Source organism: Cavia porcellus, unplaced genomic scaffold (genome assembly GCF_034190915.1).
Source record: "Cavia porcellus strain 051 isolate PalLab524CR breed Dunkin Hartley unplaced genomic scaffold, mCavPor4.1 scaffold_7, whole genome shotgun sequence".
Lineage (NCBI taxonomy): Eukaryota > Metazoa > Chordata > Mammalia > Rodentia > Caviidae > Cavia > Cavia porcellus.
In genome coordinates, this window is record NW_026947490.1 from 26,887,873 (window position 1) to 26,959,961 (window position 72,089).

Genomic DNA, 72,089 nt, shown 5'->3' on the forward strand with positions numbered 1-72,089 from the left:
TAGTACTGGAAGTACTAGCCAGAGCAATTAGGCACGAAAGAGAAATAAAAGGGGTAAAGATAGGAAAAGAAGAAGTTAAGTTATCATTGTTTGCAGATAACATGATACTCTACATAGAAGACCCCCTAAACTCCATTGAAAGACTCTTAGATACAATAAATAAATTCAGTAATGTGGCTGGATACAAAATCAATACTCAGAAATCAATAGCATTCCTATACACAAACAACAAAATCATAGAGAGGGAAATAAGAGAATCTGGACTATTCACATTAGCAAGCAAAAAAAATGAAATATTTAGGAATTACTCTTACGAAAGAAGTGAAAGACTTATACAGTGAAAACTAGAATACACTGAAAAAGGAAATTGAAGATGATCTCAGAAAATGGAAAGACATCCCTTGCTCATGGATAGGAAGAACAAACACTGTGAAGATGGCCATTCTCCCAAAACTCTTATACAGATTCAATGCAATCCCAATAGAAATACCATCACCATACCTTATAGATCTAGAGAAATCACTCCTAAATTTCATCTGGAACCAGAAGAGACCTAGAATCGCAGAGGCAATTCTAAGTAGCAAAGACAAAGCAGGAGGCATCACAATCCCTGACTTGAAATTATACTACAAAGCAACAGTAGTAAAATCAACATGGTATTGGAATCAAATCAGAGCTGAAGATCAATGGAATAGATTAGAAGATACAACCACAACTACAAACACACTCAACCACCTTATCTTTGAGAAAGGAGCCAAGCAGGTTCACTAGAAGAACGACAGTCTCTTTAATAAATTGTGCTGAAAAACTGGCTCTCCATTTGCCGAAAACTAAAGCTAGACCCATGTCTATCACCATGTACTAAATTAAAATCTAAATGGGTCAAGATCTGAATATTAAAACAGAAACACTAAATCTATTGGAAGACAAATTGGGTAGAAACCTTGGAGACATAGGAGTAGGTAGAGAATTCATGAACAGGACTCAAACCACACAGGAAATACTTTCCAAAATCAATAACTGGGACCACTTCTTATTAATAAGTTTCTGCATGTCAAAAGAAATCTCCAGCATAGTGAAAAGAAAACCCACAAGCTGGGAAAAGATTTTAGTGAACTCTCTCTCAGACAAGGGACTCTTGTCTAAAACTTATAAAGAATTAAAAAAAAAACTCAGACCCCCAAAATTCAAAGATCCAATCCAAAAATGGGCATCTGAGATGAATACGCAATTCTCAGATGAAGAAATGCAAATGGCAAATAAATACATGAAAAAATGCTCATCATCATTGGTCATTAGAGAAATGCAAATTAAAACCACACTGAGATACCATCTCACTCCTGAAAGAATGGCCAGGATCAAGAAAACCAACAACAAATGCTGGAGAGGCTGTGGGGAAAAAGGAACTCTCCTGCACTGTTGGTGGGAGTGTAGACTGGTACAGCATTTGTGGAGGTCTGTCTGGAGATTTCTCAAAAAGTTGGGATTGGAAATCCCATTTATTCCAGCTATTCCACTTCTAGGCATATTCCCAGAAGAACTGAAAGCATCATACCACAGTGATATATGTGCAGCTAGGTTTATAGCAGCACAATTTGTAATTGCCAGATCTTGGAAACAACACAAGTGTCCATTAACTGAGGAATGAATAAAAAAGTTGTGGTATTTCTATACAATGGAGTATTATTCAACTATAAAGAAGGATCACATTGAGATATTTATCAATAAATGGGCGCAGCTTGAGACCATACTCATAAGTGAAATAAATCAATCTCGCATCAAGAGCTCTAACGGATATAACAGCAAGTGTGTATAGGGATGTTGAATAGCTGACTATATTAATGTTTTTGGATCATTGAACACAGCTGTTTGCAGTCTCTCTGTTTGAATGTCTACTTTGTATTCTTTGATACTGTGACTTGAGCAACTATTTCCAAGATGATAATATGTAATCTATTAACAGGTGATTTCTTACTGTTATGCTTTTTTTTTGTAGTTCTGTATTATATGTAACCTTACACTGCTTTGTTTTGTTTTGTGTTTTTCTCTTTTTCCTCTTAAATAAAAAAAAAAAATTACAAAATCAATCTCGCATGTATGAATACCGAATCGTTTCCCTAATGTAAGTAATGATTCAAATATATAAAAATATGTGGTAATCATGATTCCCCATTATGTGGCCTTGAAGCCTTATAAAATTTTCACTTATTAATTAGAAAGGCTTTATTCTGGGCTTCTTGATATGGAAATATTTGAAGCTATAGTATATGAAGTTTTATCCAAATATTTCAAGGAAAAAGACAGACACTATGGTAACTACTATTAAATCGGGTTATTTGGTGATGAAGCACGAGGTTGCTGAAACAGTCATGCTTTGACCTCTATTGTTATATTGTTATGTCCTGTTTTAACTCAATGTCTCCCTTATTCTTTAAAAAAATTATTTAGTTATTTCTTATGTTTATTTTAATTAAGGGGAAAAATTTTTAAAAAATAGGATATATAATAGTAACTATTTTTGATTTCCTATTAACTTGTTTTGAAGTCCTGTAATACTCCCACGATCTTGTTTTGACTGACTAGACTCTGTTCCATTCTGTGCGATAGTATCAAGTTTGAGGGTATGGGCAACTACTTTGAAGGCAATAAGATTCACTAAGATGCCCATTCTGGTTTGACTATTGTCTCCTTTGGAAGTCCTGTAATGTTTACAATGCCTAAGTTTTATTGGTCTTGTTCTCTACTGTTTTGTCCAACTTTATAATATCTAATGAGATAGACAATTCTTTTTAAGGAAACAAGAGACAACGTTGATAACCATTGTTGATAACCTTGTACTCTGTTCTACATCATGTGCTATGTCTATCCTTGGTTTTGACTGACAGCTTTGTTTTGCCATATTTGACTTTATTCTCTCCTCCCCCCAAAAAAGTAATAAGAACTATGGAGTAATAAAATCCAAAATGTGTAAATTTTGTTGTAAAAAAGAGAGGGAGAAAAAAAAAGAGCTCTAACAGATATAACAGCAAGTGTGTTTAGGGGTGTTAAATAGCTGACTATATTAATGTTTTTGGATCATTGAACACAGCTGTTTGCAGTCTCTCTGTTTGAATGTCCACTTTGTATTCTTTGATACTGTGATTTGAGCAACTATGATAATATGTAATCTATTAACATGTGATTTCTTACTGTTATGTTTTTTTTGTAGTTCTGTATTATGTGTAACCTTACACCGCTTTGTTTTGTTTTGTGTTTTTCTCTTTTTCCTCTTAAATAAAATTTAAAAAAAAGATGACAGTGATTAGTCTATCAGTGGGATTTTGTGATGCTATTATTTAATAAATTCTGCATTGTTCTACATTCTCGTTTTTCTATTTTTAGTTTTTCCTTTCTTTCATTCTTTGAAAACAAAGATTACAATATGTAATATAGCAATCATTGTTATATTATTTACATTCAATTTTGAAATCATAAGTTGTTATTGTTTTGGGTTAGTTGCTGTTGTTTATCTCTTTCCTTTTTGTTTTTCTTTTCTGACTACTTTTTTCTCTTTAAAATAGAATTTTAAGAACATGGCAATTCGATGATGCTCTCCTGAGTAATAAATGGGTCACAGAAGAAATCAAGCAAGAAATGAAACTTTCTATATTCAAATGATATTTTCAAACAATAAATAAAAATTAAAACAAATCTTTTGCTTTTAGATTTTATTTTAAAGAGAAAAAGAAAATAACACAAAATTTCAAAACAAGGTAATAGGAGAGTGACAATGACTAATACATTGCTTATTGTTATTTTCAAAGTAGTTGCTCAGAGTACAAGGTATAGGCATGAAAAATTACCCAGACAAAAATTAACACAAGGCTTCTTTTTACAGAACTGAGAGAAACTAGTAGTACAATTCTCTTAACTTGTATATACATTTTTCCTTTTTCTGTCTTATTTCTCTTTTGCCCTCCCAGTTACTCTTTTCTTCTCAAACATCCCTTCCCATTTCACATTATGAATTATACATTGTGGATCATATTTACTCTTTTAGCCTCTCAATCTAGGAAGACAATGTGATGTTTACACATGTGAGTGTAATTCATTTGAGTATGGTCTCAAGTTGCATTCATTTACCTATAAAAGTAGCAAGCTGATGCTTCTTTATGGCTCTGTAGTACTTCATTGTATAAAAATACCACATCTTTTTTATCCATTCCTCAGTTGATGGGCATCTGAGTTGTTTTCAAGATTTTGCTATTGAAAACTGTGCTGCTACAAAGATGAGTGCATATATACTTCTGTGATACGATGTTTTTAATTTTTCTAGGAATTCTTCACAGAAGGGGAATAACTAGGTCAAATGAAATCTCTAAACTTAACATTTGAGGAATCTCCACACCACTTTACACAATAGTTCCAGTCTGCACTTCCACTGCAAGTGGAGAAGGATTTCTTTTCATCGCAGCCCAATCAGCATTTCTATTGGATGATTTCATAAAAATATCCATTATTATGTGACATGGAATGACAGTGCTATTTTAATTTGTGTCTCTCAAATGACAAATGATATTGAACTTTTATTTATTTATTTATTTACTTGCCATACGTATTTCATCAGGGAACTGTGTGTATTCATTTCAGATGGTGATTTTTGGACTGGGTCTTTTAATTAGAGGGCCTCGTTTTTTTTCAATTCTTTATATGTTTGAGATATAAGACTCTGGGGACAATTTGTCAAAAACAATTTTCCTACTCTATGAGTTTTCTTTTCACTTTGTTGGTCATGTTTGTTTTTGTTTTATTTTGGGTTTTTTTGTTTTTGTCTTTTTTTAAAAAATAAGAACAAAAGAAAACAATGAAACAAAGCAAATCAGAACAGGAAAATGCAAGCAACACAACACTTCACAACAAAACAACTGGACATCAACAGTAGCTAACATAGTATTTCTTTTCTTGGAAATAGTTGAGCATACCTTCACACACAATAATATAAAACACAACAATATAGTAATAAAACACTCAAAAGAATGAAAGCATTACAGGACTTTAAAACCAAATAACAGCAAACGAACAATGGCTGCTATAATACCTCATTTTCCTCAAATAATTTGTCTATAACATCACACATAATAAAATCAAATAAAACACAACAGGATAGAACCAATCAAAACAAAAGAACAAAAGCATGGTAGGACTTCAAAACAAGATGATAGAAAATCAGCAATAGCAACCATAATGTCTTGCTTTCTTCAAAATAGCATTCACACCATCTCACATAATAAAATCAAACAAAACAAAATAAAATCAGACCAATGAATGAAAGCATTATAAACCTTAAACAATATAGTAGGAAACCATGATTACCATAATATTTCCCATTATGTTCAAAATAGCTGCCCTTACCATCTGAAAGCATGAAATCTAACAAAAGACAGAACCAAGCCAAACATTAAGAAAACTATGTGAATAATGCAAGAATTCAAGATAATTCAATAAGAAATTGACAGCAGTTCCCACCTTTCCATCCCTTTGCACTTTTTTAAAATTTTTATTTAAAGAAAGACTAAAATAAACAGAAAATGGGTAGAAATAATGCATACTTTCAAAGAAAGAATGAACACTAAGAAATCACAAGTTGGTATTTACATATTGTCCTCTTACAAACAGTTATTCAAAGACAAAAGTGGAGCATATAAAGTAGGGTTTCAAACAGTGAGACTGCACCCAGTTCTGTTCAACAAAAAGTCACTCTGAGCAAAGAATAATAGTATTGCCAGGTTTCATATTATGATACTCCTGGATCAGCACTGGGTACTGTAGTGTCTCTTTTTCTTCAAAGTATTTGTTCATTTCATCATGTGTCATAAGATCAGTTCTCATAAACTGTTTATTGGTTCTATGCATGCATGAGTCTTAACATGTATTTCTATCCTTTCTATAATTAGAGGGAAGAACAAAACAAAGCAAGACAAAACAATACATATTCCTATAAACACATGAAATGAAAAAGTATATAAGACCATTGCATAAGGACGAATTCCTAGAAAAACATGAAATGAAAAAGACATAAGACCACAATACTAGTTGATCTATAGTAGTTACTATGCTTTCTCTTGTTATTTTCAATAAAATTGTCCACATCATCAGACATAATATACTTGAACCTAGCATTACATAGCTATTTTAATAAAAACACAATTTTGGAGACATTGTAGGACTTCAAAGGCAGTTAATAATCAAACTAGAATGGGTATCTTTTACATCTTGTCATCTTCAGAGTTGTTGCCTCTACTCTTAGACTTGATGCTATCAAGCATACCAAATTGAATAAAAAAGTCAAGGCAAAACAGCAGTCTAACAAACCAGCTTCAAATAAGATCAGTCATACTGAGACAATGTAAGTAATACAGGGTTTCAGTTTAAGTTAATAGGAAATTAAGGATAGTTCCCATGGTATAACCTACTAGTTTTGGGATAGCTGTCTGTGCTCTCAAATCTAATATGATTAGACAGATCAGAACAAAATAAAATCAAACTAAACAGAGTGAGTGATAAGACTACTGTGACTTTGAAACCCTGATATATTGTTAACAATGTCCTCTGCCTTCCTTTTTTAGGCAATTTCTCACCTTTCCCCTTCTCAGGATGCTTTGTATATTTTGGGTCCCACTAGCTCATTTAGTTTTTAGATTAGGGGTTCAACCCGTTATCTATCTGAGAGTTGCTGAGCCTTTTTACCCCGAGCTTGATCTTGAGCTGTATTCTTTTACTTACAAAAGCCACAAGGTTTTCCTTCCTTCCAGCTGTGTAGTTCTATACTGCCCAAAGTGTCATAACTTTCCAATCTATCTGTGGCTGCAAAATGAGTTGTCCCTATTTCTCTCTGGTTTCCTGTCACATATAGCATTGTTTTCTCATCTTTGACTTTCAGTTTATTAACCCTATTTCAGGTTGAGTATATTTTCCATTTAGAGCATCTCGATGGATCCTGCCTCCTAATCTACTCTGCCTGTGTTTCTTTTTGTTAGTGTAACAAGGCTATCTATTTTAAAGATTATAGCCTACCTTCTCTACCTCATCTCTGATATTCTATTTTTCTGCTACTGTTTATCCAATTTACTCCTTCATTCCACTCTCTGCCCCGTTCATTGATCTCTGCCACTGTTGCTGGAATCCTGATATTTTTCTCTCTCTTTCTCTCTGGAATGTCTTTCAACATTTTTTGTAGGGTTGGATTGTTGGTCATGAACTCCCACAGTTCCTCCTTGTCTTGGAAATATCTTATTTCTCCTTTAATTTTGAGAGAGAGTTTTTTCTGGGTACATCAATTTGGGTTGGAGGTTATTTTCTTTCAGGGCTTGGACTATTTCCCCCCAGGCTCTTCTCAAATTTGAGAGTTTGTGTTGATAAGTCTGTCATTATTTTGATGATTTTTCCTTTGATGATCTGCTTCTTTTCTCCTGCCACTTTTAATATTCTGTTCTTGTGGTGGATTTCTAGGATCTTGATTATTATATGTCTGGGTGTAGATCTGTTTTGGTTGTAGGTGGCTGAAGTTCAGTATGCCTCATTTATCTGTATATCATTTCTTTTTCCTATGCTTGGGAAGTTTTCCTTAATTATTTCTGTGAATAGCCTTTGTAATTCATCTCTGGTTATTCCTGCTTCTTTGCTCACACTTTTAATTCTTAAGTTATAGATCTTCTTGTCATCTTCTAGTTTTTGAATTGTTTCTTCCTGGTTCCGTGTTATTTTTAAGAGATCTTTTCTTTCACAATCACACATTATAAATCTCTCTTCAAGTTTCAAAAGGCTATCCTTAGTTTCTATCAAGGCATTTTGCCAGCTTTCAATGGAGATTTTAGTTTCCTGATAATCTCTTTGGATCTGTTTCATGTGTTCTAGGTTTTGTTTATTATTTTCATCAAAGGTTCCTCTTCCTTTTCTAGGTTCCTCCATTCTTCCATCTGTTTTTTCTTGGGAGGGGCTTAGCATTTCTTTAACTAATCTTTTTATATCTTGCCTCACTTGGATTAGAATTTCAGTTTTAAATTCATCTATGAAGTAATGAAGGTATTTCTTTATGTCCACTGATGTTGTGGCTAATATTGCATGATTGCTGCACTGGTTCTCTTCTGTATTTACCTCTCCTGGGCTTATTTTCCCAGGGTCAGTGCCTGGAGGATTTTTTAATTTATATCTCTTGTCATGTTTCTGTTTTCTTTCAGACAGGTGTGTTGTGGAGGTCCCTGGCCCCTCTCCATATTGCTTACAGTTTTTCTGATGCATGCTGACTGGAGTTTTGCGGCCCTCTCCAATTTTCTGTTTTCTGAGGTACATGCAGGGATGTTGCAGGCTGGCCTCTAGCCTATGAAACAGTCAACCTGCAAGTGCCTTCAGCAACTTAGCCTGTGCTTTGTAGATGTCACAGAGTTGGGACAGTTTTGTCCCTGGCTATTGGGTCCCAACCAGGGATGTGCCTAAGCCCAATAAGATCCCACTAGTCTTCTCTGGGCCAGGGGTGACTGACTGATGCCACTGCAGTGCTGGGCTCTGCCCCACTCCAAGATGTCTTCCAGCCAGTGACACCCACCATGAGACCCAATCTCCAGCACTCACCAGGAATCAATATAATTCTCAAGCGTGGATCCACTCCATGCTGCACTGCATCCTCTCACCAAGGGCCTAGGACTCACTAATTCCTATTATCAGTGGCTGTGGCTTCAGTATGACCTTGAATTACTTGACTCCATGGCACTCCCAGCATAGCACAGACTAGTCTCAGTGAATGAGTTGTGCTCTAGCCCTTCACTTGTGTGTTTCCTTTCTCTTCCAATTTTCCTTTTCACTTCAGTTTCCTTCTGAGTTTGTGAGAGTCCCTCTCCACTTGTCTGGCCCTCTCCGTGTTGTCAAATTCTAGTATCTGAGCTGTTTTTCCAGAGAGGCTCTCCATCCAGAAACCTAGCAATCTTCCATCTTCTCTAATCCCAGATTTGACTCCTGTATTTGTATTTTTTAGTTTTTCTTTTCCTCGTTCTTTGAAAACAAAAATTACAATATGCAATATAAAAATCTTTGTTATATTTCTTACATTCAATTTTGAAAACGTAAATTGTTCTTGTTTTGGGTTAGTTGCTGTTGCTTATCTCTTTTCCTTTTTGTTTTTCTTTTCTTACTACTTTTTTCTCTTTAAAATAGAATTTTTAAAACATGGCAATTCAGTAATGCTACCCTGAATAATAAATGGGTCACAGAAGAAATCAAGCAAGAAATGAAACTTTCTATATTCAAATGATATTTCCAAACAATAAATAAAAATTAAAACAAATCTTTTGTTTTTAGATTTTATTTTAAAGAGAAAAAAGAAAATAACACAAAATTTCAAGGTAATAGGAGAGTGACAATGGTTAATACATTGCCTATTGTTATTTTCAAAGTAGTTGCTCAGAGCACAAGATACAGGCATGAAAAATTACCCAGGCAAAATTATCACAAGGCTGTTTTTCAATGAACTGAGAGAAACTAGTAGTATAATTCTCTTAACTAACTTGAATATACATTTTTTCTTTTTCTTTCCTTATTTCTACTTTGCCCTCCCAGTTACTCTTTTCTTCTCAGCCATAGCTTCCCATTTCACATTATGAATTATACATTTTGGATCATATTTACTCTTTTAGCCTCTCAAGCTAGGAATACAATGTGATGTTTACACATGTGAGTATGATTCATTTCAATTATGAGTATGGTCTCAAGTTGCATTCATTTACCTATAAAAGTAGCAAGCTGATCCTTCTTTATGACTCTGTAGCACTCCATTTTATAAAAATACCACATCCTTCTGGAGAGTGGACGACCTGGGTGAGTGTCCCCACACCATCCCAAGCCCCAGGAGGGAGTTTCAGATCATAGCTTCCACCAGCAAGGGAAATTTATGGCTCTCTGACTCACTGAACCAGCTCAGCAGGGCTTAGGCCTGCCTGCACCAATGTTGTGGCAGCTGTGCTCAGTAAGGTCCAGGGATTTGGGACTGCCTACCTGTGCCCTCAACTCTGGAGACTGGGCGGCCTGGGGTGAGTGTCCCCAAATGCTCCCAAGACCAGGGAGAGAGTTTAAGATCATAGGTCCCACCATTAAGGGAACTTTATGGCTCCCTGCCACAGCTCAGCAGGGCTGAGGCCTGCCTGCACCAATGTTGTGGCAGCTATGCTAGGCCAGCCCTGGGTGTTTGTGCCAGCCTGCCTGTGCCCTCAACTCTGGAGACTGGAGATGCTAAGGCCCAGGGGTAGCCTTGGAATAACACTTGAAACACGAAAACATATGAAAATGACAAAATGAAAGATCAAAATACAATCTCAAAACTCCAGCCCATCCCAAGAAACTTTAGGAGTTATGTACATAGAAGAAAATATATGCAATACACCTGAAATAACTGAAATACAGAGGCATCTCTGGGAAGCTTTAAAGGAATTCAGACTAGAAATAATCTCACAGGTAAAAGAAGAAATGATGAAAGAAATTAAAAACATGCTGAACATACCTAAAGAAGACACAGTTTAAAAAGTACAGGAACAAAGCAAAAAAGATAGAATCCCTGGATGAACAATATAAGAAACAAAGAGAATACATGAAGCAGATTCAAAGAGATATACAGGAAATAAAAAATTCCATGGAAAGTTGTCAAAATAGCCTCAACGAGGGTAAAGATACAATTTCAAACCTTAAAGACAAGATTGCAGTTAGTGAACAGAAAAGGAAAGATATTTCAAAAATAACAATGAATCAGAAAATAACAATTCAACAGCTACAAGATAATGCAAAGAAAAACAACATAAGATACATAGGGGTAAATGAAAAAGAAGGGGACAACATAAAGGATGTCATGAGGATAGTTAGAGAAGCAAAAGCTGTTAACTTCCCAAACATGAAAATAGATACTGACATCAGGATCAGTGAAGCATACAGAACTCCAAACAGCCATAACCAAAATAAAACTTCACCTAGACATATAATAATCACCATCCTAGAAATAGAACATAAGAATAGAATATTAAATGCTGTCAGAGAGAAAAGGCAGATCACCTATAAAGGAAAATCTATCAGAATCACAGCAGACTTTCAGCACAAACAATAAAGTCAGAAAAGCATGGAGTTCTCCTAAAGGAAAATCATTTCCAACCTACACTGATGTACCCTGCAAGATTATCCTTCAAAACTGATGTAAAAAAACATATTTCCATGACAAACAGCAGCTGAAGAACTTCATGATAACCAAGCCAAGCCTGTAAAGAATACTGAAAGACAGATTAGATACACATAGTAAAAAAAACCACTAAGCAAAGGAGACAATTAAACAGAATAGAAATATTAAGATGCAACAGCAGAAAGATAACATATCAACAATAAACCAATATATAACAGTTATAACCATTAAAATAAATGATATCAATGCATCAATTCAAAGAAACAGACTGCCAGGCTGAGTCAAGAAACTACAGCCAACCATATGCTGTCTACAAGAAACTCATCAAGCTCAAAAGGATATTCACATACTTAAAGTCAAAGGATGGAAAACAATACTTCATGCAACAGGAAGCCAAAAAAAGCAGGGGTAGCTATTCTGTTTGCAGACAATGTGAACTTCAAACCAATATGATCAGAAGAGATGAAGAACATTATTACATACTGGTTATGGGGAAAATTTAAGAGGAAGAGATAACAATCATAAATATATATGTACCAAATCCAGGGCACACAGGTATATAAAGCAAATATTAATACAAATGAGAAACCAAATTAGCAATAACACAATTACAGCAAGAGACCATAACACACCACTGACTCCAACTGATAGATCAATGAGACAGAAAATCAGCAAAGAAATAACAGAACTGAATCAGAACTGTGAACAAATGGACTTGATAGACATATACAGAGTGTTCCATCCAAAAACATCAGAATACACATACTTCTCAGAAGTACATGGCACATTTTCTAAAATAGATCATATACTAGCCCACAGAAACTATTTAAATAAATGCAAAAGAGTTGAAATTATCTCATGCATGTTGTTGGATTATAACGTCATGAAACTAGAAATTAATCATAAAAGAAACTGCAAAAATCTGACAAACACATGGAAACCGAATAAAACATTCTTAAGCAATCAGGGGGTTACAGGAGAAATTAAATAAGAAATTAAACAATACCTACAGGCAAATGAAAATACAAATACAACATACCAGAATCTGTGGAATGCAATGAAAGCTGTCCTCAGAGGAAAATTTATTGCACTGAGTTCCCACATCAGGAAAACAGAACGAATACAAATAACCTAATGCTACATCTCAAACATCTAGAAAAAGAAGTGAAGTCAAGCCAAATGCCAAAAGAAGGGAGAAATTATAAAAATCAGAGCAGAAATTAATGCAATAGAGACTAAGAAAACAATCCAAAGAATCAACGAATCAAAGAGTTGGTTTTTGAAAGAATAAATAAAATTGATAAGCTCCTTACCAACCTTATCTTAAAAAGGGACGAAAAAGCTCCAATTCATACAATAAATCAGGAAAAACGTGAAAACTCTACAGACTCTGTAGAAATAAAGAACATCATCAACACCTATTTCAAAAACCTTAACTCTCATAGGTTTGATAACACAAAAGAAATGGACAGATTCCTAGAAACATATGAAGTACCAAAGCTGGGTCAAGAAGATGTAAAACTGCTGAGTGACCCAATTTCTATTAATGAAATTGAAAATGTAATTAAGTCCTCACTTAATAAGAGGAAACCAGGCCCAGAGGGATTCACCACAGAATTCTACAAGAAATACAAAGAAGACTTAATGCTAACACTCCACAAACTCTTCAATGAAATCAAAAGGGAAGCAATTCTTCCTAAGTCATTACTGGACACAAATATAACTCTAGAAGCAAAACCTGATAAAGACCCAAATAAAAAAGAGAAGTACAAGCCAATCTCCCTAATGAACATATTGCAAAAATCCTCAATAAAATATTGGCAAATAGGATGCAGCAAATCAAGAAGATTATACACCATGACCAGTGGGAATTTATCCCAGGCGTGCAAGGATGTATCAACAAACATAAATCAATAAATGTAATCCACCATATCATTAAAGCCAAAAGAAAGGATCACATGATCATTTCTATAGATGCAGAAAAAGCTTTTGATAAGGTCTAATATTCATTCATGATAAGAACCTAACAGAAAATAGGAATAGGTGGTCTTTAACTCAATATGATAAAGACCATCTATGAAAAACCAACAGCCAGTATCATACTAAACAGCCAAAAACTGAATGCCTTCACTTTGAAATCAGGCACAAGACAAGGATGTCCTTTATCACCACTCCTACTTAATATAGTACTATAAATACAGCCTGAACAATTAAACAAGATAGAGAAATAAAAGGGGTAAAAATAGGAAAAGATGAAGTTAAACTATCATTTTTCGCATATGAGATGATACTTTACATAGAAGACCCACAAAACTCCATTGAAAGACTTCTAGATATAATAAATAAATTCAGTAATATAGCTGGATACAAAATCAATACTCAGAAATCAATAGCATTCCTATACACTAACAACAAAATCACAGAGAGGGAAATAAGAGAAACCACACTCTTCACATTAGCAAGCAAAAAAATGAAATATTTAGGAATTACTCTTACGAAAGAAGTGAAAGACCTATACAGGGAAAATTATAATACACTGAAAAATGAAATTGAAGATGATCTCAGAAAATGGAAAGACATCCCTTGCTCATGGATAGGAAGAACAAACATTGTGAAAATGGCCATTTTCCCAAAACTGTTATACAGATTCAATGCAATCCCAATAAAAAATACCATCAACATACCTCATAGATCTAGAGAAATCACTCCTAAAATTCATCTGGATCCAGAAGAGACCTAAAATAGCAAAGACAATTCTAAGCAGCAAAGGCAAGGAAGGAGGCATCACGATCCCTGACTTGAAGTTATACTACAAAGCAACTGTAGAAAAATCAACATGGTCCTGGAATCAAAACAGAGCCAAAGATCAATGGAATAGATTAGAAGACACAACCACAACTACAAACATACTCAACCACCTTATCTTTGATAAAGGGGCCAAACATGTTCACTGGAAGCATGACAGTTTCTTTAACAAATTGTGTTGGAAAAATTGGCTCTCCATATGCCAAGACTTAAAACTAGACCCATGCCCATCACCATGTTCTAAATTAAAATCTAAGTGGATCAAAGATCTGCATATTAAAACAGAAACACTAAATCTATTGGAAGACAAATTGGGTAAAAACCTTGAAGACATAGGAGTAGGTAGAGAATTCATGAACAAGACTCAAACTGCATGAGAAATACATCCGAGAATCAATAACTAGAATCATGTCTTATTAAAAAGTTTCTGCACATCAAAAGAAATCCCCAGCATAGTGAAAAGAAAACTCACAAACTGGGAAAACATCTTAGTAAACTGTCCCTCAGACAAAGGACTTCTGTCTAAAACCTATAAAGAATTAAAAAATGAGATCCCCAAAATTCAAAGATCCAATACAAAAATTGGCATTTGAGATGAATTCACACTTCTCAGATGAAGAAATACATATGGAAAATTAATACAGAAAAAAATGTTAATCATCATTGGTCATTAGAGAAATGCAAATTAAAACCACACTGAGATTCTATCTCACTCCTGAAAGAATAGCCAAGATGAAGAAAATTACCACCAACAAAATCTGGAGAGGCTCTGAGGAAAAAGGAACTCTTCCTGCACTGTTGGTGGGAGTGTAGACTTGTGCAACCATTGCAGACAAAAAGCTAGGATGGGAAGTCCCATTTGTTTCAGCTATTCCTCTTCTAGGCATATTCCCAGAAGAACTGAAAGCATCATACCACAGTGATACCTGAAAATATCATACCACCCATAATTATAGCAGCACAATTTTTAATGCCCAGACCTTGAAAACAACCTAAGTATCCATCAACTGAGGAATGGATAAAAAAAGATGTGGTATTTTTACAGAATGGAGTACTACTCAGATATAAAAAATGATCACATTGAGATATTTATAAATAAGTGGACGCAGCTTGAGACCATGCTCATAAGCAAAATAAATCAACCCCACATGTATAAATATCGAACAGTGTCCCTCATGTATGAAATGGTAAGAATACATAAAAGTATATGGTAATCATGATTCCCTATTATACTGCTTTGAAGCCTTATGATGTTTTCACTCATTAGTTGGAATGGTTTTATTTTGGGTTGTTTGATTTTATTATCTGTGATGGTATGAACAGTTATTTTGAAGAAAAAAATATTATAATAGCTAGTGCTGATTTAATATCATCTTGTTTTGAAATCCCACCAAGCTTTTGTTCTTCTGTCCCAATCAGTTTTATCATGTTTTATCTTATTAGATTTTATTATATGTGATGGTATAAACAAAAGTTTTTAGAACAAGGAGATAATATAGTAACCATTGTTCATTTTCTGTTAGTTGGTTCCAAATACCGTGTAACACTTTCATTCTCTTGAATGGTTTTACACTGTCTTGTTGTGTTTGATACTATAGTGTATGAAGATATACTCAAATATTTCAAGGAAAGAGACACTATGGCATGTACTGTTATGTCAGGTTGTCTTGTGGTGAAACACTATGTTTTTAAATTGTTCTGTTCTGACTTATTTTTTATGTCCTCTTTAACCTTAATCTGTTTTTTAAATAAAAATTAAAAATAAAATATAAATGGATTGAAGATCTGCATATTAAAACAGAAACAGTAAATCTATTGGAAACAAATCAGGTAAAAACCTTGAAGACACAGGGGTACGTAGAGAATTCATGAATAGATATCAAACCGCATGGGAAACACTTCCCAGAATCTGTAACACAGGTCATGTCTTATTAAAAAGTTTCTACATATCAAAAGAAATCTCCAAGATAGTGAAAAGAAAACCCACAAATTGGGACAACAACTTAGTAAACTGTCCCTCAGACAGAGGACTTCTATCTAATACATATGAAGAGTTAAAACAATCAGACCCCTGAAATTCAAAGATCCAATCTGAAATGGGCATCTAAAATGAATACACAGTTCTCACATGAAGAAATACTAATGGCAAATAAATACATGAAAAATGTTTATCATCATTACTCATTAAAGAAATACAAATTAAAACCACACTGAAATTCCATCTTACTCCAGAAAGAATGGACAGGATCAAGAAAACTACTGCCAACAAATTCTGGAGAGGCTATTGGGAAAAAAGGAACTCTCCTGCGCTGTTGGTGGAATGTAGACTACTGTGGAGGTCATTCTGGAGATTTGTCAAAATCTAGGTTTGGAAGTCACTCTTGTTCCAGCTATTCCACTTCTAAGCGTTTTTCCAGGAGGACTGAAAACATCACAGCACAGTGATATATGTGCACCCATTGTTATAGCAGCAGAATTTGTAATAGCTACATAATGGAAACAACCTATGTGTTCATCAACAGAGGAATGGATAAAAAAAGTTGTGGTATTTTTATACAATTTTTACAATTTTTATACTCAACTATAAAGAATGATCACATTGAGATATTTATAAATAAATGGACACAGCTTGAGATCATACTCAGAAGCGAAATTAATCAAACTCACATGTATCAATACCAAATAGTTTCCCTAGTGTAGGAAATGATAAGAATACATACAAGTATGTGATAATCGTGATTCCCCATTATATTGCTTTGAAATCTTACAATGTTTTTATTCATTAGTTAAAATATTTTTATTCTGGGTTATTTGATTTTATTGTCTGTGATAAAATGAACAGCTATTTTGAAGAAAAGTAGACATCATAATGGCTAGTGATAATTAATATCATCTTGTTTTGATGTCCCACCAAGCTTTTGTTATTCTGTCTCCATCATTTTTATCATGCTGTATCTTCTTAGATTTTATTATTTGTGATAGTATAAACAAAAATTTTTATGGACATGGAGATAAGATACTAAGCATTGTGCATTTTCTGTTAGTTGGTTCACAATACACTGTAATACTTTCCTTCTCTTCAATGGTTTTTACACTGATTTGTTATGTTTGATACTATAGTGTATGAAGATATACTCCGATATTTCAAGGAAAGAGACACTATGGTAGCTACTTTTATGTGAGGTTGTCTTGTGGTGAAACACTATGTTGTTTAAGTTTTTCTGTTCTGACCTGTTTGTTATGTCTTCTTTTATCTTAATCTTTTTATTAAAAAAAAGAAATCCACATGGAAAATAAATACATGAAAAAACAGAATTGGTCTTCAGAGATACAAATTAATACAACACTGAGCTTCTATCTCACTACTTAAAAAATGAGTATCATCAGGAAATCAACCCTAAAAAATGCTGGCTGAGCTTTGGAGAAAAAGGAACTGTTCTCCACTGTTGATGGGAGTATAGACTGGTACAGCCACGAAGGAAATCAGTGTGGAGATTCCTAAAATACATAAGGATTAGAGTTCTCCTTTGATCCAGCATTGCACTTCCATTTGGGTATTTTCCAAGAAGTATTAAAAAACATCATCCTATAGCAATATATGTGTGTGTGTGTGTGTGTGTGTGTGTGTGTGTGTGTCCCCGTGTTTGTAGCAGCACAGTTCATTATAGGTAAATCTTGGAGTCAACTCAAATGCTCATCAACAAAAGAATGGATAAAAAAGAGGTTATATTTTTATATGATGCAATGCTACTCAGCTGTAAAGCTATAAAGTAGAAAATATATTGAGGTTTCTATAAGTTAATGGATGCAACTTCAGAACATTTTCTTAATTGAAGTAAATCAACCTCATATATGTAAACACCATATTGTCTCACTAGTATAAGAAACTGAAAGAGTAAAAATGATACAAAATCTTCAACAAATATTGTTAAAGGGTGAGGAATTGCATGTGAGGAAAACATAACTCAGGGAAAAAAGAAAAGGAAGAGAAATGAAATAAGATATAAATTTGTATATATACATATAAGAATACTAAGATGATTATACTACTAATTCTGTTAGTTCTTGGAACAAAACAGATAACATCCATAGGTTTAGATCACTTTTTTAGGACTATATCTGGTAATTCAAATATGACTTATGAAGATAATTATGCAAAACACAAAAACTGATATGTTGGAATGGTATCTTGTTTGCAAAAGCTTACATTGTTATTGTTCTGGGTTCTTAGATATAGTTACTTATTCATTGGTTTGTTTTTTCCTCTAATGCAAAAGGGATAGCTGTACATGTCTATGCTTATACATGCCTAGAAATTCACCTAAAGATTTTACAGAATTGATTTCAGTATGTGTCATAGTATGAACAACTACACTGAAGAAAATAGAACACCATGGTAGCCACTGGTGATTTTCTATCCTTTTGATTCAAAAGTCAATAATGCTTTTGCTCTTGGCTTCAACTGGTTTTAGTGTGTTTTCAATAATTTGATTGCAATATGTATGAATATATGGACTGCTATTTTGAAGAAAACAAGAGAGCCATTATTGATTTCCTAGTGTCTGGCTCTGAAAGTCCTTAAGACTCTCATTCTCATGTTTTGATTGCTCTTATACTATTTTGATGTGTATTAACTTATTGTGTGTGAAAGTATGGAGAGCTATTTTGAAATAAGCAAGGGACACTATGGTAGCCACGTTGATTTCCTCTATGTTCTTCTGAAATCCTGTGTTATTTGCATTGTTTTACTCTGCTCTACTTTGTTCTGTTTTGCTTTCTTTTGTTTCATGCTCTTTAAAATGAAAAAAAGCAGAAAGAGTAGGGTATTTGAAAGGGGGTAAGAGAGTAGGGAAAAAGAAATCAAAATATGTCATGTACAGGTACAAATTCCATATGATAAATGTCATTATGTATATCTAAGTTGTACTTAAACTTTATAAAAATGAAAAAGAAGACAATTTGAATGATCACAAAAGTTATTTGATTCTTTGAAGTATTTCCCAACACCAGAGATGTCATTAATCAGAGCCTGCACACATATGAAGCCATACTTAACAAGACTGAGCAATTAATGTGTTGTGTGTAAATGTAATTTGCATCTAATGATTTTGCCATAGTGATGCTTGTATATCAGTCATTTACTGAGTGCATATCTGGATACCTCTATGCAACATGTTTCCACAATGCTCAGTATGTGAATTGAAGCCTTTTTCAGTTTAACAAAGATAACACTGAAGATTTTTTAAAGGCACCCAAGTTGAAACACCTGTGGGTCCTTGGTTCACATCACTAGTTCCCTTGGTCTGGATGACAAATGCCATTTTGGCTTGTGCGGGTACATAGATGTTGCCGAGTTTTCTTGTTATCTCAGCCTTTTGAATCTCAGTTCTGTATATTTGTCTATACTCCTTTTGACAGTGCATGTTTCTTTCACAGATGAGTTTCCTTCTTGCCATTTGAAGCATCTTTTGGGCAGACAATGCTCAGTATGTGAATATAAACCTTGCTGAGATTGAAGCCTTCTTTCCCTGGAGCTTTATCTTCAGCCTGGTGAAATATTTTCACTGTTTCTTAAAGGTTTCTGACACAGCAGAAACCTTCTTTCTCATCTCTTTGCCACCTTCCATCGTTCCAGCTGGAAGAGAGGATGCATGTTTATTTTGTGAAAAATGTTCTGGTTCAACATTTAATAATTCAAGTGCTGCCTATATTTATTTAAAGTATAATTTGTATTTCTGAGTGTTCCTTTTATTTTTTCTAGTCAGAACTCAAAACACAACCATATCCATGTGGCACATAATTTTCCTCTTATTGAATCATGAAGAATATTCTCTTATCAGAAATAAAGTATGTAATTGTAGTCACTGGATACTGCAGGAGAATAGATCATTCTCATTGTAAATGAGTAAAGCTGGGAAAATAGTTTATTATTTTTTACTAGCAAAAAAGGACCCTATGAGTGCTAAGTGTTCTTTTCCAAGAACTAATAAAATTAGTAGCGCAGTCTCCTTAGGTGCCTTAAGTATATGTACAAGTATATGTCTTTTTTCTTTTCTCTTCATTCTTTTCTACTTTTCCCTGTCTGAGAAATTTTCCCCTTTTGAATAGTTATTTCACCTTCAATAGTATTTATTGAAGATTTTGGATTTTATTTACTGTTTCAGCTTCTTAAACTAGGAAATTAATATGGAATTTATGCATGTGAGTCTGATTTATTGCACTTATGAGTAACATCTTAAGGTGCATCCACTTACCTATAGAAACCTTGACTCAATTTTTCTGTGTAGCTGAGGAGTACTGCCTTGTAGAAATCACTGCATATTTTTTATCCATTCCTCAGTTGAAGGAAATTGGGGTTGTTTCCAAGATTGGGCTGTTGCAAACTGTGCTACTATAACCATGTGTGCACAGATATCACTGTGATATGACATGTGAATTCTTTCGTGGATGTGCCCAGAAGCAAGATAACTGGGTCAAAAGAAATCTCTTAATACTGACTTCTTCAGGAATAGCCACACTGATTTCCATAGTGGTTACACCAGTTAATATTCCCATCAAAATTTAGAAATGTTCTTTCTTCACCACATCCCCTACAGCATTTGTTATTGGTTGATTTCTTGACCCTGGGCAGTCTTTTTGGAGTGGGAAGGAACCTCAGTTAGTTGCAATTTTTATTTCTCTAAGAAGAGATGATGCTCACATTTTTTCATATACTTATTTGCCATTTCTGTTTCTTCACTTCAGATGCCCCTTTTTACATTGCATCTTTGAAATTTCAGAATTCACATTTAAAAATTCTATATTCTGGATAGAGGTCCTTTGTCTGAGAAATAGTTGACTAATATTCTTTTTCTGATTCCTGGGTTTTTTCCACTCTGCTGGAGATTTCTATTAACATGCAAAAAATATTAAGAAGATGAGATCCCAGGTGTTGATTCTGGGAAATATTTCTTGTGCACTTTGATTTTTTTCATGACTTCTCTGCCTGCTCCTCTTTAAAATTTTTTATCTTAAAGAGAGTAAGACAAAAGAGGACACAAGAAAGCAGATCAGATCATCTATATATTGCTTTGGGGTTAAATGTGTTTCTTGTATACAGCATATGGTAGGATGTTGTTTCTTGATTCATTCTGCCAGTCTGTTTCTTTTAATTGGTGAACTGAGACGATTTACAATAATGTTTGTAATGGTTATACATTGGTTTATTGTTGACATGTTATCTTTCTGCAGTTGTATCTTTATCTTTCTATTCTGTTTAATGTCTGCCTTGCTTAGTGGTTTTTTCCTATGTGTATCTAAACTGTCTTTCAGTATTCTTTGCAGAGTTGGCTTGGTAATCATGAAGTTCTTCAGCTGTTCTTTTCATGGAAGTATCTTATTTCTCCATCCATTTTGAAGGACCATTTTGCAGAGTACATCAATCTAGATTGGAAATCATTTTCCTTTAGGATCTTAAATACTTCATTCCATGCTCTTCTTGACTTCACTGTTTGTGTTGAGAAGTCTGTTGTGATTCTGATATGTTTTCTTTGTAGGTGTTCGGTCTCTTCCCTCTAATAGCTTTTAATATTATATTCTTATATTGCATTTCTGGGATGGTGATTATTATATGTGTGGCTATAGTTTTATTTTGGTTATCACTATTTGGAGTTTTATATGCTTCACTAATCCTAATGTCGGTTTCCATTCTCATGTTTGGGAAATTTTCAGTTAGTACTTCTATAAATAGCCTCTTGATATCATTTGTGTTTTCTCTTCTTTTCCTTTTATCCCTGTCAATATTATACTTTGTACATCATCTTGCAGCTGTTGAATTGTTATTTCCTGACTCCTTGTTATTTTTAAAAGGTCTTTCTTTTCCTGTTCACTAGCTTCAATATTGTCTTCAAGGTCTGAAATTCTATCTGAACTTTCATTGAGGTGGTTTTGACCACTTTCAATGGAATTTTTCATTTCCTGTATATCTCTTTGAATCTGTTTCATGTATTCTGTTTGTTTCTTATATTGTTCATCCAGGTATTCTATCTTTTTGTTTTGTTCCTCTAATTTTTTAACTGTGTCTTCTTTAGATGTGTTCAGCATTTCTTTCATTACTCTTAGCATTTCTTGTTTTGCCTGGAAGGTTATTTCTAGTTTGAATTCCTTTAAAGTTTCCTGTAGTTGTTTCTGGATTTCAGTTGCTATTATTTGAGATATTTCAGCTGTATGGCATATATTTTCTTCTACATATATGACTCCTAGGCTTCCTTGGGATGGGCTGGAGGTTTGAGATTGCATTTTGGTCTTTCATCTTGTCTTTTTTGTATATTTACTTGTCTCAAGTGTTGTTGCAAGGTTTCCCCTGGATGTGTTAGAAATCATCTGGTATCCCCTCGGCTCCTTGAATTCAATAGAGGCTTCTGAGCATGGTTCAGTCAGGCCCTCTGGACCTCCTGTGCTCCAGGAAGCTGGTTGGGCACCTAACCCCTGTGGATGATGTTCCAAAACCCTCCCTGTTCAAGGACCAATGGGCTGGAACTCACTTCATGTGCTCTCAAATCCCCTGATTGAAGAAGGTCACTGGGTGTAATCCAGTCAGACCACAAAACCTCCCAAGGCTAGTTTAGTGTGGCTGGAAGCTGGGCAGTTCCTTGACCAGTGCGAATGATGATCTTAATCTCTCCCCGGGCTTGGGATAGTGAAAAGAAACTCACCCCCTCTGGCAACAGTTCCCTGGATTGAAAGGTCACTGGGAATGGCCCAGGCAGGCCTGAACTCTGCAGAGCCCAGTCTAGTGTGTCTGGAAGCTGGGCTCATCCTTGACTACTGAGAGCTATGATCTTAAACTCTCCTGGGGCCCAGTTTGGTGTGCAGGAATGCACCTCCTCTGGAAGGACAGTTCTCTCCTGCATCAGCTCAGTTCCTCAGATTGAAAGAAGGTCACTGGGCATGGCCCATGCTGGCCTGAAAGCTGCAGAGCCCAGTCTAGTGTGGCTGGAAGCTGGGCATATCCTTGACAACTTGGAGCAGTGATCTTAAACTATCCAGGGGTTCAGAAAGGTGAGCCAGAACTCACTCCAGTGGCACCCCAGTTCCTTCCACAGGCAGCAAAGTTTCCCACATTGAAAGAAGGTCGCTAAGTGTGACCCATCAGGCCTGAAGCCTGAAAAGTCCAGTTCAGAGTACCTGGAAGCTGAGCTTCTCCTTGACCACTAGGAGTGATGATCTTAAACTTTCTTTCAGCTTGGGATGGTTAGTGGGAATTCACTCCCACCTGCAGCCCAGTTCCATTCTCTCTTTGCCTACTCCTGTGTCATGGAGATTTCTACCTCTTTGTCTTCCAGTAGATTTTTTCTGTAGTTCTTTCTCTACTTTTTTCTCCATTTAATTACTTGCCCTGCTTGGTGGTCATGAATTCCTTCAAGTGTTGTTTGTGAAGGAAATATCTTATTTCTTAACGAATTTTGATAGCTTTGCAGGATACATTGATCTGGATTGGAAATTATTTTCTTTCAGGTGTTGAAATACTTCACTTCATGTGCTTAAATATGTATATGCCCCTGTTTGGGTGGCGTTCAGCAACTCTGGACTAGGATATACCTGTGGAGTATGGTGCTATGGCCTTGATTCCCCATATATTGACTTTAAAAGGTTGATTTCATAGAAGCATAAGAAACCACATTGATAGGCAGGAGCACGGATTGCAAAGAGGTGTGGATGAAAGTCTCATTTGTGTGCTGATGCTATATGTTAGGGAGAATCACTTCTATGTTCTTTAGCCCAGAAAAAATATATTATGGAATAGAGTTAAATTTGTATTACCAGATACATGTTTGGAAGGTTTCTAAATGTCCTAGCAAAAGGCAATGGTAGATGTATGAGGTAATGTTGGATCCAGTTATGCTTATCTGACCAGAACATTTTGCATATGTGTATTGAAATGTATCACTGAGATTCATGTATATGTAAAAAAGAACTATTAATTAGAAATAAATATGTGAAACTAAGTTTTCAGAAAAAAGTTAAATAGGATTTAAAAAGAAAAAGTTAACGTACATGAAGTATTAAGGGTTATGTGATCCTAAGGGATAGACTTATATATCTTAATTTTAGAAGAATCAATTTTTGAGTGATCAGCATTATTGACAGTATTCTATCAATGAATCTTTCTGAAATATATATAATAGCATATTTTGTAGCATTTTTAACCTTTAAATTTGTCAGTACATTTGAAACGAAAAATTGCTTGCACAGCAAAGCGAGTGCATCACACTATGATGGATCCCTGTACTGAGTTAAATGGTGCTTAGGTTGATGAAAGAGAAATGTAGTTCAAACACTACATTTTGTGCAGGAGACAAGCTCATCTCCAGTGGGAAAGCATCTGAATGTATTCACTAGGTTCAGCCTCCACGTTTAGGCTGATGCTGGGGATGTGGCATTTTTCATCTGCTGGGTGAAACTTTCAACAGCTCTCTTGATCCTAAAGTTTACTTTTTTATTTCATTCCACTTGGGCAAATGTATGTTCTCAAACCAGACTTGGAACTCTTATTTTGTCACAGTTACATCTTCATCAGAAGATTGAGTTTGCATGGGGGGGGGGCATTTGTTTCAACTCTGGGTGCATCAAAATGGAAGAATAAACAAGGTTACTGAGACAGGGTAAGAGGTGATTGATGTCCATTGGGAGCAGTAGCTTCTCACTCTAGCACTGATACAGCCACTGCTGCTTTTATAGGCACTCTTTTCAGAAGACTCCCTGCCACAGGGAAGCCAGCTGCCCTGAGAGAGGATCCCATACTGAGCACTTAGGGTGAGAGATACAAGGATATCTTCTACATTCCCATTTCCCCATCTGTGCTTCTGTGGATTTTCCTGTGTTTCAGATTTACCTTTCCTATATCTCTTCCTTTGTTAATGTTCCTACAAATTCTTCTCTGGATTTTATTGATAGTGCTTCTGCTTTTCCTATGATTTACTATTTTCACTCTTTTAACTCTTTTACTATGAATACATGTTGTACTTTCAAAATCTGTTACTGTTCTCATTGAATTTTGTTTAAATAATTGCATACTTCCTTGTATGTACATTGGCCTATTAATATAATGTTAATATTTTCAAAAAATTTTGATTTCATGTAAAAGTTATATTTGTAATATTTTATGACTTTATTAATAATATTCTCTTGATTTCCAATACCTCAATCAATATTTACTTGGTTCATACATTTACATTCAGCATTTTAATTTCCAACATTCAAATCTCTACATAATGTCATAAGTATGTATTATTACTATCTTGTATATCTTATTGGTCTATATGTGCATCATCTACTCTATATTTGTGACTACTTCGGAATAGAATGAGCTCATTCTTGGTGGTATGAATGTAGACTCTGTAACCATTTCAAATTGATGAGCATGTTTCATTTACAATTCTGAGGCATGATCATTCTGTCTAATGCCATGCTAAGTGGAAGATTCATACATTTCATCATACATTAATTTTGTAGTTGACTTTATTTTGTGCTATTTAAATTTTGTAGTTCTTTTTGATTTTCTTATATTTGGTTACTGCATGTTAATTTTATGTAATATGAGGATTTATTTTTCAGGTAACTTGTGTACATGCAGTTAACATATTTTATACACTCCAGGTTTTCCTTTTTCTGGTTATTCCTTTCCAGAAATGCTGTCATTCTTGAATGGTAATTTGAAACTAATTTTTCATGAAAAAGAAATAGGTAAGTGTTTATTGTTTTGACATTGCTCCTAATAGCCTTAACAATTTCTGAAACATCCAATGACTTAGTATTTTTGTTCATCAAACTTTGTATATGGTCAGGTTGGTGTTACTTTCTTCCAATTGATTTTGACAATGCTCTTGTTAATCATAGTAATGTCTGTGTAAAATCAAGAGGAGAGACATAAAGAAAACATGTATCTTTGCTTGCATCATTTTTCCAAAATGAAGAAAATCTATCAATCCTTAAGTAAAAGTAATACATTGCTTAAATTTTTGATACCATGTCAGAACAACAAATGACTTTCTGTTTCTTAATAAAATTCATTCCAATATATGTTCTGTTAATCATGTATAATGCATCAGTTGGAATAGTTATATATATACTATTTTATGGTTATAATGTTTTTTTTTAATTTTTTAAATTTTATTTAAGGAGAAAAAAGGAAAAAACAGAAAAGGGTACAAGTTATACAGAATTTCAGAAAAAATAAACAGTAGGAAATCACTAGTTAATTACATATTGTCATCTTAGAAATAGTTGAAGTTACAAAATTAAAGCATATAAAAGGAACTTTCAAACAGTGAGACTGCAAACAGTTTTGTTCAGTAATCCAACAAAACTCTGTAATATGGTTATCTATCTTATACACTTAAATATATATGTAGTTATATCTTTTAGAGAACTTTCTTTTCCTTTCTTTTGTATAATGACAATTACACATTTTGGGTTTTATTACTCCCACAGTTCTTATTACTATTTTTTTGAAGAAAGTAAAACCAAATGTGACATACCAGGACAGAGTCAGTCAAATCAAGAGGATGGACATAATACACAATGTAAAAACAAAATACAAGGTGATCAACAATGGTTACCATAATGCCTCTTGTTATCTTAAAAAGATTTGCCTATATCATCAGTTATAATAAAATTGAACAAAACAATAAAGAATAAGACCAATAAAACCAAAACATTGGAAACATTAGAGGACTTCAAAAGAAGATAATAGTCAACCAGAATGGGCGTCACAATGGATCTTATTGTCTTCATAGTTGTTGCCTAGACTTTCAAACTTGGTACTATCCATAACAGAATAGGGGAAAATCAGTCAAAACAAGGTGGTGAGAGCAATACAGAGTTTCAAATAAAGTTAATAGGAAATCAAAGTGGGTTACTATAATATATCCTGCTATTTTTTATTTATTTTTCCCTTAATTAAAAGGATAAAAATGAAAAATTAGATAATAAAAAGGAGATTGAGATAAAAAATAGGGCATAACAACAAAACAGTACAGGTCAAAACATAGCCATTTAAGTAAAATAGTGTTTTACCACAAGATAATCTCGACATAATAGTAGTTACCATAGTGTCTCTTCCCTTAAAATCTTTGGGTATAACTTCGTACACTGTAGCATCAAACATATCAAGACAATGTAAAACCATTCAAGAGAATGACAATATTACAGGGTATTTAGAATCAACTAACAGAAAATGAACAATGGTTTCTGTATAATCTCCTTGTCTATAAAAGTTTTTGTTTATATTATCACATATAATAAAATCCAATAAGATACAACACGTTAAAACCGATAGAGACAGAAGAACAAAAGCTTGATGGGACTTCAAAACAAGGGGATATTAAATCAGCACTACCTATTATGACGTCTTGTTTTCTCCAAAATGGCTGTTCCTACCATCCAACCTTCTCTGCCTCATTTCTGTTGAGCTTTTTTTCTGTCACTAGTTGTCAATTTGTCCTGTTCATTTCACTTTCTGCTCCATTCATTGTGGGCACTCTGCCACTGTTTCTGGGATCTTGGTATTTTTCATTTTTAGAATATCCTGCAGTAATCTCTGTAGAGTTGAATTGGTGGTTGCAAATTCCCCCTAGTTCCTCTTTATCCTGGAAGCACCTTGTTTTTCCATCAATTTCCAAGGATAGTTCTGCAGGATATATCAATCTTGGCTGAAGATTATTATCTTTCAAAGCTTGAATTATTTCCCCCCACGCTCTTCGTGATTTGATGGTTTGTGCCAAGAAGTCTGCTGTAATTCTGATGGGTGTTCCCTTGTAAGTGATCTGTTTCTTGTCTCTGATGGCTTTTAATATTCTGTTCTTATATTGGATTTCTGGAATTTTGATTATTATATGCCTGGGTGTTGTTCTGTTTGGGTTGTAGGTGGCTGGGGTCCTGTATGCCTCATACATCTGAGTATCTTTACCTTTTGCTAAATTAGGGAAATTCTCCTGGATTATTTCTGTGAATAGTTTTTGTAGTTCATTTGTTTGAGTCCCTACTTCTTCTTTTATGTTCTTAATCCTTAAGTTATAGATCCTCTTGTCATCTTCTAGTTTTTGTATTATTGCTGTTTGTTTTCTTGTTATTTTTAAAAAGTTTTTCATTTCATGCTCCCACCTTACAAATCTGTCCTCCAGTTCTGATAATCTATCCTTAGTTTCTTTCAAACTATTATGCCAGCTTTCAATAGAGTTTTTAGTTTCCTGGTAATCTCTGTGAACCTGCTTCACATATTCTATGTTTTCTCTATTTTCTCCATCAAACAATTCTCCCCTTTTTTTCTGTTCTTCCATTCCACCATCTGTTTTTTCTTGGGCAGTGCTTAGCATTTCTCTAACTATTCTACTTACTTCTTGCTTTATTTCATTAAATACTTCATTTTTGAACTTGTCTATGAGGCTCCGGAGATACCGTTTTATATCTATAGGTGCCGTGTTTGATATTGCATGTTTTCTGTCCTCATTCTCCTTTGTATTTACCTTTCCAGGATCAGTGTTCTCAGGATTGGGGACTGACCTTTTCTTGTTGCTCCCTTTTCCCATACTTTTTGTTCCTTCCATACAAGTGTATGTATGAGGCTCAGTTTTTTTATCTCTTTGTCTGTTGCAGTTTGTTTGAACCCACCAGCTAGGTGTTCCCGCCCACTGCAGTGTACTAGGGAGACACAGATCTGGGCAGCCTCTGCTGGGCCCACCCCTCCAGGTCAGTGAATATTTCACTGTTAGGGTGCACCGCTAGGCACAGGGACCTGATTTGGGCTAGCCTACAGGATCTTAGTCCGCGGCGTCACCAGGCCAAGCGCTCCCCACCACTCCCGCTTGAGAGGGGAATATGTGACTAAAGTCACTGCAGGGCTGTGTTCCGGCTAGTCTGCCGGTTCCCAGAATGTCCTCTGTTGGAGCCTCCTAGTCTATGAAATGGTCCCCATTTCTCTCACTCACCGCAGGTCAATGCAGGGCTCCCTGCCAGTCCTGCTCTCAATGCCGTTTGGGCCAATTCCCGCTCTCAGAGCTTTCACGCGCCTCTCTCCCTGCCGCGGATTGGGAGGCAGTAGAGGCAGCAGGAAATTCAAATCGCAGCTTCCAACGGCACAGGATCCAGCTTCCTCACTGAGATTTTATCTGTTCCTGTTATAGCATCAGGATTGCATTTCCAGTTGGTCTCTCTCAGCTTACTTTGTTCCTGGGTCAGCAAGGTACATCTCCTCTCACGTAGGACTCCTCACACGGCACTGCTCCTAGATTCTAAACTGGTAATCTCAGAGGGCCTCTGTGGCTGCTGTTATTTGTCTTCCATGTTCTCCCGGAAGTCTGGTTATAATGTTTAAATCGCTAGTGTCTTTGGATATTGTCTTCCTCCAGTGCTTTGATCATCTATTTTTGGGTTCATTGTTAGAAATATTTTGGACAGATAATTCTCTTTATAGACATGCAAATAGGTATTGTTTTAAATTTAAAGGGAATAAACAATACAATGATACAAAATTTCAATACAAGGGAAAATAATATTAGCAACGGTTAACATACTGCATATTATTAAATTCAAAGTACTTGCTCAGATTTTTAGATATCGGCATGCATAATAGATCAAACAGTATAAGCACAGTTTTATTCAATGAACTAGAATAAGTAAGTCCAATTACTATCTTAGCTTTTTTATATTTATATATATATTCTTTCTTTTCTCTTCCTTCTTTTCTCTTTCATCCATCCCAGTTGTTGTTTGCTGTTGAACGGTTTCTTTCCATGTCAGAACATCTATTTTAGGTGTTGGATTTTATTTACTCTGTCGGTTTCTTAGACTATGGATAACAAATGATGTCTACAAATGTCACATTGATTTCTTTGCTTATGAGTATAGTCACTAGTTGCATCAATTAGTCAAAGATAAACAAACAAGCAAAATAAAGAAAGCACTCCAAAACAACCTGGAATTTATCCTGCTTTATGGCAGAGTGAAAATTCATTGCATTACCATTTAACACCTTTTGTATCCATTCCTCTGTTTGTAGGCATTTGGGTTGTTACTAAGATGTAGCTATTACAAACTGTGCTGTTATGAACATGGATGTGCATTATATCACTGTTTACAAAGTTTTTACTTATCTCAGGTTGACACCCAGAAGCAAAATAGAAAATAGCTGAGTAAATGGGACTTGTAATCCTAGTATTTTCTGAGGAATATCAATCAATTTGCTAGTGTTTGCAGCTCTGTCCCCTCCTACCAATGGTGGAGAAGTGAGTTTTGCCCCAAGACTCCTCCAGTATTTGTTATTTCTTGACCTCTTGATAATAGTCATTCTTTCTGGAGTGAGACAGACTCTCAGCATTATGTTGATTTGCATCTCTCAAATAATCAGTGAATATTTCAAGATCTTTCAGAAATATGAGGTGTTGAGTGCCGTTGGAGTCCTTTCTGCATCTTCTAGTCTGATCTGATCCTAAGGTCCATTTTGTTGTCAGTAGCATAATTTTTGACACAATGTCTTCATAGTAAAATTAAAGTAAGCATTTCTCAAATCTGTCACTAATGGTTTTCTGGAATTCCACAGAATCCATTGGAGACATCATCTTTCCATTCCTAACTGTATGAATTTGAGTCTTTTCTTTTCTTTTTTTTTATAAGATTGTTTTAATTTCTTGGCCTACCTGGTGGATTCTTTCTTTTGGTGCTCTTTGACCTGTGGTCCCCCTCATCTCTTTGTAAAACTATCTCATTGCATTTTGGAGAGTTGGCTTCCTTATCATGAATTTATTCATTTGTTCTTTCTCATAGAAGTGTCTTATTTTCCAGTGACTTAGAAAGTTAATTTTTTCTTTTTAATCAATCTTGGTTGCAGCTTGTTTTCTTATAGGACATGAAATACTTTACTCTAATGTCTCTTTTATGTGAAAAATAAGGAACACCCTATGAATTTGCCTGTCATTCTTGTACACTGGTCATGGTAATCTTCTCTGTGTAGTTTCAATTATATATCTATGCTTCCAAGTGGAACACTATATCTCCTCCCTTATTTCTGATTTTATTTATTTTATTCCAAGCTCTTTTGATTTGTTTACAGTTGCCAAAGACTTTTATCTGTCTTACCTTTTCTAGATATTTTATTTTTTAAATTCTTTGTTTAGCTCATGTTTGCACTTCCTATATGTGTTTAATTAGGCACACAGCACAACTTAAAGTCATTTTATCTTCTCTACCTTAGTATCATCTTTTATGTTTGGTTCCAGGGATTGAACTCATGACCATGCAGTTGCCAGGCAGGTACTTACACCACTCAGATAAATCCTGGCCCTCCCCTAATATTATAATACCTTTTGCATTTAAGAAAAAGCCAGATGCCTTCTTCCTTTATCTAATTTTACTTTTCTCTTTTTTATACTGTGATATTCTTACGTATAAGCAGTATTTAAGCATGTGGTTTTCTTATGTCACTTAACTTTATGGTCTCAAGGTGCATTAATGTCTTATAATCACTCACATTTATCTTTTCTCATGCACGGCACTTTAGTATGGTATATAAATAAAAAATTTATCTTCACTCATCTATTGGATACACATATATGTGGCTACTGAGTATTTTCAGTATCTAGAATGTGTAAACAAAAAAATTAGACTGCTGTAATATAAAAAGACATATCCTCCCTTTTTCCATGAAGGTATATTATTTCTGCTATTATTCTAATTCGTTCTGTTTCTTCTCACTCTGGCCCAAACAGCTTATATCTTGGTGGTATGACATTATTTTTTTCCCTTTAGATATCTAACAAATATTTTAAATATCATATAATTAGGACAAATTTCATACAACCGAATGTAAACTACAAAATGTAAAGATGCCCTAAGATAAATGAACAACTCAAAGACACAGTGATAGAATCTATTGTCCATTTTGTGTTCTCTAGGGTTAGTTACACATAAAGGTTTGGAAACGTGCTTTCACTACACTAATTAATTTATAAACGAAGATGAGTATATATACTATACAGCTTGACATGACCACAGCATTTGTGAATATAAAAACAATTTTTCCTGCCAGGTAATCTGGCACATTCAAAGTTTTTTTTAGAAAAGCAACGTCGTTAAAGGTCAAAAGATTTCTACTTCTGAAAATGTGTGGATTATTTGTTCACTGATGTTTTGCTCCCTCTTAATTATTTATCAAGCACACATATTCTGGGGATACCAGGTGTGGCAGTGGTGGGCTCTGCTCCCTACACTTGTGAGTTTACCACTTTTATCCTTTTCATTGCCTCCAGGTGCAAGGATCTTCATGTACTTCCATGGAAGGATGATACAGAAGAAATTTAATTCAAAATCCAATGAGGAGATGAAATTTTGACCATAGAATTTTCAGTGTCAATATTATTAGAATATTTATTTTTTGCCTTCTGATTTTTTTAAAACTCTAGTTAAAATCTCTTTGTACCAAGAGCACAATGTAATGTTCAGACAAAAATGTGAATCAACTTTTGGTATCAAAATAGTTGTTAGTTTTAGTTTATCATCCATGTTGTGAGTGTCAATTGCTTATATATCAGTTGCCTTGTGGAATATTTATCACAGTGGCACATTTTCAAGGCATTTTTATCTCTAATCTCTGCAAGTCAATAGTTTTGTAATGCATTGTAAGAAACAAATATGTCTCAAAACATTGCTGGTCTTCCTTTGGGTTAGGAGAGTGGGTAACTATCCACTTGTGAACTTCATTTTTAGATCAGTATTTAATGATTACTGAGTACTTAATGATTACTGAAGCATTGGGTGTCAATCAAAATTGAAAACAAAGTGAAATGTGCATTTTATTTTGATGTGTCAGAAATATAATTCTCTTTAGAGAGCTTAGTATTTTGAAATGAGTTTACAGTTGAAATACATTTCAACACCCTGAAAAGAAAGTCCTCAAAACAGGCAAATTTGCCTGGCTCATGGCCATCAGGCCCTGCTTTCAGTTTTGTAGGATGGAGGGTGTGTCCATTGTTTCCTTTCTGTCCACAATACCTAGTTCTGTGCTGTAAGATTCTGAAGAATCCCGTGGAATCCAGTTACTGATAGAGCCACATCTGCTTGGGAAGTTGGATATGCCATTATCTCCTCAAATCCTGAACTATTTTTGCATGTAATACCCCATAGACATCGTTTTGAGATTCTGTGTTTTTCTTATATGTTTGCAGTACATAACAATTACTTTCTCCTTTGGATATTGGCATATCTTTTACCAATTTTATTTTCATCCTCCCTTCTTTCCTAAATCCATGTCAACTAATTCCTCTCCTATGTTCATGAGCCCTACTTCCTTGGTTCTTATGATTTCTTTATTTTGTAGAAGCAGAATTTTTTTACAAAATTTATGAAATACTTCAGTTTTCATTTTAGGGTTGGCTAATCTAATACAGCTATGAAAATATCATTTATGAAATGTTTCCCAGGGCAGTATATTTTGGCTTTTTCCTCATATCACAGGTTTGTATTGGTGTCCTTGCAAACTCCTCACTGTTTATGGCATTGGTATATACCTTGTTATCTCAACCTCATCTAACAAGGCCCATAGATTTCATTGTGATTCATCTGACAGTGGTGAACAATTTGACTATCATAGTCACACTTGTACCATATATCAAGGCATCCTTTGGAGTAAGACACTTTTTGAATGATGCTGGTTGTAAAGTAATATTATATGCATACAGTTACCTGGGGTGTTTCCATCTCTACTACCTCACTTGTGAGTACATTTCAAGCCATCACTATCACCTCTGTTAATTCTAAGTGAGCATGGTTTAAGCCTAAACACTCTACAATGATTATGCCTTCTTTGCTTACCTTCTGGATCAGTAATTTGATTGTTTATATCAATTTTATTCCACATGTAAGAGCAATTGGCAATTTTTCTCTAGTTGGTCATGGATATTCTCATGCATATTGTCAAACTGGCCAGATGAAAACAATGAATTCATCGTTATATGTAAGTGTCATATTAGCCCAAGATCTCATGTTTTTCACCCTCATGCTCTGCACCAGCCTCTACATGGTGAGTCTCCTCTACCGACACCACAAGAGAGCCAAGAATGTCCATAAATACTCTTCCCAGACACCGGCAGAAATCAAAGCAACTCAAAACACTGTTTTGGTGGTGAGTTGCTTTGCATTCTTCTATTGCTCAAACAACTTTTTCACTTTTCATTCTTTTTCTATATATCAGAAAAGTCCAGCTTTAGAGGCAGTTATTCCAATGTTATCATCATGTTTTCCAATCATCAGTCCTTTCTTTTTGATGAGAAATAATAAATTATTTTCCAAATATTTCCATTTTACAGTGATGAGGTTTATCTGCCCTCACACACTTTTTAATGGCTAAGTTAGTGTCACACATATATTATCTTTTGAAACAGAGGACTATCTCTATTGATCCATGTAAGATGAAAATATGCACTGCTGGACATGGCTGTGTTTTGAAATCTGATATGGAAAATATGTAAGGAACAACCAGAGTAGATCTTACTTAAAACAATGTAAATGTAAATGCATACCACGTGAACTGTTAAATGTTGAACAGTAATATTTTTAGAAATATACATGCTTCTGATTTGTATTATCATTAGTTTAGTGGAGTTTTTCTTCTTTCTGGAATCATCTTATTCATAAGTCTTTATGGGAATTATGTTATGTTTGTGTTAAACTTCAGAGTACTACGATTTTGTATTTGTGTATTCCACAAATATGTGCTGCTCATCCTATACTCCACACAATGCTTTGGATACTACACACAGGTCTGTGCCTGAAAAATACAGCATAATGGTGAAAAGTTGGTACAGTATGTTTAGGTAATGCAAAAATAACAGTATATACATAAATACTTCTAAAAATGGATATGATTGTTATGTTTGGGAAGAATTCCAGATTCATTTCATAACATATAATAAAATAAAATTGTGTTTCTCATAATGTCTTCATGACTCTATGTCCAGTGATAAACCTACATATGTCTTCCTGATCAAAGTTTAGACACAGCCTGTAATAATTTCAATTAAGATAATTTCTTCTGATCAACAGTTCTTATCTGAACAGCAAAGGTGTTTAGGTGTGTTAAATAGAAGACCATATTAATATTTTTGATTGGATTATTGAACACAACTATTTGCAGTCTCACTGGTTGAATGTTCACTTTGTATGCTTTCATACTGTGACCTGAAACATCGTTTCTAAGATGATAGCGTGTAATCTATTAACTGGTGATAGCTTACTGGTTTTTCTTTTTTTGTAGTTCTAAATTACTTGTACCCTTACACTGTTTTGTTTTGTTCTGCTTTTTTCTCTTTTTTCCTTTTAAATAAAAAAAAATCTTATCTGAAATGTTGAGACTTCCTAAATTGTGGTCTGCTTATTTAAAAACATTTTCTTTGGACTGGGGCTACATATATATACAGTTATAGTTATTGTTGTTTTGCAGAATGCATTGCAGAGCACCGTTCACTTCACTGTTTTCTTTCCCTAATGCGGAGCCCTTGATATGTTTTACTGGATGGTTTATAAAGAGCTAGGGAAACTGATGAGAATTAAGGTTGAATCATCACATGAATTTTTGTTTTTTGAACGATTTTTTTGTATTTTAATGAGGGTAAAACAAAACAGAACAAAGAAGATCAGAAGAAAACAATGTAAGTGACATAAATTTCAAACCAAGACAACAGGAGATCAACAGTGGCTATCACAACGTCTCTTATTTCTTCTAAACAGTTGTCTCCATTGTAACACACAATGAATTCATATTAAACAAAATAGTACAAAACTGAGCAAAACAGAATAATGAAAGCAAAAAAGGCCTTCAGAACCAGACAATAGCAACATCAACAATGGCTGCAGAAATGTCTCTTGTTCTCTTCAAAATAGCTGTCCATCAAGTACATTATTTTGCACTGAGATTGATATATTCTGTATACAGAGATAATTCTTGGGCTTCATTATTGGTTCTTGGATAAAATTTGCAAACGTTGTGGAATAAAAGTAAATTTTATGTGATTTTGTAGCAGAGATATCTTATCACAACTTTTAAAAATAAAATATTATTTCTAAGGTCTTGTGCTTGAAAAAAACACATTGGCCTGGAAAAGAAAACAATGTTATTGAATGAAGTAATATTTATGCAGATGTGATACAACTTCTGGCACTTTCCACTGTTTGATTGTTTAGAAGTGGGCTCAACCTTTATGATGTTTAATAATGCCTTATGACACCCATTCCCAGGAAAACTGAGTATTTTCAAGTTGAGGAGCAAAGCTGGATTCACATGTGTCACATTATTTAAATTAAGAATCAAAAACTTTAAAATTTTAACATGAACATTTTGTTGGTTAGTAATTATTATTCCCATTTCTTCTGGGAATATGCCTGGAAGTAGAACAGCTGGAACAAATGGGGCTTTCAATCTCAGCTTTTTAAGAACTGTCCAGACTGACCTCCAAAATGGTTGCACCTGTCTACACTCCCACCAACAGTGCAGGAGAGTTCCTTTTTATCCACAGCCTCTCCAGCATTTGTTGGTGGTAGTTTTCTTGATCCTGATCATTCTTTCAGGAGTGAGATGGATTCTTTGTGTGGTTTTAATTTGCATTTCTCCAATGAGTAATGATGATGAACATTTCTTCATGTATTTATTTGCCATTTGTATTTCTTAATCAGAGAATTTTGCATTCATTTCAGATGCACATTTTTGGATTGGATCTTTAAATTTTGCAGTCTGTTTTTTTTAAACTCTTTATATATTTTAGACAGAAGTCCTTTGTCGGAGGGAGAGTTCACTAAGATTTTTTTCCCAGTTTCTGGGTTTACTTTTCACTGTGCTGGAGATTTCTTTTTACATGCAGAAACTTTTTAATAAGACATGATCCCAGTAATTGATTATGGGAAGTATTTCCTGTGTGGTTTGATTCTAGTTCATAAATTCTCTACCTATCCCTATGTCAAGTTTTTTATCCAATTTGCCTTCCAATAGATTGAGTTTATTTTTTAATATCCAGATTTTTAACCCATTTAGATTTTAATTTAGTACATGGTGACAGGAATGGGTCTAGTTTTAGTTTTCAGCACATGGAGAGCCAGATTTTCCAACACTATTTATTAAAGAGACTGTCGTGCTTCCAATGAACATATTTGGCCCCTTTATCAGACATAAGGTGGTTGAGTGTGTTTGTGTTTGTAGTTGTGGTTGTATCTTCTAATCTATTCCATTGATCTTTGGCTCTGTTTTGATTCCAATACCATGTTGATTTTACTACTGTTGCTTTGTAGTAAAACTTCAAGTCAGGGATTGTGATGCCTCGTGCCTTGCCTTTGCTGCTTAGAATTGCCTTTGCTATTCTGGGTCTCTTCTCACTACAGATGAATTTTAGGAGTGATTTCTCTAGATCTGTGAGGTATGTTGATGGTATTTTTATTGGGATTGCATTGAATCTGTATAAGAGTTTTGGGAGAATGGCCATTGTGACAATATTAATTTTTTCCTATCCATGATCAACGGATGTCTCTCCATTTTCTGAGATCCTCTTAAATTTCTTTTTTCAGTGTATTGTATTTTTACCTATATAGATCTTTCACTTCTATTGTGAGAATAATTACTAACTATTTCGTGTTTTTGGTTGCTAGTGTGAAATGAGTGGTTTCTCTTATTTCTCTCCGTGATTTTGTTGTTAGTGTAGATGAATGCTAAAACAATATAATAGAACAAAAATTCCCATATTAAATCCCATTATATTCAAAATAACTGGCCCTACCATGTGACAGCATAAAATCTAACAAAACAAGACAGAACAAAACTAAACCTAACAAAACTGTGAAACAATACAAGAGTTCAAGAAAAAGACAATAACAAATTAACACTACTTACCACGTTTCCCTTTCAGGTATTTCCTACCCTGTCTGTCTTTTTTTTCTATTGATTTAAAAGGAAAAAGAGAAAAAATAAAACCAGACAAAACAGTGTAAGTGTACAAGTAATACAGAACTACAAAAAAAAAAGTAAGAAATCACCAGTTAATAGATTACACATTATCATCTTACAGATAGTTGCTCAAGTCACAGTATCAAAGCATACAAAGTGAACATTCAAAACAGAGAGAGTGCAAACAGTTGTGTTGAATGATCCAACCAAAAACATTAGTATGGTCAGCTATTTAACACCCCTAAACACACTTGCAGTTGAATCCTTTAAAGCACTTTTTTTCCCTCTCTTTTTTACAACAAAATTTACACATTTTAGGTTTGGCTACTCCTTAGTTCTTATTACTTTTTTTGGAAGAGAATAAAGTCAAATATGGCAAAAGAAAGCAGTCAGTCAAAACCAAGGATAGACATAGTACAAGATGTAAAAACAGAGTACACGGTTATCAACAATGGTTACCATAATGCCTCTTGCTTCCTTAAAAAGAATTGTCTATCTCATTAGGTATTATAAAGTTGAACAAAACAGTAGAGAACAACACCACTAAAACTTAAACATTGTAAACATTACAGGACTTCCAAAGGAGATAATAGTCAAACCAGAATGGGCATCTTAGTGAATCTTATTGCCTTCAAAGTAGTTGCCTATACCCTCAAACTTGATACTATCATACAGAACGGAACAGAGTCTAATCAGTCAAAACAAGATAGTGGGAGTATTACAGGACTTCAAAACAAGTTAATAGGAAATTTTTTAAAAGTTACTATAATCTATCCTGCTAATTTTTTAAATGTTTCCCCTTAATTTAAAAAACCATAAAAAATAACTAAATAATTTTTTAATGATTAAGGGAGAGATTGAGAAAAAAGAGGAAATAACAACATAAAAATACAGGTCAAAGCATGACTGTTTCAGCAACCTAGTGCTTCACCACCAAATAACCCGACTCAATAGTAGTTACCATAGTGTCTGTCTTTTTCCTTGAAATATCTTAATATAACTTTATATACTATAGCTTCAAATATTTCCATATCAAGAAGCCCAGAATAAAGCTTTTCCAATTAATAAGTGAAAACTTTATACGGCTTCAAGGCCACATAATGGGGAATCATGACTACCACATACTTTTATATATTTGAATCATTACTTACATTAGGGAAACTATTCGGGATTCACACATGCGAGATTGATTTATTTCACTTATGAGTATGGTCTCAAGCTGCACCCATTTATTGATAAATATCTCAATGTGATCCTTCTTTATAGCTGAATAATACTCCATTGCACAGAAATACCACAACTTTTTTATCCATTCCTCAGTTGATGGACACTTGGGTTGTTTGGAAGATCTGGCAATTACAAATTGTGCTGCTATAAACATAGGTGCACATATATCACTGTAGTATGATTTTTTCAGTTCTTCTGGGAATATGCCTAGAAGTGGAATAGCCATAATAAATGGGACTTCCAATCCCACCTTTTGGAGAAATCTCCAGACTAACCTCCACAAGGCTGCACCAGTCTACACTCCCACCAACAGTGTAGGAGAGTTCCTTTTTCCCCACAGCCTCTCCAGCATTTGGTGTTGTTGCTTTTCTTGATCGTGGCCATTCTATCAGGAGTGAGATGGTATCTCAGTGTGGTTTTAACTTGCATTTCTCTAATGACCAATGATGATGAACATTTTTTCATGTATTTATTTGCCATTTGTATTTCTTCATCTGAGAAGTGTGTATTCATCTCAGATGCCAATTTTTGGATTGGATCTTTGAATTTTGGAGGTATGAGTTTTTTAAATTCATTATATGTTTTAAACAAGAGTCCCTTGTCTGAGAGAGAGTTCACTAAAATCTTTTCCCAGTTTGTGGGTTTTCTTTTCACTATGCTGGAGATTTCTTTTGACATGCAGAAACTTTTTAATAAGAAGTGGTCCCAGTTATTAATACTGGGAAGTACTTCCCGTGTAGTTTGAGTCCTGTTCATGAATTCTCTACCTACCCCTATGTCTTTAAGGTTTCTACCCAATTTGTCCTTCAATAGATTTAGTGTTTCTGTTTAAATATTCAGGTCTTTGACCCATTTAGATTTTGATTTAGTAAATGGTTATAGGCATGGGTCTAGCTTTAGTTTTCACCAAATGGAGAGCCAGTTTTCCCAGGACCATTTATTAAAGAGACTGTCATTCTTCCAGTGAACCTGCTTGGCTCCTTTATCAAAGATAAGGTGGTTGAGTGTGTTTGTAGTTGTAGTTGAATCTTCTAATCTATTCTATTGATCTTTGGCTCTGTTTTGATTCCAGTACCATGTTGATTTTACTACTGTTGCTTTGTAGTATAACTTCAAGTCAGGGATTGTAATGCCTCCTGCCTTGCTGCTTAGAATTGCCTTTGCTATTGTAGGTCTCTTTTGGTTCCACATGAATTTTAGGAGTGATTTCTCTAGATCTGTGAGGTATGTTGATGGTATTTTTATTAGGATTGCATTGAATCTGTATATGAGTTTTGGGAGAATGTCCATTTTCACAATGTTTGTTCTTCCTATCCATGAGCAAGGGAAGTCTTTCCATTTTCTGAGATCATCTTCAATTTCATTTTTCAGTGTATTATAATTTTCCCTGTATAGGTCTTTAACTTCTTTTGTAAGAGTAATTCCTAAATATTTCTCTTTTTTGCTTGCTAGTGTGAAGAGTGTCCTTTCCCTTATTTCCCTCTCTGTGATCTTTTGTTGTTAGTGTATAGGAATCCCATTGATTTCTGAGTATTCACTTTGTATCCAGCTACATTACTGAATTTATTTATTATATCAAAGAGTCTTTCAATGGAGTATAGGGGGTGTTCTATGTAGAGTATCAGGTCATCTGCAAACAATGGTAATTTAAATTCTTCTTTTCCGATCCTTACCCATTTTATTTCTCTCTCTTGCCTAATTGCTTGGGCTAGTATTTCCAGGACTACATTAAATAGAAGAGGTGATAAAGGACATCCTTGCCTTGTGCCTGATTTTAAGTAAAGGCTTTCCATTTTTGGCCATTTAGTATGATGCTGGCTGTTGGTTTGTCATAAATGGCCTTTATTATATTGAGGTAAAGACCATCTATTCCAATTTTTTGTAAAGCTCTTATCATGAATGAATGTTGGACCTTATCGAAGGCTTTTACTGCATCTATAGAAATGATCATGTGATTCTTACTTTTGGCTTTATTGATATGTTGGATTACATTTATTGATTTATGTATGTTGAACCATCCTTGCATTCCTGGGATGAATCGCACTTGGTCATGGTGTATAATCTTCTGGATGATTTGCTGCATCCTATTTGCCAATATTTTATTGAGGATTTTTGCATCTGTGTTCATTAGGGAGATCACTCTATAGTTCTCTTTTTTAGTTGGGTCTTTCTCAGGTTTTGCTACTAGAGTAATATTTGCTTCCAGGAATGACTTAGGAAGGATTACTTCCCATTCAGTTTCATTGAATAGTTTGAAGAGTGTCAGCATTAGGTCTTCTTTGTATTTCTTGTGAATCCATCTGGGCCTGTGCTCTTCTTTGTAGGTAAGGACTTAATTACATTTTCAATTTCATTAACAGAGATTGGGTTATTAAGCAGTTTTACATCCTCTTGATCTAGCTTTGGTACTTCATATGTTTCTAAGAACCTGTCTATTTCTTCTGTATTATCAAACCTTTGAGAGTAGAGTTTTTCGAAATAGGTGTTGATGATCTTCTGTATTTCTGTAGAGTCTAGTGATTTCACCTTTTTCATTTCTTATTGCATGAATTTGAGCTTTTTCTTCCCTTTTTTAAAATAAGGTTGGCTAGGGGCTTATCGATTTTATTTATTCTTTCAAAGAACCAACTCTTTGATTCGTTGATTCTTTGGATTGTTTTCTTAGTCTCTATTGCATTGATTTCTGCTCTGATTTTTATAATTTCCTCTCTTCTTTTGGCTTTGGGCTTGACTTGCTCTTCTTTTTCTAGCTGTTTGAGGTGTAGCATCAAGTTATTTATTTGTATTCGTTCTGTTTTCCTGATGTGGGAATTCAGTGCAATAAATTTTCCTCTGAGGACGCCTCTGCATTACACAGATTCTGGTAAGTTGTATCTGCATTTTCATTTTCTTTTAGGTATTGTTTAATTTCTTCTTTAATTTCTTCTGTGACCACCTGATTACTCAATAGTGTGTTATTCAGTATCCATGTGTTTGTGGGATTTTTGCAGTATTTTTTATCATTAATTTCTAATTTCAGAGCACTGTGATCCGATAACATGCAAGGGATGATTTCAACTCTTTTGCATTTGTTTAAATATATTCTGTGAGCTAATATATGATCTATTTTTAGACAATGATCCATGTCCTGCTGAGAAGAATGTGTATTCTGATGTTGTTGGGTGGAACATTCTGTATATGTCTATCAAATCCATTTGTTCGCAGGTGTGATGCAGTTCTGTTATTTCTTTGCTCATTTTCTGTCTGCTTAATCTGTCTCTTGGTGTCAACGGCGTATTAAGGTCTCCTGTTTCAATTGTGTTACTGATAATTTGAGTTTTCATTTCTGTTAATAGTTGTTTTATATAACTGGGTGCTCTGGAGTTTGGTGCATATATATTTAAGATAGTTATCTCTTCCTCTTGGAATTTTCCCCTAATGAGTATGTAGTGACCTTCTTTGTCCTTTATGGTCATTGTTGATTCAAAGTTCACATTATCTGCAAACAGAATGGCTAGTCCTGCTTTTTTTTTTTTTTTTTTTTGGATTCCTGCTGCATGAAGTGTTGTTTTCCATCCTTTGACTTTCAGTCTGTGAGTATCCTTCTGGGTTAGATGGGTTACCTATAAACAGCCTATGATTGGATTTTGTTTCTTGATCCATCCTGCTAGTCTGTTTCTTTTGATTGGTGCATTGAGACCATTTACATTAATGATTATTACTGTTAAATGCTGGTTTATTGTTGACATCTTATCTCTCTGCTGTTGCATCTTTATCTTTCTGTTCTGTTTAATTATCTGCTTTGCTTAGTGATTTTTTCCTTTCTGTATCTAAACTGTCTTTCAATATTTTTTGCAGGGTTGGCTTGGTGTTCATGAAGTTCTTCAGCTGTTCTTTGTCATGGAAGTATCGTATTTAACCATGAATTTTGAATGATAGTTTTGCAGGATACATCAGTCTATGTTGGAAATCATTTTGCTTTAGGATCTGGAGTACTTCACTCCATGCTCTTCTTGACTTTATTGTTTGTGCTGAGAAGTCTGCTGTGGTTCTGATAGGTTTTCCTTTATAAGTGATCTGTCTTTTCTCTGTGACAGCTTGTAATAATCTATTCTTGTGTTGGATTTCTGGGATGGTGATTATTATATGTTTGGGTGTAGTTTTATTTGGTTATGACTATTTGGAGTTCTATATGCTTCACTGATCCTGATGTCAGTTTCTCACCTCATGCTTGGGAAATTTTCAGTTATTACTTCTCTAAATATCTTCTTGACATCCTTTATGTTGTCCCCTTCTTTTTCATTCATCCCCATCAATCTTATGTTATTTTTCTTTGCATCATCTTGCAGTTGTTGAATTGTTATTTCCTGACTCCTTGTTATTTTTTAAAGATCTTTCCTTTCCTGTTCACTAGCTGCAATCCTTTCTTCAAGGTCTGAAATTCTATCTTCACTTTCATTAAGGTGGTTTTTACAAATTTCAGTGGACTTTTTTATTTCCTGTATATCTCTGTGCATCTGCATTATGTATTCTGTTTGTTTCTTATATTGCTCATCTAGGGATTCTATCTTTTTGTTTAGTTCCTCTAATTTTTTAACTGTGTTTTCTTTAGATATATTCAGAATCTCTTTCATTTTTTTATCATTTCTTCTTTTATCTGGGAGATTATTTCGAGTTTGAATTCCTTTAAAGCTTCCTGGAGTTGCTTGTTAATTTCAGTAGCTATTATGTCCAATATCTGAGGTGAATGGCATATATTTTCTTCTATATACATCGCTGCTTGAGATGGGCTGGAGGTTTGAGGTTGTAATTTGGTCTTTCATTTTGTCATTTTCCTATATTTCTGTGTTTCAAGTGTTATTTGAAAGCTTCCTCAGAATCTGTTGGAAATCCACTTCTATGTTCGCAGCTCCCGGGACTCTGGCACCAAGTTCCCCCAAGCCCCTGGGTCTGTAGTAACAATCACCCTCTTCCACCTGTTTATAACTCTGTAGTTCCAGATAAGCTGGGCTTCAGGGACATTGTGTGCCCACCTACTTGCTGGAAGCTCCACAGTTCTCCAAGTGCATCCAGAATGGGGAGGCGGATGTAGATGCCTCAAACCCACTTATGCACTTCCCTGCACCCAGAAGCCTAGAGGGTCCCAAACAGCTTGGGCTTTGGGCAGAGTGCACTGAGCAGTTACCACAGGCCATGGGGCCTCTGAAACCTGCGATGCTCGCCTGCTTGCTGAGATATCCACGGTCCTCCAGACAAATGGGGAGGCGGATGCAGGTGCCCAAGATCTGCCCAGCCCTTCCTCTGCACCCAGATGGTACAGTGCAGGAGTCCCAAGTAGGCTGGGCTCCCAGGATAGTGTGCAGCTGCCTGCTTGCTGGAAACTCCACAGTTCTCCAAGTGCAGCCAGAATGGGGAGGTGGATGTAGATGCCTCAAACCCACTTATCCACTTCCCTGCACCCAGAAGCCTGGAGGGTCCTGAACAGTCTGGGCTTTGGGCAGAGTGCACTGAGCACTTACCACAGGCCGCAGGGCCTCTGGAACCTGCCATGCTCGCCTGTTTGCTGAGATATCCACAGTCCTCCAGACACACGGGGAGGCAGATGCAGGCACCCCAGATCCGCCCAGCCCTTCCTCTGCACCCAGGTGGTGCGGTGCAGGAGTCCCAAATAGGCTGGGCTCCAGGGATAGTGTGTGCCCGCCTGCTTGCTGGAAACTCCACAGTTCTCGAAGTACAGCTGGCGCAGGTTTAGCTTTGTGATCAGGAAGATCTTCAGCTGTTCTTTTCGTGGAAGTATCTTATTTCTCCATCCGTATTGAGGAACAGTTTTGCAGAATACATCAGACTAGGTTGGAAATCATTTTCCTGTAGATCTGAAATACTTCACACCATGCTCTTCTTGACTTCATTGTTTGTGATGAGAAGTCTGCTGTGATTCTAATAGGTTTTCTTTTATAGGTGATCTGTCTTTTCTCTCTGACAGCTTTTAACATTCTATTCTAAATTGGATTTCTGGAATGGTGATTATTATATGTCTGGGTGTAGCTTTATTTTGATTATGGCTATTTGGAGTTCTATATGCTTCACTGATCCTGATGTCAGTTTCCTTTCTCCTGTTTGGGAAATTTTCAGCTATTACTTCTCTAAAGATTCCTCTTGTCATTCTTTATGTTGTCCCCTAGTTTTTCATTTATCCTTATCAATCTTATGTTTTTTTTTCTTTTTGTCATCTTGCAGCTGTTGAATTGTTATTTCCTGTTTCCTTGTTATTTTTAAAAGATCTTTCCTGTTCTGCAAGATCTTAGCTGCAATCTTGTCTTTGAGCTCTATGTTCACTTTCATTAGGTGGCTCTGACAACTTTCAAGGGAATTTTTGATTTCTTGTATATCTCTTTGAATCTGCTTCATGTGTTCTGTTTGTTTCTTATATTGTTCATCCAGGGATTTTATCTTTTTTATTTTGTTCCTCTATTTTTTTAACTTTTTCTTCTTTAGATATGTTCAGCATCTCTTTCATTTCTTTTATCATTTCTTCTTTTACCTGGGAGAGTATTTCTACCTTTAATTCCTTTGAAGCTTCCCAGAGTTGTTTCTTTATTTCAGTTGCTATTATTTCAGGTATTTCAGGTATATGACATATATTTTCTTCTATGTACTTAGCTCCTAATATTTCTTGGGATGGGCTGGAGGTTTGAGATTGTATTTTGGTCTTTTGTTTTGTCATTTTCCTATATTTCCATGTTTCAGGTGTTATTGCAAGGTTTCCTCTGAGCATGTTGGAAATCATCTTCTATGCCCTCAGCTCCCTGGTCTCTGGCCACCCAGTTCCCAGATTGAGAGAGTGTCACTGAGGGTGGGGTAGGCAAGCCCAAGCCCTGCTGAGCCAGTCCAGTGTGGCAGGAAGCTGTGAATTTCCTTGCCCAGTGGGAGCAGTAATCTTAAACTCCTAGTGCTCAGGATGGTGAAAGGACACCCACCCCTGGCTGCCCAGTGTCCAGAATTGAGGGAGAAGGCAGGCCCGAGATCCCTGGAGCAGAACTGAAGCACATGCAGGCCCAAGACCCGCAGAGCTGACTGAGTATAGTAGGAAGCAGGGAAGTTCCCTGACATGAGGGGGATATGATCCCAAACTCCCAGGGCTCAAGATGGTGCAGGGACACCGAGTCTCAAGAACCAAAGGTGCCAGCAGGCCCAAGATGCCTAGAGCCAGCCAAGCATAGCAGGAAGCTTAGAAGTTGGTGCAGGTGGACCCAAGATCTGCTGAGTCAGTGGAGTGTGGTAGGAAGCTGTGCAGGTCCTTGGACAGCAGGAGCAATGATCTTAAACTCCCAGGGCTTTAGATAGTGCAGGGACACCCACTTCTGACTGCCCATTTTCCAGAATTGAGGGTGCAGGCAGGCCCAAGATCCCCTGAGCGGGAAGCTATTCTTTCTTGCCCCCAATACATACTCAGGCCCGTGTGACAAAGGTCATGAAGTGTGGCTGGTGATTGGGTGCCATACTGGTAGGATAAGTTCAACTTGCTTAGCAAGGAATACAAAAGAAAGCCAAGCTGCATGATGATGCCTTTCAAAAGACTGCTTAGGATTCGATCCTTTTGTAGATCATGAAACTAGTTTTCTAAAAAAGTTCATCCATAGGTTTCATGATAAGTTCTCCAAAGCTATATTTTAATAGCTCTTTGTCTGCACAAGTTTATTGCCTCAATATGTAGTCTTCCTCACTATAGATTTGATTTTGTTTCTAGGGCTAGAAGACTCAGGAAGGGTTCATACTCTCATCTTTGATTGTGTCTACTCAAAGTAGTATGAGCAATCTAAAAAGAGGGGGTACTCTCCCATGTAACCTTTTAAACCAATCAAATCAACAGGCAGAGAGAGCCAGAAATACCTGTCTCAGCCTTCCAGGTGCCACCACTGGAAGATCCACTCCTATGGTCCAATAGTGCAAGCAGAGAAACCAGACAGATCCTCCTCTGCCTCCTGGGCACTGCTACCAGAAGGTCCTTTCCTATGGGTGCACAGCACAGGCAGAGAGAGCCATACAGATCCACCTTTGCCTGCTAGGTGCAAAAATTGGAAGGCCCTCTACGCAGATGGTCAGTGCAGGCAGAGAGAACCAGCAGATCTTTCTCTACTTGCAGGGAATTGCCACCAAAAGCTCTTTGTAGCAGGGGGCCAGCAGGAGCAAGGACACATAGTCATATAAAGCTCTGTGAACCTGTAGGCCAACGTTGGAAGTCCTGATTCTTCAGGAAGCCATAACCCAATAGTTCAATAAGACAAATACACCCATGGGTGCCTGCCACCATCACGGGAGTCCCATGGTAGACAAACAGTCTCAGAGACACAGCTCCACCACCATGCTCCCATGATCATCAGAAAAGCCCAGTGTAGCTACACAGATTTGGAGGACCCTGGCCATGCCCTGCTGCTCCTCTATAAATCTGGGGTTAGAGGAACCAAGGTGCCTGTCCCATCCCCTTACAAAGTTAAGGGGCATCCAACGTGGGAAGTGCCTAGGGCCACAGAACCAGCTTGTTGGGAGGAACTGAAGAGAATGTTAAGATGAAGGAGCAAATTCATAGACTCAAAATCAAAGTAGAGACAACAATTGTTCCAAAGGACAGGAGACCAGAAAAAAAAAAAAAAACAAGAGTAGTTTGCCATCAACTGCAGAATGGGTAAGAAAGATAGAATATTTTCATGCAGTGGAAAGCTACCTGGCTTTAAAGTAGGGTAATCTCAAGGCTCCTGTAGGTAAATGGACCCAACTGGAGATCATGTTCTTGGGTGAAAGAGTTCAAACTCATAGTGCGAATCCTGGAATAACAAACAGAAGGAATGGGATCCAAAAAGCAAATAGTTATTGTAAGAGTGACAGGGTAGGAAATACCTGAAAGGGAAAGGTGGTAAGTAGTGTTAATTTGTTATTGCCTTTTTCTTGAACTCTTGTACTGTTTCCACAATTTTGTTAGGTTGGTTTTGTTCTGTCTTGTTTTGTTAGATTTTATGCTGTCACATGGCAGGGCCCATTATATTTTGAATATAATGGGATTTATTATGGTAATCTTTGTTCTGTTATGTTGTTTTTGAAGTCTTATAATGCTTTAATTCATTGAATTGGTTTTATTCCATTTTGTTTGATTCTATTATGTGTGATGGTATGAACAGTTATTTTGAAAAAAGTGAGACATTATGGTAGCCATTGCTGGTTTCCTATCATCTTGCTTTGAAGTGCTATCATGCTCTTGTTCTTCGGTACTGACTGGTTCTTTCCTGGTGTGTTTTACTTGATTTTAGTAAGCGTGATAATATGGACCACTGTTTTGAGGAAAATGAGATATTTTAGTAGCCATTATTCCTTTTCTGTTATCTGGCTTTGACGTCCTGTAATGCTTTCGTTCTTTTGAATATTTTTATACTATTTTGTTTTGTTTGCTATTACTGTGTGTGGAAGTAGAGTCAACAATTTTGAAGAAAACAAGAGACACTGTGGTAGCCCCTGTGTATATCCTGTGGTCTTGTGAAGTGCTGTGTTGCTTGCATTGTTCTGTTCTGATTTGCTTTCTGTTTTGTTTTCTTCTCTTTAAAATAAAAAATTAAAAAATAAACCAACCAAATCAAATCAAGGTAATTTCACATTTGATGCTGCCATGAGCAATTAGATTTTTTCCAATATGAATATTTTATTTGCTCTCCTGGAGAGGTGCTACGCCAGTTTTCACAAAGTATTTGCTTAAATATACGTCTTTCCAACTTTTTCAAGTATAGGTTTTTTTCCAGAAGAGAACAATTTAAGCAACACAGTATTTCACTACAAGCCAAGCCAATATAACAGTAGCTATACAATGTCTCTTTCTGAAATAGTTGAGAATGCCTTCACACAAAATAGTATCAAACATAACAAAATAGTATAAAACCATTAAAGAGAATGAAAGTATTACAGGGAATTCAGAACCAAATAACAGAAAATGAACAATGGCTTCTCTATTATCTCATTATCCATGAAATATTTGTTTATACTACCCCACATGATAAAATCCAATAAGATACTACATGATAGAGCCAGTGGAAACAGAAGAATGAAAGCATGGTAGGACTGCAAATCAAGATGATATTAAACCAGCACTGGCTATTAGAATGTCTTCTTTTCTTCAAAATAGCTGTATATACCTTCACAGATTGACCTGGCCTATGGGTCAATCCAGATCTGTAGGACAGTTTCCTGGAGAAGGAACAGGGATTAACACAGATAGGGCCGGAGACAGAGAGACGGAGACCAGTAGAGAGAATTCAATCAAGCCTCATTTATTGATAAAGTGGTCGCTGCTTTTATAGGGCAGGGGTGGGCCGGTGGGACAGAAAGAGGCTATGGGGTGATATCTGATGGGTCATCGTCACGTCCATGTACATGAGGTAAGTAGGAGAGGATTATGGTTAATGTAGGCAGGTGCATTATGTGCCCATAGGAGGGAGAGGCGGGGAGACAGCAGCGGGGCGGTCGCACCGCTCTCTACAACAGATAATAAAATCAAACAAACCAGGATAACACCATTCCAGCTAATGAATGGAAGGTATATAAGTCTTTAAAGCAATGTAATGGGGAATCGTAATTACCATAAACTTTTATGTGCGCTTACCATTTCTTACATTACCGAACTGTACGTTATTTATACATGTGAGTTTGATTTATTTTGCTTATGAATGTGGTCTCAAGTTGCATCCAATTACTTATAAATATCTCAATGTGATCATTCTTTATAGCTGAGTAGTATGCCTTGTGTAAAAATACCACAACTTTTATATCCACTCCTCGGTTTTTGGACACTTAAGTTGTTTCCAACATCTGGTTGTGAGAATTTCTTTTTCCCCACAGCCTCTCCAGCATTTGTTTTTGGCAGTTTTCTTGATCATGGCCATTCTTTCTGGAGTGAAACAGAGTCTCAGTGTTGTTTTAATTTGCATTTCTCTAGTGACTAATGATGATGAACATTTTTTCATGTATCTATTTGCCATTTGTATTTCTTCATCTGAGAAGATGTGTATTCATGTCATATGCCCATTTTTCAGTTGCATCTTTCAATTTCCTAGGTTTGATGTTTTTTAATTCTTTATATGTTTTAGACAGAAGTCCTTTGAGGAATAGATCACTAAGATTTTTCCCAGTTTGTGAGTTTTCTTTTTATTATGCTAGAGATTTCTTTTGACATGCAGAAACTGATTAATCAGATGTGATCTCAATTATGGACTCTGAGTCATATTTTCTGTGTGGTTTGATTCCTGTTCTGAATTCTCTACCTACCCCCATATCTTCAAGATTTTTACAGCACTTGTCTTCGAACAGATTTAGGGTTTCTGTGTCAATGCCCTGCTCCTCATTTGATGGAGTTCAGGATCTCTAGAATAGGATAAACCTGCAGAGTATGGTGTTTGGGCCTTGCTTCTCCACATATTTATTTTAAAAAGTTGGTTTCATAGAATCAGAGGGAACCACATTAATAATCAGGAGCACAGAATGCAAAGAGGAGAGACTGAATATATCATTTGTGTGCTGATGCTATATTTTAGGGAGAACCACTAATATATTCTTTAGCCCAGCAAAAATATATGAAGGAATAGAGTTAAATTTATATTACCAGATGCATGTTTGGAAGGTTTCTAAATGTCCCAGCAAAAGGCAATGAGAAGTGTATGAAGTGACGTTTGAACCAATTATGCTTATCTGGTCAGGACATTTTGCATATGTGTATTGAAATGTATCACTGAGCTACATGTGTATGTATAAAAGAACTGTTAATTAAAAAGAAATATGTGAAACTAGGTTTTCAGAAAAAATTTACATAGGGTTTCAAAAGAAAAAGTTAGTGTACGTGCATTATTCAGGGTTATGTGATCCTAAGTGATAGATCTACATATCTTAATTTTAGAAGAATCTATTTTTGAGTGATCAGCATTATTGGCAATATTCTGTCAATGAATCTTTCTGAAAAATAAAATAGCATATTTTGAAGCATTTTTAAACTAATTTTTTCAGTACGTTTGAAATGAAAAATTGCTTGCATAGCAAAGCAAGTGCATCGCACAATAATGTATCCCTGTACTGAGTTACACAGTGCTTGGGTTAATGAAAGAGAAATGTAGTTCAAACACACCATGAGTGCAGGAGACAAGCTCATCTCCAATGGGAAAGCATCTGCATGTATTCACTAGAGTCAGACTCCATGTTTAGGCTGATGATGGTGATGTGGCATTTTTCATGTGCTAGGTGAAACTTTCAACAACTTTCTCGATCCTAAAGTTTACTTTTTGATTCACTCCACTTGGGAAAATGTATGTCCTCAAACAAAGACTTGGAACTCTTATTTTGTCACACTTATACATTCATCAGAAGGTTGAGTTTGCATCTGGGGGGCCATTTGCTTCACCTCTGGGTGCATCAAAATGGAACAATAAACAAGGTTACTGAGACAGTAGGTAAAGCATGATTGATGTCCATTGGGAGGAGGCAGCTTCTCACTCCAGCTCTGATGCAGCCACTGGGGCTTACAGGCAGTAAGGAGACTAACTGACAGAGTGAAGCCAGCTGCCTTAAGTGAGGATCTCACACACTGAGCACTTAGGGTGAGAGAGAGATACAAGGAAGTCTTCCACATTCCCATTTCCACATCTATGCTTTTGTGGAGTTTCCCATGTTTCACGTTTACCTTTCCAATATCTCTTTTTTTGTCAATGTTCCTACAAATTCTTTTCTGAATTTTGTTTATAGTGCTTCTGTTTTCTCTATGATTTAATATTTTCACTCTTTTAATTCTTTTACTATGAATACATTTTATACTCTGAAAACCTATTATTGTTGTCATTGAATTTTGTTTAAATAATAGCACACTTCCTTGTATGTACATTGGCATATTAACATAATGTTAACATTTGCAAAATTCTCTTGAATCCATGTGAAAAGTTACATCTGTAACACTGTATGGCTTTGTTATTATTGTTCCCTTGATTTCTAATACCTCAATCAATATTTACTTGTGGTTAAAATATTTACATCCAGTATTTTATTTCCTCATATTTTAATATCTTTATAAAGTCATAATTATATATTATTACTTTCTTGTATGTCTTATTGGCATCATCTAGTCTATATTTGTGACTACTTCAGAATAGAATGAGCTCATTCTTGGTAATATGAATGTAGATTCTGTAACTATTTCAAATTGGTGAGCATATTTCATTTACAATACTGAGGCATGATCATTCTGTTTAATGCCATGCTGTCCTAAGTGGAGGCTTCACATGTTTCATCATACATTAATTTTGCATCGGGTTTTATATTATGCTACTTAAATTTTGCTGTTATTTTTTATTTTCTTATATTTGGTTAATGCACATTAATTTTATGTAATAGTAGGATTTTTTTTTCAGGTAGACTGTGTAGATGCAGTTAGCGTACTTCACTCTCATATTTTTCCTTTTGTCTGGTTATTCCTTTACAGAAAAGCTGCCACTCTTGACCGGTAATTTGAAATAATTTTTCATGAAAAACAGACAGCCAAATGTTTATTGCTTTGACATTGCTACTAATAACCTTAACAATTTCTGAAAAATCCAATGACTTAGTAATTTTTCTCATCCAACTTTGTATATGCTCAGGCTGGTGTTATGTTCTTCTACTTACTTTGGATTATGCTCTTGTTAAATCATAGTAAGGTCTGTGTAAAATCAAGAGGAGAGACATAAAGAAAACATGTATTTTTGCTTGCATCATTTTTCAAAATGAAGAAAACCTATCAATCCTTAAGTACAAGTAATATACTGCTTAATTTTTTGATACTATATCAGAAGAACGAACTGCTTTCTATTTCTAAGTAAAATTCACTCTAAAATATGAGTTGTTTTATCATCTATGATGCATCAGTTGGAGTTATTATATATATTTATTGCCAGTTATAATGTTAAAATCAGTTGTGTCTTTGAATATTGTCTTCCTCTGTTGCATTGATTATCCATTGTTTGGGTTGACTGTTAGAAATATTTTGGACAGATAATTCTTTTTTAGACATGCAAATAGAAATTATTTTTAACTTAAAGAGAAAAAACAATACAAACAATGATACATAATTTCAAATTATATTAGCAAGGGTTAACATATTGCATATTGTATTTAGATTTCAGTTATCAGTATGTAAAACAGATGAAACAGTATAAACACAAACAGTTTTATTAAATGAATTAAAATAAGTAAGTTGAATTACTATCATAGCCTTTTTATATTTATATACATTCTTTCCTTTCTCTTCCTTCTTTTCTCTTTCATCCATCCCAGTTGTTATTTGCTGTTGAACAGTTTCTTTTGCTGTCAGAACATCTATTTTAGATGCTGAATTTTCCATATTCTAAGTTTAGTTTTTCAGTTTCTTAGACTATGGAAACCATACGATGTCTACACATGCCACTTTGATTTTTTAGCTTATGAGTATAGTCATTAGTTGCATCCTTTTAGCAAAAAAAACCAAACCCTCCACCACCAAAATAACCTTGGAATTTATCCTGCTTTATGGCAGAGTAAAAATCCATTATATTAAAATTTAACACCTTTTGTATCTATTTCTCTGTTTATAGGCATTTGGATTGCTACTAAGATTTAGCTATTACAAACTGTGCTGTTATGAGCATGGATATGCATATGTCACTGTGTACAACGTTTTTACTTCTTCCAGGTTGATACCCAGGAGCAAAATAGAAAATACCTGAGTAAATGGGACTTCTAATCCTAGTATTTTTTGAGGAATCTCTAGATCAACTTGCTAGTGTTTGCAGGTCCATCCACTCCTACCAATGGTGGAGAAATGTTTTTTGCCCCAAGACTCCTTCAGTATTTGTTATTTGTTGACTTCTTGAAGATAGCCATTCATTCTGGAGTGATATGAACCCTCAGCATTATCTTAATTTGCATCTCTTCAATGATTAGTGATGTCAACTTTTTTGATATATATGTTTGTCATTTGTCTTTCATCTTCTGAGAAATGTCTATCTCAGATACTCATTTTTGGAGTTTCGGTCTTTAAACTTGGGAGGTCTGTTTCTTAAATATACTTTATACATTGTATCTATTAGCCTTTTTTTCAGAGGGACCATTGGCCAAAATTTTTCCCACTCTGTGTGTTATCATTTGACTCTGTTAGTAATTTGTTTTGCTGCAAGGCTTTTTAAGATTTTGTTGATTCTTTATTATCTCCCATATGACTGAGGTTTTGTTCATGAAATAATTACCTACACCTTGTCTTCAAGATTCCTAACAATTTTCTCTTGCAGTTTGTGTAGTGTTCATGTTTTAGTGCTTACATCTCTGATCCACTGCGAGTTTAGTTTAGTATGTGGTGAGGGACATAGGATTAGTTTTAATGTTTGGCATGAAGAACGTTATTTTTTTCATCATCATTTTACAAAAGAGTCTATGTTTCTTCTAGTGAATATTTCAAGCTCTTTCTGAAATATGAGGTGCTGAGTGCCTTTGGAGTCTTTTCTGCATCTTCTAATCTGATCTGATCCATAGGTCCACTTTGATGCCAGTAGCATAGTTTTTTGACACAGTGTTTTCATAGTATAATTTCAAGTAAGGGACTCTCCAACCTGGCACTAAAGGTTTTCTGGAATTCCACAGGATCCAATGGAGATTTCGTGCTTTTCATTCCTATCTGTATGAGTTTGACTCTTTTCTTTCCTGTGTTTTATAAAATTGTTTTAATTTCTTGGCCTGTCTGGTGACTTCTTTCTCTTGGTATTCCTTGAACTGTGGTCCCCTCATCTCTTTTTAAAAATATCTGACTGCATTTTGGAGAGCTCGTTTGCTTATCATGAATGTATTCATTTGTTCTTTCTCATGGAAGTGTCTTATTTCTCCAGTGACTTAGAAAGTTAATTTTTTCTGTTAAATTAATCTTGGTTGTAGCTTGTTTTCTTTTAGGGTATGAAATATTTCACTCTAAGGTCTCTTTGAATTCAAAAATATGGAACACTTGGTGAATTTTCTTGTGCACTAGACATGGTAATCTTCTCTGTGTAGTTTCAATTGTATATTTATGCTGCCAAATGGAACACTAACTCTCCTCCCTTATTTCTGATTTTATTTATTTTACTCCTAACCCTTTTGACTTGTTTACTGTTGCTTAAGAGTTTTATCTGTCTTGCCTTTCCTAGATTTTTTGTTGCTTTAAATTCATTGTTTAGTTCATGCTTGCATTTCTTATATGGGTTTATATAGGCACACAGTACAGCTTAATGCCATTTATCTTCACTAACTCTCTATTTCCCTAACGTTATCTATTATGTTTGGTACCAGGGAAGGAACTCATGACCACGCAATTGCCAGACAGGTGTTTACACCGCTGAGCTAAACCATGGCCCTCCTGTAATATCTTATTTTTTAATTTTTTTATTTTAAAGAGATTAAGACAAAAGAGGACATAACAAAGCAAATCAGATCAAAACAATGTAAGCAACATAGTATTTGACTGTGAAAACCCATAATTAACAGTAACTAACATAATGTTTCTTTCTTTGAAATAGATGAGCATATCTTCATATATAATAGTATCAAATAATGAAATAATATAAAACCAAAAAGGGAATGAAAGTATTACAAGGCATTCAGAACCAAATAACAGAACGAACAATGGATACTACATTATCAATTTTACCATAGAAAATATGTTTATACTATCACATATAATAAAATCCAATAAGATACAATATGATAGAACTAATGGAAATAGAAGAACAAAAGCATGGTAGGACTTCAGAGTAAGATGTTATTAAATCAGCACTGGCTATTATAATGTCTTGTTTTCTTCAAAATAGTTGTTCATACAATGACAGATAATAAAATCAAACAAACCAGGATAAAACCATTCCAACTAATGAATGCCAACAGGATAAGGCTTCAAAACAACATACTGGGGAATCAGGATTACCATAAACTCTTATATACACTTACCATTTCTTACAATAGGGAGACACTGTGGTATTTATACATGTGAGCATAATTGATTTCACTTATGGATATGGTCTCCAGTTGCGTCCATTTATTTATAAATATCTCAATGTGATCCTTCTTTATAGCTGAGTAGTACTCCATTGTATAAAAATACCAAAATGTTTTTATCCATTCCTCAGTTTATGGACACTTAGGTTGTTTCCAAGATCTGGCCACTACAAATTATGCTGCTCTAAACATGGCTGCACATATATCACTGTGGTGTGCTGTTTTCAGTTCTGGGAATATGCCTAGAAGTGGAATAGCCAGGTTGAATGGGACTTCCAATCCCAGATTTTGAGGAATCTCCAGACTGACCTTCACAGTGGCTGAACCAGTCTACACTCCCACCAACAGTGCAGGAGAGTTCCTTTTTCCCCACAGCCTCTCCAGCATTTGTTTTTGGTAGTTTTCTTCATAGTTTTCTTCATACTGGCCATTCTTTCTGGAGTGAGATGGAATCTTAGTGTTGTTGTAATTGCATTTCTCTAATGACTAAAGATGATGAACATTTTTTTCATGTATTTATTTGCCATTTGCATTTTCTCATCTGAGAAGTGTGTATTCATCTTAGATGCCAATTTTTGGATTTGATCTTTGAATTTCAGTTGTCTGATTTTTTTAATTTTTTAAATGTTTTAGACAGAAGTCCTTTGTCTGAGGGGCAGTTCACTAAGATTTTTTTCCCAGTTTGTGAGTTTTCTTTTCACTATGCTAGATTTATTTTGATATGCAGAAACTTTTTAATAAGACATGACACCAGTTATTGAATCTGGGAAGTATTTCCCATATGGTTTGATTCCTATGCATGAATACTCTACCTACCCCTATGTGTTCAGAAGTTTTACCTAATTTGTCTTCCAATAGATTTAGTGTCTCTGTTTTAATATTCATATTTTTGACCCATAGAGATTTTAGTACATGGTGATAGTCATGCGTCTAGTTTTAGTTTTCAGCATATGGAGAGCCATTATTTCTAGCACTATTTATTAAAGAAACTATCATTCTTCCAGTGAACATGTTTGGACCCTTTAGCAAAGATAAGATGGTTTAGTGTGTTGGTAGTTGTAACTATATCTTCATTTTTATTTCAGTGCAATGTATATTTTTTACAGTAGCTTTGCACTATAAGTTCAAGTCAGGCATTGTGATGCCTCCTGCCTTGACTTTGCTGCTTAGAATTGCCTCTGATATTCTAGGTCTCCTCTGGTTCCAGATGAATTTGAGAAGTGATTTCTCTAGATCTTTGTTGTATGTAGATGGTGCTTTCATTAGGATTGCATTGAATCCTATCCATGAACAAGGGATGTGTTTCCACTTTCTGATATCCACTTCAATTTCTTTTTCTATGGTATTATAATTTTCCCTATATAGATCTTTTACTTCTTTTGTGAGATAAATTCCTAAGTATTTAATTTTTGGGGATGCTTGTGTGAAGGGTGTGGCTTCTTTTATTTCTCTCTCAGTGAGTTTGTTGTTAGTGTATAGGACTGCTATTGATTTTTGAGTATTGATTTTGTGTTCAGCTAAATTGCTGAATTTATTTATTATATCTAGATGTCTTTCAATGGAGTTTTGGGGGTCTTCTATTAAGAGTATCATGTACTCTGAAAATAATGATAATTTAACATCCTCTTTTCCTATCTTTACCCCTTTTGTTTCTCTCTCTTGTCTAATTCCTCTGGCTGTCTTTCCAGTACTATGTTGAATAGGAATGGTGATAAGGGACATCCTGGTCTTGTGCCTAATTTTAAGGCAAAGGCATTCAGTTTTTGGCCATTTAATATGATGCTGCTTGTTGCTTTGTCAACGATGACCTTTATAATATTGATATAAAGACCATCTATTCCAATTTTCTGTAATGTTCTTATCATGAATGAGGGTTTCACCTTATCAAAACTTTTTCTGCATCTATAGAAATGATCATGTGATTCTTACTTTTGTCTTTATTGATATGGTGGATTACATTTGTTTATTTACATATGTTGAACCATCCCTGCTTGCCTGGGATGAATCCCCACTTGGTCATGGTGTATACTCTTCTTGATGATTTGTTGCATCGTGTGTGCCAATATTTTATTGAGGATTTTTTCATCTGTGTTCATTAATCTCCCCTAATATCTTAAACATTTTTGTGTTTTTTTATTTTTCTCTTTTTTTAAACTCTGAGCTTCTCATGTAAAAGATAAATGAAACAGTACTTAAGCATTGGATGTCAATCAAAATTGAAAACAAAGTGGAGTGTGCATTTTACTTTCCGTGTTAGAAAAATAGTTCCTTTTAGAAAGTTTAGAAATTTGAAAGGAGCTTACAGATGAAATTCATTTCAACACTCTTTAGAGAAATTCCTCAAAACAGGCATTTTGCTTTTTTATGGCCAACAGGCCTCATTTTAGTTTTGTAGGATGGAGGGTGTGTCCATGGTTTCCTCTCTGTCCACAATACCTAGTTCTGTTCTGTAACATTCTGGAGAATCCCAGGGAATCCAGTTACTCATAGAGCCACATCTGTTTGGAAAGTTGTATATACCATTGTCTCCTGAACTTCTGCACTATTTTTGTTTTTAATGCCCAAAGACATCAATTTGATATTCTTTATTTTTCTTATACATTTGCAATACATAGATTTATTTTCCTTTGGGACACTGGCATATCCTCTATCAATTTTATTTTTGTGCTCCTTTCCTGTGTCAATCCATTTCCTTTGCAATGTGCATGAGCTTCACTTTCTTGATTCTTGTCATGTCTTTATTTTAGACAAGCATAATATTTTTACAATTTTTGAAATATTTCAGTTTTCATTTTATTCTTGCCTTGTCTCATTAAACTATCAATATATCATTTATAAAATGTTTCCCAGTGCAGTTTATTTAGGCTTCTTCTTCATATTTCAGGTTTGCATTGGAGTCGTGGCAAACTCTGCACTCTTTGTGCCTATGATATATAACTTCTTAAACTTCATCTTTCAAGACCCATAGATTCCATTACGATTCACATGACAGTGGTGAACTGTTTGAGTGTAATAGTTATACTTATACCATATATCACTGCATCTTAAGGAGTAAGGTTCTTTTTAGGTGATGCTGATTGTAAGGTAATTTTGTATGCGCACAGAGTTACTCATGGTGTTTACATCTGTGTTACCTCACTTATGAGTACATTTCAAGCCATCACTATCAGCCCTGTTAATTCTAAGTGGGCATGGTTGAAGTCCAAAATCTCTGCAATGATTATATCTTCTTTGCTTATCTTTTGGATCAGCAACTTGCTTATTTATATCAGTGTTATTCCACATGAAGTAGCAGTTGGAAATTTTTCTTTTGTTGGTTGTGGGTATTCACATGTATACTGCCAAACTGTATGGATGACAACTATGTCTTCATGGTTATATATAGGTGTCATATTGGCCTTTGATTTAGTGTTTTTGACACTCATGCTCTTCACTAGCCTCTACATGTTGAGTCTCCTCTACTGATACCACAGGAGAGCCAAGTATGTCCATAGACTCCCTTCCCAGACACCTGCAGAAATCAAAACACTGTTTTGGTGGTGAGCTGCTTTACTTTCTTCTATTGCTCAAACAACATTTTAAATTATTTTGACATCTCTACATACAAGAAATTCCTGCCTTATTGGCAATTAGTGCAGTGTTATCATCATGTTATCCAACCATCTGTCCTTTCTTTTTTATGAGAAACAATAAATCATTTTCCAAATTGTTCTGTTTTACAGGGTTTAGGTTTATCTTTCCAAACACTGTGTTCAATGGCTAAACTGACAGCATACATATTGTCTCCAGTTGATCCGTCCCACGGATCGGTCCATGGGCCTCGCCTGGAGAGGGGATGGAGATGGGGGCTGGGCAAGAGAAAAGAGAGATGGAGACAGGTTGAGATTCCAATCGAGTCTCATTTATTCTTAAAATGGCTACAACTTATATAGGGTGGATGCGGGCCAATGGGGCAGGAAGAGGGCATGGAGTGTTATCTGATAGGTCACTGTCACATCCGGATATATGACATAAGCAGGAGAGGATTATGGGTAATGTAGGCAGACATGAGTATCATGGAAAATGTAGGCTGAAGCGGGAAGTTTCTTACCTCATGTGCATTGTAGGCAAGGGGAGGATCATGGGAAATGTAGGCTGACACACAAAATGCCCTCAGGTGGGAGGGGCAGGGCAGCAGCAGCCATTCTGAGCTGCTCCCTACATCTCTTCCCTTATTATTATATATTTTTTAGGAATATGGCAGGCCCTGGGAGGACAGCGCCTGTCTTGGGTCAAGTACTCCTCATATGAACCCAATCGAGCCTTACCCATTTGTGGCCTTCAGGACAGCTGTTGGTCCTGGGCCTGTCTTAGGTGGCCGATGGCACAACATATGTGTCCTAGTTGCCCGTCTCTGGCCGCCTGTCCAGTGCCTCAGGGCATTTGGGCCACAGTATCATGTGGGCCGTTGGTGGGTGATCTTTCCCGATGAGTTTGTTGTTCTGCCATTTCCAACTGGTGGTAATGTACCTGAATGGGCTTTGCCATAAATGTGTCAATCCTGTTATTAATGTTATTAATGATCATCATGATCCTCTGAAAAATACAAGGTCCTACAGTAAGCAGTAACAGCAAGGCGGCTAGGGATCCCAAGAGGGGGGCAATGTAAGGGAGGAGACCCCCTCACATGGAGGAGAAGGTGGTTTCTCTGAGGCTCTCTTTTTCTCTCTGAGATGCTCCCTTAGTTTGTTCATGGACTCTTTGACGACTCCTGAGTGGTCAGCATAAAAACAACACTCTTCCTTGAGGGCAGCACATAAGCCACCCTCCTTCATAAATATGAGGTCTAGCCCTCTTCTATTCTGTAGGACTACCTCAGAAAGAGACATCAGGGATGCCTGTAAAACCATCACAGATATTTCTATTTCTTTTAAATCTTGATCTACTGCTGCCTGTAATTGAGCTAGATGCTGATTTCCCAACCTTAGAGCCATAGTCCCTGTTCCTATTCCGATTGTGACTCCGAACCCCAGTAACACAGCTAAGGTGAGTGTCGTGGGTTCTCTCTTAAATATATAGCCAGTCTGCAATACCTGGAGGTAGGAGTCTCCTGGGTGGAAGGTTATGCGAGGAAGAACCTGTACAAGAACACAAAAATCTGTAGACTTGTTAAAAACAGTAGTTGCTATATAGGGTGAGAGGCCAAAATTGCAGGCCCAAGACGTACCTGGGGGTGGAATGAGGTAATTATTTGGCTTGAACTCTGAATGAAGCTGGGCACAGAGTCGTGCTGCCAGTGCTGGTGGATGGCTGGAGTCCCCAAGACAAGTCCCTCTACCTGAGACACCAGGGAGAGTCAGCTTGTGGTGATTGCCCAGGTCACAGGCAGATGAGCTAGAAGAACTGTTAAAGGTTAAATTGAGGGCCTTTCCTTCATAACATGGGGGAGGAGCAGCCAAGCATAACCAACAGGATTGTGTGAGATCAGATTGGGTATGATTTAAGGCCGTGTATGCCCCTTTAATCAAACTCAATAGGTTAGAATGTGAATATTGAGGGGCAGGTATATGATCTGCCTGGTGTGCCGGGGCTTGAGAAACCCTTATGATTGGGTGATTTAGTGTGGTTTTTTTTATTTTATTTAAAAGGAATAAGAGAAAAACACAAAACAAAACGAAGTGGTGTAAGGGTACAAGTAATACAGAACTACAAAAAAAAAAAAACAGTAAGAAATCACCAGTTAATAGATTACATATTATCATCTTAGAGATAGTTGCTCAAATCACAGTATCAGGCATACAAAGTGGACATTCAAACAGTGAGACTACAAACAGTTGTGTTCAATGATCCAACCAAAAACATTAATATGGTCAGGTATTTAACACCCCCAAACACACTTGCTGTTGTATCCTTTAGAGATCTTTTTTTCCCTCTTTTTTTAACAACAAAATTTACACATTTTGGGTTTTATTACCCCTTAGTTCTTATTACTTTTTGGGGGGGAGAGAATAAAGTCAAATATGACAAAACAAAGCAGTCAGTCAAAACCAAGGATAGACATAGCACATGATGTAAAACAGAGTACAAGGCTATCAACAATGGTTATCAACAATGTCTCTTGTTTCCTTAAAAAGAATTGTCTATCTCATTAAATATTATAAAGTTGAACAAAACAGTAGAGAACACGACCAATAAAACTTAAGCATTGTAAACATTACAGGAGTTCCAAAGGAGACAATAGTCAAACCAGAATGGGCATCTTAGTGAATCTTATTGCCTTCAAAGTAGCTGCCTATACCCTCAAACTTGACACTATCATACAGAATGTAACAGAGTCTAATCAGTCAAAACAAGATAGTAGGAGTATTACAGGACTTCAAAACAAGGTAATAGGAAATCAAAAAAAAGTTACTATTATATAATCCTGCTAATATTTTTTTAATTTTTCCACTTTAAAAAAACATAACAAATAACTAAATTTTTTAAAGAATAAGGGAGAGATTGAGATAAAACAGAACATAACAATATAACAATACAGGTCAAAGCATGACTGTTTCAGCAACCTAGTGCTTCACGACCAAATAACCCGACTTAATAGTAGTTACCATAGTGTCTGTCATTTTCCTTGAAATATTTGAATAACACTTCGTATACAATAGCTTCAAATATTTCCATATCAAGAAGCCCAGAATAAAGCCTTTCCAATTAATAAGTGAAAACTTTATAAGGCTTCAAGGCCACATAATGGGGAGTCATGATTACCACATATTTTTATATATTTGAATCATTACTTACATTAGGGAAACTATTTGGTATTTACACATGCGAGATTGATTTATTTCACTTATGAGTATGGTCTCAAGCTGCGCGCATTTATTGATAAATATCTCAATGTGATCCTTCTTTATAGCTGAATAACACTCCATTGTATAGAAATAGCACAACTTTTTTATCCATTCCTCAGTTGATAAACACATGGGTTGTTTCCAATATCTGGCAATTACAAATTGTGCTGATATAAACATAGCTGCACATGTATCACTGTGGTATGATGCTTTCAATTTTTCTGGGAATATGCGTAGAAGTGGAATAGCTGGAATAAATGGGACTTCAATTCGCAGTGCTTTGAGAAATCTCCAGACTGACCCCCACAAACACTGCACCAGTCTATACACCCACCAACAGTGTAGGAGTGTTCCTTTTTCCCCACAGCCTCTCCAGCATTTGTTGTTGGTTTTCTTGATCCTGGCCATTCTTTCAGGAGTGAGATGGTATCTCAGTGTGGTTTTAATTTGCATTTCTCTAATGACCAGTGATGATGAACCTTTTTTCATGTGTTTATTTGTCATTTGCATTTCTTCATCTGAGAAGTGCGTATTCATCTCAGATGCCAATTTTTGGATTGGATTTTTTAATTTTGGGGGTCTGAGTTTTTTTAATTCTTTATATGTTTTAGAAAAGAGTCCCTTGTCTGAGAGAGAGTTCACTAAAATCTTTTCGCAGTTTGTGGGTTTTCTTTTCACTATGCTGGAGATTTCTTTTGACATGCAGAAACTTTTTAATAAGAAGTGGTCCCAGTTATTGATTCTGGGAAGTATTTCCTGCGTGGTTTGAGTCCTGTTCATGAATTCTCTACCTACTTCTATGTCTTCAAGGTTTCTACCCAATTTGTCTTCCAATAGATTTAGTGTTTCTGTTTTAATATTCAGATCCTTGACCCATTTACATTTTAATTTAGTACATGGTGATAGACATGGGTCTAGCTTTAGTTTTCGGCAAATGGAGAGCCAGTGTTTCCAGCACCATTTATTAAAAAGACTGTCGTTCTTCCAGTGAACCTGCTTGGCTCGTTTATCAAAGATAAGGTGGTTGAGTGTGTTTGTAGTTGTGGTTGTATCTTCTAATCTATTCCATTGATCTTCGGCTCTGTTTTGATTCCAATACCATGTTGATTTTACTACTGTTACTTTGTAGTATAACTTCAAGTCAGGGATTGTGATGCCTCCTGCTTTGTCTTTGCTGCTTAGAATTGCCTTTGCTATTATAGGTCTCTTCTGGTTGCAGATGAAATTTAGCAGTGATTTCTCTATATCTATAAGTATATTGATGGTATTTCTATTGGGATTGCATTGAATCTGTATAACAGTTTTGGGAGAATGGCCATTTTCACAATGTTTGTTCTTCCTATCCATGAGCAAGGGATGTCTTTCCATTTTCTGAAATCATCTTCAATTTCTTTTTTCAGTGTAGTATAATTTTCACTGTATAAGTATTTCACTTCTTTCGCAAGAGTAATTCCTAAATACTTCATTTTTTGCTTGCTAATGTGAAGAGTGTAGTTTCTCTTATTTCCCTCTCTGTGATTTTGTTGTTCATGTATAGGAATGCTATTGATTTCTGAGTATTGATTTCGTATCCAGCCACATTACTGAAACTATTTATTGTATCTAAGATTATTCAAATGGAGTTTATGGGGTCTTCTATGTAGAGTTTCATGTTATCAGCAAACAATGATAATTTAGATTCTTCTTCTCCTATCTTTACCCATTTTATTTCTCTCTCTTGCCTAATTGCTTTGGCTAGTACTTCCAGTACTATATTAAATAGGAGTGGTGATAAAGGACATCCTTGTCTTGTGCCCGATTTTAAAGTAAAGGCTTTCAATTTTTGGCCATTTAGTATGATGCTGGCTGTTGGTTTGTCATAAATGGCCTTTATTATGTTGAGGTAAAGACCATCTATTCCAATTTTCTGTAAAGTTCTTATCATGAATAAATGTTGGACCTTATCAAAGGCTTTTACTGCATCTATAGAAATGATCATGTGATTCTTGTTTTTGGCTTTATTGATATGGTGGATTACATTTATTAATTTATGCAAGTTGAACCATCCTTGCATTCCTGGGTTAAATCCCACTTGGTCATGGTGTATAATCTTCTTGATGATTTGCTGCATCCTATTTGCCAATATTTTATTGAGGATTTTTGCATCTGTGTTCATTAGGGAGATCGGTTTATAGTTCTCTTTTTTAGTTGGGTCTTGCTCAGGTTTTGGTACTAGAGTAATATTTGCTTCCAGGACTGACTTAGGAAGGATTGCTTCCCTTTCAATTTCATTGAATAGTTTGAGGTGTGTCGGCATTAGGTCTTTGTATTTCTTGTAGAATTTTGCAGTGAATCCATCTGGGCCTGGGCTCTTCTTTGTAGGTAAGGACTTCATTACATTTTCAATTTCATTAACAGAGATTGGGTTATTAAGCAGTTTTACATCCTCTTGATCTAGCTTTGGTGCTTCATATGTTTCTAAGAATCTGTCTAGATCTTCTGTGTTATCAAACTTTTGAGAGTAGAGGTTTTCGAAATAGATGTTGATGATCTTCTGTATTTCTATTGGGTCTGTAGTGATTTCACCTTTTTCATTTCTTATTGCATGAATTTGAGCTTTTTCTTCCCTTTTTTTAATAAGGTTGGCTAGGGGCTTATCGATTTTATTTATTCTTTCAAAGAACCAACTCTTTGATTTGTTGATTCTTTGGATTGTTTTCTTAGTCTCTATTGCATTGATTGCTGCTCTGATTTTTATAATTTCCTCTCTTCTTTTGGCTTTGGGCTTGACTTGTTCCTCTTTTTCTAGCTGTTTGAGGTGTAGCATCAAGTTATTTATTTGTATTGGTTCTGTTTTCCTGATGTGGGAACTCAGTGCAATAAATTTTCCTCTCAGGATGGCTTTCATTGCATCCCACAAATTCTGGTAAGTTGTATCTGGATTTTCATTTTCTTTTTGGTATTGTTTAATTTCTTCTGTGACCCACTGATTACTCAAGAGTGTGTTATTCAGTTTCCATGTGTTTGCGGGATTTTTGCAGTATCTTTTATCATTAATTTCTAATTTCAGAGCACTATGATCCGATAACATGCGAGGGATGATTTCAACTCTTTTGCATTTGCTTAAATATGTTCTGTGAGCTAATATATGGTCTATTTTAGAGAATAACCCATGTACTGCTGAGAAGAATGTGACTTCTGATGTTGTTGGGTGGAACATTCTGTATATGTCTACCAAATCCATTTGTTTGCAGGTGTGATCCAGTTCTGTTATTTCTTTGCTCATTTTCTGTCTGGTTGATCTGTCCCTTGGTGTTAATGGCGTATTAAGGTCTCCTGTTACAATTGTGTTACTGGTAATTTGAGTTTTCATTTCTGTTAATAGTTGTTTTATATAACTGAGTGCTCTGGAGTTTGGTGCATATATATTTAAGATAGTTATCTCTTCCTCTTGGAGTTTTCCCCTGAGTATGTAGTGACCTTCTTTGTCCTTTCTGATCATTGTTCGTCTAAAGTTCACGTTGTTTGCAAACAGAATGGCTACTCCTTCCTTTTTTTGGATTCCTGCTGCATGAAGTATTGTTTTCCATCCTTTGACTTTCACTCTGTGAGTATCCTTCTGGGTTAGATGGGTTTCCTGTAAACAGCATATGGTTGGATTTTGTTTCTTGATCCATTCTGCTAGTCTGTTTCTTTTGATTGGTGCATTGAGACCATTTACATTAATGGTTATTACTGTTAAATGCTGGTTTACTGTTGACATCTTATCTCTGTGCTGTTGCATGTTTCTCTTTCTGATCTGTTTAGTTATCTGCTTTGCTTAGTGGTTTTTTCCTTTGTGAATCTAAACTGTCTTTCAATATTTTTTGCAGGGTTGGTTTGGTGTTCATGAAGTTCTTCAGCTGTTCTTTGTCATGGAAGTATCGTATTTCACCATCAATTTTGAATGATAGTTTTATAGGATACATCAGTCTAGGTTGGAAATCATTTTGCTTTAGGATCTGGAATACTTCACTCCATGCTCTCCTTCACTTTATTGTTTGTGCTGAGAAGTCTGCTGTGATTCTGATAGGTTTTCCTTTATAAGTGATCTGTCTTTTCTCTCTGACAGCTTTTAATAATCTATTCTTGTGTTGGATTTCTGGGATGGTGGTTATTATATGTCTGGATGTAGTTTTATTTTGGTTATGACTATTTGGAGTTCTGTATGCTTCACTGATCCTGATGTCGGTTTCTGATCTCATGCTTGGGAAATTTTCAGCTATTACTTCTCTAAATATCCTCCTGACATCCTTCATGTTGTCTCCCTCTCTTTCATTAATACTTATCAATCTTATGTTATTTTTCTTTGCATCCTCTTGCGGTTGTTGAATTGTCATTTCCTGTTTTCTTGTTATTTTTAAAAGATCTTTCCTTTCCTGTTCACTAGCTGCAATCCTGTCTTCAAGGTCTGAAATTCTATCTTCACTTTCATTAAGGTGGTTTTTACAACTTTCAGTGGAGTTTTTTTATTTCCTGTATATCTCTGTGCATCTGCATTATGTATTCTGTTTGTTTCTTATATTGCTCGTCTAGGGATTCTATCTTTTTGTTTAGTTCCTCCAATTTTTTATCTGTGTTTTCTTTAGATATATTCAGAATCTCTTTCATTTCTTTTATCACTTCTTCTTTTACCTGGGAAATTATTTCAAGTTTGAATTTCTTTAAAGCTTCCTGGAGTCACTTGTTAATTTCAGTAGCTATTGTGTCCAATATTTGAGGTGAATTGCATATATTTTCTTCTATATACATACATTGCTCCTAGGGTTTCTTGAGATGGGCTGGAGGTTTGAGGTTGTAATTTGGTCTTTCATTTTGTCATTTTCCTATATTTCTGTGTTTCATGTGTTATTTGAAAGCTTCCTCAGGGTCTGTTGGAAATCCCCTTCTATGTTTCCAGCTACTGAGACTCTGGCACCATGCTACCCCAAGCCACTGGGCCTGCAGAACCAATGGCCCTCCTCTGCCTGCTCAGAACTCCGCAGTTCCAGACAATCTGGGCTCAGGGACACTCTGTGCCCACCTGCCCATTGGAAGCTCCACAGCTCTCCAATCGCAGCTGGGATGTGGAGGCAGATGTAGACGCCTAAAGCCCACCTCTCCACTTCACTGCACCTGGAAGCTTGCAGGGACCCAAACAGTCTGGGCTCTGGGCAGAATGCGCTGAGCACTCACCTCAGGCTGCAGGGCCTCCGGAACCCACAATGCTCCAACACCCGCGGAGACATCCACAGTCTTCCAGACACATGGGGAGGCCGATGCAGGCGCCCAAAACAGGCTGTTCTCCGGGGATAGCATGGGCCTGCCCACCCGTTGGAAGCTCAGCAGTTCTCCCAGTGCAGCCGGCATGGGGAGGCGGACGTAGAGGCCTCACACCCACTTCTCCACTTCACTGCACCCAGAAGCCTGGAGGGTCCCGGACAGTCTGGGATTTGGGCAGAGTGTGCTGAGCACTCACCACAGGCCGCGGTGCCTCCATTACCTGCGATCCCTTCCTGCTTGCTGAGATATCCACAGTCCTCCAGACACACGGGGAGGCTGATGCAGGCGCCCAGTTCCACCCAGCCCCTCCTCTGCACACCGATGGCTAGGCTCGGCAGTCCCAAACAGGCTGGGCTCCGGAGATAGCGTCCTTACTGTGGTTGTTTGAACAGCAGTAACAGGATCTGTATTGGACTGATTGTATTTTGGATTTGGATTATATTTTGGCTTTAGAGCAGGATTTGGGCCTATGGGCATGGATGAAATCTGTAAGGGAACCTTTTTTATGAGAATAAGATTTCCCCTATCTGCCTGACTCATAGACTCGAAGTCCCCATGTGCATCCTGTCAGCCAGCCAGGGTCTTCAGGAGTGGTGACAGTGACTTTTAGAACCTGACAGGGTCTTTGATTGGCTAGTGGGTAGTCATCTAGGCTGCACCCTGGCGGCCCCCATGTCAGATTAAGGTGTTTATCGGGGAAGGCGAGTTGCCGTCCTGTTGCAACTGTTTCACAGCCCCAAAATATTCTCCCAGGGAGTTACAATATGATCTGCCCCCTGTTGCTGTGGGACAAAGGTAGAATTGACTTTGTCTGGGACACTGGAGCCCTGGAAAGAACTAACAGGGTGTGGGCGCAAACCATGGACTTCCTGATCCTACCCAAGTCTAAACCACCTCTTGGTCTTTCCAGCGACTAAGCTCCCATTTCTTTTTTTTTTTAACCTTGACTTGTAAGAATGGATAAGCTCCCACTTCCAGGGTAGATAGGGCCGTATGGAGAAGGGAGCGTGGCAGTGCCATTTTTTTTTTTGTCTTTTTAAATAAAAACAACCCTACATTTATTGCCCTAAGTAAAAACATAAGGGTAGATAAAACAATATAAACAAACATTTTACAAATACTCCCAAGGCAAACCACTTAATCAGCTGCCTTTTTTATATGGGTACACACTGTAATTGACATTTATCTTAATTGCCTGCCATTGCTTCTCACTGCTGTCTTAATTCACTGATCATTTCTAGTCAGAGTAGTATTATCTCCTTTCAGCATGATCCTACCCAGTTGTTTTCTTGACTTGGTTTTAGAATGAATTTCTTCTGCATTATCTAATCGCCATTTTTGGGTTTTTTGTTTTTTTTTTTTTTGTCTTTTTCCTTTTTATCGGTACCAGGGATCGAACTCACAACTGCCTGCTTGCAAGGCAGGCACTTATGCCGCTGAGCTAAACCTCCAGCCTCTATTTTTTTTTCACCACCAGAGTCAGTATGGAGGCAGCACCATTTTGAGTACTGGGGCAGTACACGCCATTTTGAGTCCTGGGGCAGCGCACACCATTTTGAGTACCCTCGTGGCCTCCAGACAAAGGGAGTGACAGCATGTCACCATCTTGAGAAGGCTCCAGGATATCAAGGACCACAGAGCCAGGAGGGCTGGGTGCCTTAGATAAGTCTGGTGGTGGCGGAGTACAATTTTGGGAGGCAGCTAATGCAGTCTCACCCTGGGCGAGCGTCTCCGTGACCTGGGGATCTGTGTGACGTTGTGTCAGCAGCTCAGAGATTAAAATCCAATATGAAAAGGCAGTTACCGGAATCTTTTTGGGGCCAAAAACCCCATAATAATCTTTAAGAGCATCTCCTACTTCTTTTTCACTTGTTTGAATCAATGGTGCCCTCTAGTGGGAACCATGGACACACTGAATGTATAAACTGAAACTACTGTATCAAATCTTTTGACGTAACCTTAATCCCTCTAATCTTGAGTGCCTCCCTGAGGCCATTCACGAACAATTCGTGCTCACTAAGTGCTTGCCCATGCTAATTCCGTTCACCTACCATGATTCAGGCTAGACATAAGGTGGCTGTCCACACAGATCACAGGAACAAAGTTCTGAAACAGTCACGCCAGCGGGCACTTTACCCCTTTGAATGGTCCCACATCATTATCCCTTGTGCCAGGTCTGTCCCACAATGGGCACCACTTGATCCATCCTGCGGATCAGTCCATGGGCCTTCACCTGGAGAGGGGATGGAGATGGGGGCTGGGCAAGAGAAAAGAGAGATGGAGACAGGTTGAGATTCCAATCGAGTCTCATTTATTCTTAAAATGGCTACAACTTATGATGGGTGGAGGCGGGCCAATGGGGCAGGAAGAGGGCATGGAGTGTTATCTGATAGGTCATCATCACATCTGCATATATGACATAAGCAGGAGAGGATTATGGGTAATGTAGGCAGACATGAGGATCAGGGGAAATGTAGGCCGAAGCGGGAAGTTGCTTACATCATGTGCATTGTAGGCAAGGGGAGGATCATGAGAAATGTAAGCTGATACACAAAATGCCCTCAGGTGGGTGGAGCAGGGCAGCAGCAGCCATTCTGAGCCACTCCCCACATCCAGTGCTTCATATGAGATGAAAATATATGCCACTGGAACATGGTTATGTTTTGAATTCTGTTAAAAAATGAAGAAACAACCAGAATTATTCTTACTGTAAGGAAATGTAAATACATACTATGTGAATTGTTACATGTTGAAACATATTTTTAGAAAAATAAATGCTTCTGCTTTGTATTAACATTAGTTTATCTAAGTTTTTCTTCTCTCAGTAATCATCTCACTCGAAAATTCTTTCAGGAATTATGTTACATTTGTATTAAACTTAGGGTACTAAGAAATTGTATTTGTGCATTCCACTATTTGTGGAGTGTTATTTACACTGCTCATCCTGTACTCCACACAATACTTAGTACATTGCACACAAATCTGTGCCTGAAAACTACAGCATAATAATGAAAAGTTGGTGTAGAATATTTGGGCAATGCAATAATCATTATATATGTCAATTGTTGTAAAAATGAATGTGGTTGTTCAGTTTGGAAGAACTGTCAGATTCATTATATAACATATAATAAAATAAAATTGTGTTTCTCATAAGGTCTTCATGAATCTCTCTCCTGTGATAAGCCTGTGCATGTCTTACTGATCCATTTTCAGACACAGCCTTTTCAGACACATTCTTCAATTAAAATAGTTTCTCCTCATCAACAGTTCTTATCTGAAATGTTACACTTTCCCTATATTGTAATCTATTTATTTAAAATATTTTTCTTAGTCTGGAGATCAATAGTGGCTGTTAGAATGTCTTTTTCTTTCTTCTAAATAGTTGTCTATATTTTCACACACAATGAATATATACAAAGGAAAATAGTATAAAAAGAATTAAAACTGTATAGTAAAGGCATTGCAAACTTTGAAATCTAGACAAGCAAAATCAACAATGCCTACTGTAATATCTATCATTCTCGTCATAATAGCTCTACATCACATGTATTCTTTTGTACTGTGGTTGATGTAGTCTCCTGAAAGTGAGAAATTCTTGGGCTTTGATAACCGTTATTGGAATAAAATCTGGGGAAATTGTGGAATAAACGTAAGCTTAATGTGATTTTCTGTCAGATAAGATGTTGAAAATTTATGTATTATTCATCAAAATATAGATAATATTTGTGAACTATTATACAATGAGATGAATCTTTTAAAAGATGAGGTTTAAAAATCCCAACAG

General features: G+C 36.0%; 1 non-coding gene and 3 pseudogenes across 1 annotated transcript; 2 read left to right on the top strand and 2 right to left on the bottom strand.

Moving 5' to 3' along the window:
* Nucleotides 1–30,909: 30,909 nt before the first annotated feature.
* Nucleotides 30,910–31,015, bottom strand: LOC134477108 (U6 spliceosomal RNA). Its single transcript, XR_010049002.1, has one exon. It is a non-coding gene; the product is annotated as a U6 spliceosomal RNA (small nuclear RNA).
* Nucleotides 31,016–33,433: 2,418 nt separating this feature from the next.
* On the top strand, nucleotides 33,434–34,370 carry LOC134476715 (vomeronasal type-1 receptor 4-like; annotated as a pseudogene).
* A 20,791-nt stretch (nucleotides 34,371–55,161) lies between these two features.
* On the bottom strand, nucleotides 55,162–55,257 carry LOC111755557 (U6 spliceosomal RNA; annotated as a pseudogene).
* Nucleotides 55,258–59,040: 3,783 nt separating this feature from the next.
* Nucleotides 59,041–59,964, top strand: LOC106026639 (vomeronasal type-1 receptor 2-like; annotated as a pseudogene).
* Nucleotides 59,965–72,089: the final 12,125 nt, after the last annotated feature.